Genomic DNA, 70,039 nt, shown 5'->3' with positions numbered 1-70,039 from the left:
TCATGTCACTTAGCTCGTATATGGCAGAGCCCACACCTTCATTAATCGGTCTGTTTCCAGGGTACACCTTATGCTGAACTTCTTCCCCTAAATGATCTAAAGTCTCACGACATTCATAGTATCATTGTCCATTTCACAGATGAAGAAACTAAGGCCTGCAAAGCTTGAGTAACTTGCCCAAGGTCCCGCAGCTGGGACAGGATGGAGGTGAAACTTGAACCATCACCTTCTTATCCAAACATGTGAGCTGGTTCTGCAGCGCTTAGTAATGCCCAAGATGGTACACTTCCCAGGATCCTACTCACCTGATCCTGAAAGGTCTACAAGGCCATTGCTCCATGGAAATACTGGGAGCAGCCACAACCGGTGTGGCTCAGTTGGTTGGGCGTCATCCCACAAAGCAAAAAGGTCACCGGTTCAATTCCTGATCAGGGTACATGCCTCTTTTTCTTCCTCTCTTCCTGTCTGTCTAAAAATAAACACGTACATTTTTATTTTGAAAAACGAAAGAAAGAAAACACTGGGCGGGGGGGTAGTGACTGGCCGAAGGTGATCCTCACCGGAGTCCAGGACTCCTGAACCTAAGGCCTACTCTTCCCTCCACCTTCTGGCTCTTCTGTTGCCTTCCCAGAGTTTCTGGCCCCAAAGGCCTGAGCCTGACTCCCTAAGCCTCGCCACCTGGCACTAGTTCAAGCACAATGCCTTGGGATCCATCGCTCTGGCACGGATCTTCAAGGAAAAAGCAAGCCGGATGGTCTTCATCCCTCCTGCCCCACCCAACACTATTCCAGGAAGTGCCCCACCCAGTGGGGCCATTCTCAACTGAATTCCCTCCATGAAGCTACTGCTGGGACCACCATGCAGCCAGACCACCGGAGGGTCCGATGAAGGGGTCTCTGAGACTCCACAAACCTGCAGAAACAAGAAAAAGAGATCCTCTGGCACCAAGTCCCAGGGTGGCCAGGCAGGGCCAGTCGATGGCCCTGTGACCCCCAGCCTGTGTTTAGAAGGTTCCCGCTACTTGTTCACTATTCTGCTGTCAGCGTCTTGAAATTCTTAATAACTTTTGAACAACGGCCCCACAAATTATGTAGCAGGTCCTGGGGGCCAGGACACAGCCCAGCTGCTTGACCTCTATTTTCCCTACCCCCAGGAGGCATGGACTGGTGAAGGTTGGCTTTCCTTTGTTTTTGGGGTCCTCACTGGCTCAAGCCACCCAATTCTTGCAGCTGGTTCCTGGCCCGGCTTCAGCCCCGTCAGCCATGTGTAATAGGTTTGGGGTTGGGAAGGGCTATGAAGGATAGTTAGTGCCTAACACCAACTGGAACCACAGGGTTTCCAAGTCAGAAGGACCTCAGCAAATCCTTCCACTGTAGAGGAAGGAAGCCTGAGGCCCAGAGAGGGAAAGAGACCTGAATGATGTTGCACAGCAACATCGGCTTGAGTCAGTGAGGACCCCCAAAACAAAGGAAAGCCAACCTTCACCAGTGCATGCCTCCTGGAGGTGGGGAAAAGGGATGCCAAGCAGCTGGGCTGTGTCCTGGCCCCCAGGACCTGCTACATTTGGACTAACAGAGCAATTCTTTCCTTACCGCCTGTACCCTGCTCAGGGCATTTACCACGGGCTGGGCCTTGGAAGCCTTCATGTTTAGCTCCTGGCAGCAGGATCTCCGCAGGCCGCGAGCAGCCTGCCTGCCTGCCTTGGAAGCCAACCTCAAGCATAAACTCCCTTTAAAAGAACTTTTTTAAAAAGAAAGAGGGACAAGATTTTTACGAAGAAAGGGGGGAAAACAGCAAAACCAAGATATGGCCAGCCAGCAGAGCACCTTGGCAAGATGCTTTGGGTAGAGCAGCGAGTCCTGGCCACCACCCCTGCTGGGCACACACCCAGGCCCAGCCCCTCGCCCGGGGCTTTCCAACACTGAGCTTACCTCATCCACCCAGCAAACCTGTCTGATGCTATTTTTGTTACCACTTAGCAGTTATAGAAATTCAGGCTCAGGAGGTCAAGTGCCTTTCCTGGGATTTCTTATGCAAGGCTTTTAGAGCTCACTGATCAAACGAGATAATGCACGGGAAGCGTTGAACACAGTGCTGAGTGCATAGTAAATGCTCAATTTAGGGTTAGGTGTAGGAGATCCCACCAGCTGCAAGTGGTAAAGCCAGGATTCAGACTCACAGGTTTCCATCTGCATCCTTTAGACTCTGAAGGCAATGTCTCCGGAATATTAGGTAGTTAGTCCCCACTCTTGCTGCCTGCCTGCATCTTCCCTGTCCTCAAGCCCAGAATGGGAGCGACACATCACAGTTGCTCAGCAATGTGTAGCAGAAAGGAAGAAAGGAGGACAGAAGCTCCCTACTTCCTCAAGTCAGCAAGGAAAGATCCAGTTATATTTATAAGATAGTCTTTGCTAAAGAAGGAAGGCTTCCTAACACGTTAGAATTTTTAAACTTTCAACATCAAAGGATATATAGGTTAGGGAATTAACTCGTGTTAATCAGGAATTCAGTTAAGCAGAACAGTTGGTCGCCGGTTCTTGTCACTTGGGGTCCAGCTGTAACACAGCACCTAGAAGCCCCCCTGTATGCTAACTAGCGTAGCCTGGTGCCCAGGGGCCTGGCTTAGGAGAAGACAGAGGCAGTTCCTCCGTTCACCACAAGTAGCCAGACAAGCAGTGGGGAGGCTGGTGTCCAGAAGGGCCCAAAGGTCAGGAAGAAGACGGAGGCTGTGGCGACCTCCCCTCATGCCCTACACAGCCCTGGCTGTTGTCCCTGGCCAGTGCCCTTCCCTTTGTCAGCCTGAGCTTCTGGGTAGGAGCTGGCGGGATGGCTGGCACCTGCTCCCTCATTGGCCTTCCAGAGCCCCTGGGGAAATCCTGGGCTGCGGGGAAGCATGGAGGTTAGGACCGGCTAATTTGGCTCAAGTTTAGTTGCAGGGCTCCAAACGCCAGCTGTCTCCAGGGCCGGGTTGGCACTGCGGTGACCTGGAAGGCAGGGACCCATCAGCTCTAGCTGGTGCACGCTTTCCAAACAGGATCAGGGACCAGCGTTGCCAGAGATTGAGAGTCTCGGAGAAGCTGGATGTCCAGATTTTTGTGTAATAGCCCTGAATTTTAAGACTCTTCTTCCTCCTCTTCTTTCCTTTCTGCCCTCCCTCTCTCCCTCCCTTCCTTTCTTTCATGTAGGTTTACAGCTGTGAGTACGTGAAACAGAGTTTATTCTTGTAGTATTACTTATTATTATATAATTCTCCATGGGAACAACTGTAAACCTACTTTCGCCCGCTCTGTATAAGTACACAGGGCTTCTAATTACAACCCCTGGGAGAAGGAACCAAAGGCAGACGACAATGCAACCTGCTAGAGCTGGGAGGGCGCACAGAACCCGTGTTCCTGAGAATAAACCAACAAATGCCTGATGGACACTCTACCTCATTCCTTCATCCCCATTTTTTAACATTAAGAGCCAAGTCCACCCTGACAGGTATGGCTCAATGGGCTGGGTCTTGTCCTGCAAACCGAGGGGTCACTGGGTCGATTGCTGATCGGGGATGTCAACAATCAGAGAAATACCAATTGTTGTTTCTCTCCCTCTCTTTCTCCCTCCCTTCCCCTTGGTCTAAAAAGAAAATAATATGCCCTGGCTGGTATAGCTCAGTGGATTGAGCGCGGGCCTGTGAACCAGAGGATCGCGGTTCGATTCCCAGTCTAGGCACATGCCTGGGTTGTAGTCCAGTTCCCTGCAGGCCAACTCCCAGCAGGGGACGCACAAAAGGCAACCATACATTGATGTTTCTCTCCCTCTCTCCTTCCCCTCTAAAGATAAATAAATAAATAAATAAATAAGAAAGAAAATAAATAAAATGCTCTGACTGGTGTGGCTCAGTAGGCTGGGAGTTGTCCTGCAAACCGAAGGGTCGCTGGTTCGATCCCTGATCAGGGCACATGCCTGGTTTTGGTCCAGGTCATGGGCGAGAGAGAGGCACCAACTGATGTTTCTTTTGCACGTTAACGTTTCTCTCCCTCTCCTTCTCCCTCCTTTCTCTTATCTCTAAAAATAAATAAAGAATCTAAAAAAATTAAAAAAGTATTGTCATAACTATGTATGGGGCCAGGTAGGTACTACATTTACTGGGGAAATCATTTCATAAGTTAACTAAATGTCTAACCACTATGTTGTACACCTGAAAGTAATGTCATATTTATGTCAACTGTGACTGAAAAATAAAAAAAATTTTTTTTTAAAGAACCAAGTTTGTGAGACATCCACCGTCACTCTTAGCTGGTACCTGGGAAGCAGGTCCTCGGTGCCACTACCGTCTCCCCAGGAGACAGAGCTATCATCCCAGCCAGCCCCTCTCTGTCCAGCTTGGGCCTTCGGAAGGGACCTCAGTGAGTGTGAAGTGTGCAGCTCTAGCTGGTGAAACACCAGTGAAAAGACGTGTGGCCCAGGTCTTCTTTTCCAGAAAGAGCTTTCTACATAGATGGACTCGAGGTGAACCCTTGTAAAACCAAGAATTTCATCCTAATTTATTTAAAGTGAACACTGATGCCAAATGTGACCTTTTTAAAAAATATATTTATTTAAATATTTTATTTATTTATCTTTAGAGGGGAAGGGAAGGAGAGAGGGAGAGAAATGTCAATGTACAGCAGGCCTGCGTTCTATCCACTGAGCTACGCCAGCCAGGCCCCATTGTTATTCTTTTAAATAGTCACATTTAGCCCTGGCTGGCGTAGCTCAGTGGATTGAGCGCAGGCCTGAGAACCAAAGGATCTTGGTTCGAGTCCCGGTCAGGACACATGCCTGGGTTGCAGGCCAGTCCCCCCACCACTCGGGAGGCAACCATACATTGACATTTCTCTCCCTCTCTCCTTCCTTACCCCTCTAAAGACAAATAAATAAAATCTTTTAAAAAAAAGAATAACAATGGGGGGAAAGTTACAGGGAATAAGAAGCATAAATAGTAGACACAAAACAGACAGGGGGAGGTTAAGAATCGTGTAGGAAATGTAGAAGCAAAAGAACTTATATGTACAACCCATGGACATGAACTAAGGGGCGGAAGGAATGCAGGTGGGAGGGGGGGTGCAGGGAGGAGGAGAATAAGGGAAGGGGAATGGAGCATCTGTAATAGCATAATCAATAAGATATATTTTAAAAAGAAAAGAAAAGAATAACAGTAAAACATTTATTTATCCTTTGTTATCCTTTGCTATTTATCCTAAGGCACTTTTTACAAACTCAGTGTAATTCTGGAAACCACCCTTTAAGCTAAATATTTATGCATATTTTTCAGATGATATGGTAGATAATGATGGCCACAGATTCTTTGTCAAGCCCCTCTTGGAGGGGTGGTGTTTAGTTCCACCCCTCCACTCGAATCTGGTGACCGGTGACAAATCAGGGTTCCCATGACTCGCACCTCAGGGGTCAACGATTTGCTAGAATGTCTCACAAAACTCAGGGAAACATTTATGATCGTTCGCCATATTATTACGAAGGATACAATAAAGGACCCGGATGAACGGCCAGGTAAACAGGTACACAGACAGAGGTACAGAGGGCCCCAAGGGCAGGAGCTTCTGTTCCAGAGCGTTGGGGACGCACTGCCTTCCTAGAACTGGCTGCATTCACCAACTCAGAAGCTCTCTCAAGCACACTCTTCTAGAATTTTTATGGCAGCTTCATCACGTAGGTGTGGTCAATGATCAACTCAATCTCCAGCCCTTCTCCCCCTACCCCAGAGGATGGAGGGTGGGTCAGAAAATCCTACGCTTCTAAGCATGGCTTGGTCTTTTCGATGACTAACACTTGATAATGCATGAGTTGCTTCGTTAGAACAAAGGACACTCTTACCATTTAGCAAATTACAAGGGTTTTAGGATTTCTGTGTCAGGAACTGGCGGTAGGCTATAATAATACATTTTCTTCCAATTATTTCATGAGTTCTGCTGTTATCTGAGAATGAGGAGGGGCCAGGCAGTCTCAGCTACAACAAAGATTGTGATAGATAGATGCAGACATCAAGCCCCAAAGAGTGTAAATAGCTGCTTAAGGCCTCATTATAAGCAGCAAAGCGAGAATTTGAACATGGCCTATTATTGTAGGCATTCAATTTTTACCTCTCATATTTAAAAATGATTTTAAGCTATTTGTTTTGCCTTGACTGGTTGGTTGGTTTGCCCCAACTCTGTGGGTTGGGCATCATCCTGCAAACTGAAAGGTCACCAGTTCAGTTCCCTGTCCGGGCACATGCCTGGGTTGCAGGCCAGGTCCCCCTGCATGGGGGCATGGGGGAGACAACCAACTGATGTTTTTCTCCCACATCAGTGTTTCTCTCCCTCTCTCTCTCTCCTCTCTAGAAATAAAGAAAATCTTTTAAAATTTTAAAAGTTTCTTTTATTTGTTGATTTGAGAGACAGAGAGGAAGAGGGACAGATGGGGTGGGGGGGTGGGGGAAGAGAGAGAGAGAGAGAGAGAGAGAGAAAGAGAGAGAGAGAGAGAGATTCACTGTTCCATTCACTGACACATTCCTTGGCTGACTCTTGTATGCACCAGGGTGAGAAAAAGAATTTTAAGTTTTAAAAATCAAACTAGTCATGCATGAAGTTAAAAAAACCCAGGGGCACTAAAAAGCTTTTATCCGATGCCAGCAGTCCTTTGTCCCAGCCCTGCCCACCTCGGTCTAGTCCTGATGTCCGCATCCAGCTCTTTCAAGCTGTTTCTTTTGGCAGTTTTTCTCAGTGTTTTAACTAGTGTGCTCAGAATGCTGTTTCCTGGTTTTAAAAGCAGTATTTACTAACGATTTAGTTTTCTCACACCTGCACCTGAAGTCCCTTCCCCCCTTATTTTGTTTTTATTTTTATTTTTTAATTTTAATTTTAATTTAAAAAAATTCTTCTTATTTATTTACCTTAGAGGGGAAGGGAAAGAGAGAGAGGGAGAGAGAAAGAGAAAGAAATATCAATGTATGGTTGCCTCTCATTCGTCCCCTGCTGGGAACCGGGAACTGACCTGCAACCCAGGCATGTGCCCTGACTGGGAATCGAACCGCGATCCTCTGGTTCACAGGCCCGTGCTCAATCCACTGAGCTACACCAGCCAGGGCTGCCCCCCCCCCGCCCTTTTAAAAATGAGGTTATGTGTCACAAGGGAACTTTTAGGATTAAATAATCAAATAATACTTGAACCAGTTATAGAAATGATCCCTGAAAGTATAGTCTGAGTATGCACTTTGTTATGAGTATGTCAATATTGTTTACTACTGTGCTGGGTATTTGCTATGATGACATTTGACATTTCTTTCTTTCTTTTTTTTAAAATTGATCTTAGAGAGAGAGAAAAGGAGGAAGAGAGAAGAAAATATCAGTTTGTTGTTCCCCTTATTCATTGGTTGATTCTTGTATGTTCCCTGACCTGCAGCCCCCACGGTCCAGCCAAGTGAGCCACCCAGCAGGGTAGAAGTAGGTGTAGCTTAGCCTCACACCTGATTGAGCGTTTGGTTGTATACTGAAAGCTATTTGGAAAATTTTCACTTAAAATGATGGAGGCATAGTTATCTTCTAGTTGCAGTGGATGCTAAAAGGCATGCCCTCCCTCCCTGCAGCTCAGAAAATCTTTAACATTTTCTCTTCACTGCCCGGTGTGCAGCTCTTGAAATTCAGTTGACTGGCCTAAGGGTGGAGATGCATCTCTTTCAGTTCCGGGAACTTTTCTTGAGTGATTTCTTTGAGAATGTCCCTCTTCTCTCCTCCTCCCCCAATTCTCTGTTCTCTATTTCTGGAATTTCTGTTAGACAGATGTTGGACCTCAGTTGAAACTCTAATTTTCTTATCTCTTCTTTCCCATCTCTTTAGTTTTTCTGTTCTGCTTTCTGGGAAATTCTCATTTTCAACTATTCTTTTAATTTATTTAAAAATTTTTTTTAAAGATTTTATTTATTTATCTTTAGAAGGGAAGAAAAGAAGAGAGAGAGAGAAATATCACTGTATGGTTGCTCTTCATGTGTCCCCTGCTGGGAACTGGCCTGCAACCCAGGCATGTGCCCTGACTGGGAATCGAACCACGATCCTCTGGTTTGCAGGCCCACACTCAATCCACTGAGCTACACCAGCCAAGGCTCCAGGATTTTCTTTTAATCTTTGATTTAAAATTTTTTTTGAAATAACTAGGGGTCATATTTGGGGGCATTTATCCTGCTTCCTGGCTCTGTGGTTTGGTGTCTGACATTCATTTGGGGGAAATTTTCGGTCATTCTTGATTCAAATATATTTTCTGTTCCTTTTTCTCTTCTCCCTGTGGTATTCCCATTATGCATATGTTACTCTTTTAGTAGTTGTTCTGGACTTTCTTTTCCATTCTTTTTTGACTCTTTTTTTTTTCTGTTTGCTTTTCAGATTGGGAAGTATTTGTTGAGATACCCTGAAGCTCAGATTCTTCCCTTAGGTGTATCCAGGGTTACCAAGAAACCCATCAAAGGCATTTTTTCCATCTCTCTAATGGTGCTTTTTATCTCAGGTATTTAGTTTTGAATCCTTCTTAGATTTTTCACTTCTCTGTTTACGCTGCCTGTCTGTTTTTCCACGTGGTCTGCTTTATCCACTAGAGCCCTTAGCATGTTAATCATAGTTGTTTCAAATTCCTGGTGTAATAATCCTGACATCCCTGCCTAGGTCTAGCTCTCATGCTTGCTCTTTTGTATGCCTTTACCCTTTAGTGTGCCTTGCTATTTTTTTCTTGAGGGCTGGACGTGATGTACCGGGTAAAGGGAGTGGCTGAGGCCTTGGTACCGTGGGGGCAAGATGTGGGGGCAGCGGCAACGCTGTATGGTCCTATAATTAGATGTCCCTTCTGCCAACCCCGCACGCTCCCGCACCACAGACCGCAGTGTGCGTCTCAGTGCCCCTCTATGCCGTTGCGTGGCTGCTGGCTGGAATTGGGTGTTTCCCTGCCCCTAGCTCCATCAGGCTGGGGAGCTGGGTAGGCTATGGTTAAAATCTGAGTTTCTTTTGAGGGCCATATCTTGTTAAGAAGAACAGCGTGCTCTGGAACTTTGCAAAGTAGTTCCTTTTGCCCCGCCTCCCAGAAGCACGAAGGGATTATTCCGTCTACAGTGAGAGCCTGCTAGAGTTCCGGGAGGCAAAGTGCACAAAGGTGCTCCAGTCCAGCATGGCGGGGGCCCCTGGAGCTGTTCCCTCTCAAACTTGTCCTCGGAGCCTGCGGCAATTCATCGGACGACAGTTCGGGTTTCTGTGGGGCTGGTTCCCATGCAAGTTTCTGCCTGTGAGGTTCTGCTGTATTATTTCACTCTTTCCAATTTAGGGGGCAGTGGTGTGCGTTGTAACCTGACTAGCCTTACAGGAGAGTTGATGACTCTCCTGCTTGGTGTTAGGATGGAGGGAACATTTCCATGCTTCTTACATGCTGACATGGAAACACATCCATTTCATTTTCAATGGAAAAATGACCATTTACAATAGCCAAGATCTGGAAACAGCCCAAGTGCCCATCAGTAGGCGAGTGGATAAAAAGGCCATGGTATCTTGACGCAGTGGAATACTATGCAGCTGTAAAGAAGGACCTTACTCTTTATGAAAGCATGGGTGGACCTGGAAAATATTAAGCTATGTGAAATAAGCCAGTCAGAGAAAGACAAATACCACATGATCTCACTCATATGTGGAATCTAATGAACAAAATAAACTGATGAACAAAATAGGACCAGAGACATGGATACATGGAACAGACTGACAGTTCTCAGAGGGGAGGGGTTGGGGGACTAGAAGAGATTAGCCGAAGAACATATATGCATATATGCATAGCCCATGGACACAGGCAGCAATATGGTGAAGATCTCAGGGTAGGGGGCAGGGGGCAAAGGGGAGGCATAGGAGACATCTGTAATAGTGTCAACAATTTTAAAAAAAGGAAAAGCAGAAGCAAAATGACTGAATGAATGGATCCTGTGCCTGCCAGCCCATTCTCCTCTAACACTCCCCGCCCACCCCCCCCAAACACAATGTTTGGAGGTTGGGGTGTCTGCCTTCCTGCCTAAACTGTCTCTGGCCTTCTTCCATACCTACTGAAACTTTTATTTTATTTATTTTTTCAAAGATGTAATTGGCTTTGTTGAGCAATTTGTGAATGTGGCAGCATCCCATCTAGCAACTAGAAGGGGCTCTCATTTATTTTTAAGAAATTTTTTCATCAGCAGTGAATTATTACCAAATCTGGATTGGCAATATCTAATATACATCTAGCACATGGACTTTACGCTATTAGTTTCTGTGATGGTTTGATTGGTCCGATTCCCCCACTAGGTTGTTGGCCATGATGTAGAGATGGCCCTGTCCGGGAATAGGGGTTTCACGTAGAAGTTCCAGGCAGCTGTCCAATCACGGGGGACCCTGGTGACTCAGAGGCGTCTCCTCTGGGGCTCAAGGCTCCTCCCTCTCATGCGCAGAAATTACGCAACGGTGACCTCTAGTGACCAAAGGAAGAAATTGCAGTGGCATGCTCCTCCTGGTACAGAGAACTGACCAGCACAATCTCTGCTTTCTTCTAAGTACTTCACATTGTTCACGATGACGTTTGTTCTTGGATTTGTAATACTGACGACGACAAGGCCTCACTCCCACTTTATAGTTCGGAAAGTGGAGTTCAGAGAAGTGAACCGGTTCCCTGAGTTCTGACAGTGTAAGAGGCAGTGCTGAGATGCAAGTCAGGCATGTCTTTTCTTTGCTCACCTGTCCCTTGCTACTGTGGTCGCTGAAGCAGAGCATGGGAAACACTAGGATCGCCAGCAGTGCAGCCCTCGGGCTACATCCCAGACCCAGAGAATCAGAGTTTGTACTCTGTGTCAATAAAAATTGGGTATGCACATTGAAGAAAAAACCCTGACTCCAGGGAAGCAAGCAGCAGGGGAAGCCCAGCCTGTGTCCGCCTAAGGAGAAAATGAGTTTTCACATTTCTTCTCTAACCATGGATTTCTGGTGTTCTAGAAAGCGCTTCTGTCATTTTCGTATACTTTCCCCTTTCCCCAAGGAGGTAATAAGATGAGGGATGATTCCTCCTGTTTTAGACTTAGGGAAACAAGCCCAGAGAGGTAAAGTGACTTGCTCAGTCAGTGGCCAGCAGGCGTCACACCACTTGCCAATGGATTGGCTGGGAGAGTGACCCCAGGGTCCTGGGATCTGGTGCTGGAGCCAGCATGGGGGGGGGGCAGGTTCCTGAGCTTGCCTTCTGGGGTCTGAAATCACCAGGCTGGTTCTGAGGGAGCCCCCTGTTCTCGCTCCTTCTTCCGTGTGGCAAGAGGGCTGTCTGGCTCCAATTTTACTTCCTGTGCGTTTTGGGAGAACTACTTAACATCTAGCTTTTGCTGCCTCCTAGAGTTGTGGTGGAGACCAAGGGAGAATGGTGCAAGCCCGGTGCCAGCACAAGGTAAGGACTCAACCCATTGTAGTCGATATTCATTCGTTAAGTTCAACAGCTACTGAACATGTGTTCACTGTGTGCTGGGCGCTGGGCTAAGATACCTGAGGGGCAAGGGGGACATGACCCTGGTCCCATGGAGCTTAGTCTCATAATGGGGGAGACGGATGTTGACCAGGTGTTTGTCAGTGTGGTGAGCAAGAGGTAGGTTCGTCTTTGGTGAGATGGATGAGTGTGGCTTTGGCTGTTACTTTGACTTTGGGATAAGTGTAACCTTTCCTCTTCTCTGTTCATTCAGAGACAGTGCAAAGCTGTTGGCCCCCTAGTCAGGTGTGAACCATGCCCCCAAAGTTGTCCCATCCCTCTAGCCTTTTGAAGTGTTTCCTCCTTGGAGAGTTCCTACCCCCAGCAGGGGGCAGGGGTCTCTGTCCACCTATGACTGGAGCAGGAAGGGGGGGTGTAGTGGAAGGTGAGCTGGTCAGACTTTACCCTAAGGACTAGAGGGAGCCACTGAAGACCACCCCAGAATGCTCTCCTACAGCCAGGCAGTGGTCCACCAACCATGGCCACTTTTCAGGTCTGCAAACCACCACATGCCTCCCACCACAGGGCTTTTGCACACGCAGTTCCTGTGGCCTGGAAAGGTCTCCTTACCTCTTCACGTCATTCCTACTCATCATTCAGGGGCCAGCTCAAATGTTACTTCCTCCAGGAAGTCCTCCTTGACTACCCAAACTCCAGGCCCAAATATGACATTCTGTATTTTCCCTCCTTGGCCCGTATCACAACTTGCAAGTATATACTTGTGTGAGCACTTGCTTAGCATCAGTTGTCCCCAGCAGACTGAGCGCAGAGCTGGTGTCCGCTTTGCTGAATGCCTTCTTGCCAGCACTGAGCACAGTGATGGGCTCCGCACGCCTCTGAAAAAGTAGGGATGGATGCGTAGGAGTCTGAAGCTCCCCAAAGAATTGAGGTCCGAGAAGGACATGCAGCATGGGGGGCAGGCTGAGACCACAGCAGTGCAGGGAAGATGAGGTAAGGGCTGGAGCTGGGGCAGACAGGATGGGGACTGAGGCTGAATCCCCAGTGGGTGGGGAAGGGCCGGGGGGCCATGAAGACAAGGCAGGCGTCAAGAACCACTTGCAGGTTTCCAGCTTGGTAAAGGGAACACGGCGGTGCCCATTCCTGAGACAGGGGTTACAGACGAAAAAGCTAGAAGGCCTTGCCCCCTTCCCGCCCAGCATGTCTTCCTCCCGTCGGCAGTGTCCTGGACTCTGTCCCCAGCACCGGACACAGGCCACACAACTCAGCAGCATGAGCCCCTTTTTATTTACCATCTTCCTCGGGCTATAGACAAGAAACAGTAAAATGCCCTGGAAGGGAGGTAGGGGGCTCCTGAGTTGGGGCTGAGGCCGAATTCCAGTCCCCCTTCCTGACGGGCTGGGTCTGTGCGATGACTCAGCTCCCTCCACCCCCGAAGTCCAGCATCAGGAGGCTGGGTAGCCATCCTCATCTGGACGGTGCCGGCAGGGCCTGGAGAGGTACAACATGCTGAGACAGCAGCAGAGTGGCCCTGGCCCCAGGGCCAGGATGTGAGGAAAGGCAGGTCACCCAGTCCAGTCTGGGGACTGAACAACATCCGGCCTCCAGCCAGCCTCTGCTTCTTACATCTGGCTGTCCTGAGGGCTGGGGGGCTGGGCTGAGCCCCCCAACCCCTGCCCCGGTGCAGAGGTTTATAAAGAGGGGCCAGGGAAACGCTGGGTATGCCAGGCACAGGACACCTCAGCTGGCACCTGGTGTGGGCAGAGTGGCCCAGGTGTTCAAAATAAGAATATGGAATGGGAGAACGGAGTCCCTCTTCACCCTCCCTGGGGCACAGTCCATGTGTGACCTCACCACTGTGACTGCCAGGCCACCGAGAGGGGCCTGGGGGATGTGTGGAGCTGAAGTGGACCCGAGGGTTTGGCAGCCCACCCCCCAGTGCTCAGTGAGCCGGAGATTGAGTGACTTAAAAAGACGGGCCACAGGGAAGGGGCAGACAAGATCCAGATGGAAAGGGAAACATCCAGGCTGGAGAAACGGCTCTCAGTGTTAGTCAGGCAGTGACCAATCAGCTGCCTTGCTTGTCTCTGGGCTGCCATGCTGGGGTTGGTGGGAGGGCAGAGAGAAGCAATCTCTGTGGGAGCAGATGCCAGACAGGCTCACCTCGACCCTGGCCAGCCTGGCCCGCACAGGTCTGAAAGGCTCCCAGCCTTCTCCACCACCCGTTTGAACCGCTGTAAAGAGGGGCCCCTGGAATCTGAGAGAGAGCCCCTGCCCTGGGGGAAGCTGAGGAGGGGTACTCACAGCACCGTGGCATGGGACGGACCTTGGCCCCTGGCTGAGCCGGGCTGGCACCGTTTGTAAACATAAGACTCGGTGTGTCTGGGGGTGGAGGAGGGGAAGGGGACCTGGACCTTCAGGTCTGGGGAAAGACCCTGGGCGAGGCCCCAAAGCCTTGGGGAATGTCCAGTGCCTACGGAAAGGGGGCTGTAGGTTCACTGTGGGCCAAGGAGGGCGTGGACCAGGCACGGACTCAGCCTCTGTGCATCTGTGTGAATCCAGTGCTACCTGTGGACGCTGCTGGACCCCAGAGGAAGCCACTGGTGCCTGCTCTGCTGACGGACTGCAGCAGGCGCCGAGTGCTGGAGGGAAGGAGCACAGGGCCCACTCGGGACAGGCTGCTCAGCGGAGGACCGGGGCCCTCTGCCCACCCTCCTCCAGAGCGCAGTCAGGCTGGAGTCTTTCCTCAGAGGCCTGTTGACTGTCTGTACCTGTGGGTTTCAGGCATGAAGAAGTTGAGAGTGGTGGCAGGTTTCCTCTGTGACACTGCGCCACCATCCATGGCACTGCCAGGACAGGGGGGCAGGAAGGGAGCTGAGTGGAGCTGTCCAGAGGCGTGGTGCCTGATTTCAGCCCAGATCCGTTGCTGGAAAAGGACGTGCAGAGGCCATGCCACCGGCAGAGGGGAATGATGCCAGTCAGCTGGTCCTGCAGCTGGAAGAGAGGGGTTCCCGGGTGCAAGGACAAAGGCCATGTGGTCCTTGGGAGGCCATGGTTATGCCAACAGGTCTACAAAGATGGCGTTGGCTGTGGTCTGGCCGAAGATGAAGGCTCCCAGGGTGACTAAGAGGACGCCGTACGCGACCAGCACCCACCAGCTGTTGGGCAGAGAGAGAGAGACCTGGTCAGTCAACCCACCTGTGACTCTGCAGACTTACACACACACACACGTTAAATACCATAACCACTTAAGCCACTTCTCCTGTGGGCTGAGCACTTCCTACTGCTCAAGGACTTTCTTCTTTCTCTCTCTCTCTCTCTATCGGGGAAGGGAGGGAGAAAGAGAGGGGAGAAACATCAATGTGTGTTTGCCTCTCACGCACCCTGCATTGGGGACCTGGCCTGCAACCTAGGCCATGTGCAGGAAACAAACCAGTGACCTGCTCAAGGACTTTTCATACAAAGGTGTGTGCTGCCAGGTATATGACCACTAATCCACACAGTAAGGCCACACAGACAAGTAAGGCCAAGACCCAACGGGATTGACTGGTCACAGCAAGCTGAGGGCGGGACCAGGATCAGACTGCATGTCTCCTGAGGGAAAGATGTTTGGGGAAAAAGTAGGTCACGTGGAGTGTGAGCCGTCATTAAAAAAAAAAAAGGCAGACATCTGCAAATGTATTGAAAATGTAAATGTGTGCATCAAAAACAACAAGGTTATGATGTATGTAAAGTGTATGCAGGTTTGAATCAAGTGTATGTATCAAAAACAGCAACAGGGTTAGAACCAGGTACGGAGATTAAGGGTGATCTGTATTGTCTTCCTTAGACTTATGTGTTCTTTTTATTTTTTCTTTTCTATTTTTTAATTTAAATTATTTTATTGTTGTTCAATTACAGTTGTCCATATTTTCTCCCACCCCCTCCAAACCCACCTCCCTCCCTTGCTTTTTAGGTTTTCTATGATGAACATTACTTGTACAGTAATAATGTTTAAGAAGCATGCAACCTGTTCCCAACCTCTGATATTCACAAGAATGTGCAAATTAAAACAATGTCATGCTTTACATCCATCCATGCAGACAGAAACTGAAAAGGCGGTCATGCCCACTGCTGGCAGGGGTGTGGGGAGCGCGCACTGCTGCTGGGACTCTGGCTGGTGCTGCCTCTGTGGGGGGCAGTTCGAGCCCACGAGCCACAGGGAAAATGAGCATGCCTTGTGATGTTGCAATTTCCTTCTAAGAATCAACCCTACCAAGATCTTCCAGCAGGTGTGCCAAGATGTGTATGTATAAGAGTGTTCACACTCAGGACACATGCATGCAACAGAATATTCTGCAGCCATAAAAAAGGAAGGAGTAGGTTTTTTTAGGCTGACACAGAGTGATCGCCGAGGGAGATCACTCTATCTTGGAAGTGGTGAGGGGAAAAAAGAGCAAGTGGCAGAAAAATGTGTCTGGCATAAAAACATTAAAGAAAAATCCCAAATGCCACGTGGCTGTGCACACATAGGCACACATATGCACAGCTCTGTGAGCACACACACACAGGCACATGTGTGCAGGACGGAGATGGAGGAGGGTGGCACTGGTGGCACTGGGGACTTCTGCTTCTTTCTCCAAAGTCCTTTAGGAGTGGTTCCATGGTTACAACGAGCATGTTACCCATTTCAGATAGTTTTTAAAACTCATGGTTTTTAAAGTGTGCAAGTCTCCTAAACTCATGGTTTTTAAAGTGTGCAAGTCTCCCGACCCCCTTTTTAAATATTTTTTTATTTATTTATCTTTAGAGGGGAAGGAAAGGAGAGAGGGAGAGAAATAGCAATGTATGGTTGCCTCTCGAGTGACCCCTGCCGGGAGTTGCATCCCCTGCTGGGAATTGCATCCCCTGCCGGGAACTGGCCCGCAACCCAGGCATGTGCCCTGACTGGGAATCGAACCGTGATCCTCTGGTTCGCAGGCCCATGCACAATCCACTGAGCTACACCAGCCAGGGCCTGACCCCTGTGATTTTAAGGCCCTCTCAAGACTGTCTCCCGATTGTGCACCTCCCTGGAGGTGGGTTGAGCACCACCAAGGGTGGGGCCCTGCTTTACCTGGCTGGCTTGACTTCTTCCATCTCAGAGAGTTTGGCTTGAATGAGGCACAGCCCTGGAAGAGAAGAGGCGACCCGAGAGCTTGGAGGGGCTCCCCACCTCTGGCCCAGCCTCCCCCTTTACCAAGAGACAGTGGTGGTGGATGGAGAAAGGCCCATTCACTCTTCCAGGCATGCCATCTCTGCTCCCCACACCCAGCTGGAGGCCTGGCATCTGCTCCCCCACCAGAAGTCAGCATCTGCCAGGCACACCTGAGGCAGCATGCAAGACTCAGAGTTAAAGGGACAGCACACCCCTAGTGCTTCCCAGTGCACTGCTGAGTGGATGTGGCCCCTTTGCTCCAAGCCAAGCGGCAAGGGCTTTCAAGGTGGTCTCCCAAATAGAAATAAACTGGGTACAGGCGTAAGTCATGGCAGAGCAGATGGCAAAATATCAGAGATCTGGTGAGCACCTGTGACTGACATTCAGGTGCCCTGGATTCTGCATCAGGGCACCAGATCCCATTGCCCTCTGGGGACTGAACCAGCCAGATCCCTGATCGCCAGGGAGCAACAGATACTTGAATGGAGGATGAAGGCTACAGGCTGTGGACCCAGACAGACTTGGGGTTGGAAAAGCTGTGTTACTCATTAGCTGAGTTCGTTAACAGCTAGGCAGGTATTACACTCCCCGGACCTCGCATCTTGTCAATAAAATGGAGAGAACATCTTCTTTTCAGACAACACCGGGACAGGGTTTAGCCCAGAGCCTGTGGTGTGTGACAGTAAATGCTGGTGGCTCCTCCCTGGCAGGGGACAGGTGAGTGAGTGTGGAGCTGAGGCCATGAGGGCATCAGTGCTGTGGGGGTGCCGGGGGTCCGCACCTGGGAAGACGAAGATGAAGCAAGCGGCCAGGCCCCCGATGATGGAGATGACCTTGCCGATGTCCGGGATGAAGAGCGCCAGCAGCAGGGTGAGCAGGAACCAGACCAGCGTCTGCAGCACTCGCCGCTGCCGCTCCCGGCCCACGTCCTCCTCCACGGGGACCCCCTGGTAGCGCAGCCAGAGGCCTTCAACCACCGCCCTGTGCCAGCACAGGGTGGGCTCAGAGGCACACCTGCCAACTGCCCCCACCTCCGCTCCCGGGCTGACCCCTGACTGCACAGACGTTGGGTGAGCCTGTTCCCTGCTCCGTAAAGCAGGCAAAGCAGCAATCTGCTCGGGCTGCCTGCCATGAGGCGTGGACGAGAGGGTAAATGTGGAGGTCTTAGCACCCGGCTGGCCTGGGGCGGGATCATCGGTGGGGACTGATTCTACCCTTCTGCTGTGAAGGAAGGGTCTGGGACCCCCAGAAGGTGCCGTGTTCAGAAAGGGATCTGGACTGCAGGTTCTCAGAGGACTCACAGGATGTACGGGGACCCCAAGCCCCAGCTGGGGGTGCTGAAAGGGCCATGCTGGGCACTGATTCTTTCCTATGGGCTGCAGTTCCTCTATAACAGGGGTTCCATGCGAGGCCTAAGGACTCTCAGGGGCCCCGAGGGAGGGCCCCACTGGGGTGGGGAGGGGCTCACCGGCCACAGAAGTGCAGGATGGAGTAGGAGGTGAGCACGCTCAGGATGATGAAGGCGCGGGCCACAGCCACGGCCACGTCATTGGAGGGATAGGACAGAAGCACGTCGGGGTCCACGGAAGCTCCGAAGGTCAGGAAACCACAGACACCTGAAGGTGGGGAGAAAAGGGATGGGCCAGGGCCACCCTGGGAGGGGAAGGGGAAGGACCGTCCACAATAACTCCTCCCCCAGGCACTAGTACATCAACCTGTCATTTCCTTCATAGCTCGTCTCTTTGAATTCTTTTTAAAACTTGTCTATTATCTGTTTCTCCAACCAGAACACGAGCCTCAGGAGAGTGGGGACTCGTCTCTAGTTGCCTCTCTTGCTCCTGGCTGTGACTTCAGAGGGAGAAGAGGGCTGGCCCCGAACCATTGGTGGACGGCTAAGCTGGCCCACTCACTCTCCAGGCCTCCAAGTCCAGGTCTCTTGTCCCAGCCAGACCCACATGGACCCACAGCCAACTTTCACTGGCACACGTGCTGAGGGTGCTCTCGCTCTGGCCCCGGCAGCCCTCAAGGCCCAGCAGGACCTGGCCCTGTCACCCACCACAGCCACAGAGTCCTCTCTTCTGCCCCCACCTCAGGCACCGGGGGTTTCTGGTTCCTCTGTCCGGCGTGCTCTTCCTCCAGCCCTGCAGATCCTGACTCCTTCCCATCACCTGGGCCTCCCCCAGATTCAGCCCCCTCAGAGAAAACCCTTCTGTGGACCATCCCCTGATGTCACCCCCTGCCCAGTCTCACTCACATCTTCCTGGTCTCACAGTCACTGTGGCCCTCACTACTGAGAGCCCTCCCTGACTCCCAAGTTTCTCCTGAACCACCGCCTTTCTCCCTAGACTATCAGTTCCAGGAGGGCAGGGCCCCGTCTCCAGGGCACCCCCTGCCGAGAACAGGCTCGGAGAGCTGCTGAGCCAGTGGATATGGGGTGGGCGGCGGCAGGGTGGAGGGGCAGCCCAAGTTCAAGCCAATGCAGACAGAAGGGTATGACATGCTGAGAGTGCAGGGTGGTCCCCAGGAAAGCTGGGCCTGAGGACCTGGGAACATAGAGGGGAAGCGGGAGCGCCCCAAGCCCGGCCCACCGAGGGAGCGCTCACCTGTGCCCGTGTACACGGCAAGGGCGATGGCCATGGCGGCCGTCACCACCCCACCCCACGTCTTCAGCTCGGGCTGCCGCATACTGTTGAAGATGGGCACGCTGCTCACGTGGCACTGTCAGGGTGCAGGTCACTGTTACGGTGGTGAAGTGGCCTCACCCCCCGTTTCCAGAGAGAGGTATCTTGGGGACAAAGGCCATAGGGACAAAGGCAAGTCCTGGGGTCCCCACTCCGTCCTTCCTCCCAGGACCCCCATCCTGCCTGTAATGTGGGCTTCATCCCAGGCTGGGGAGTGAGCTAAGGGGACGACAGGGACCTGGCAACTGGCACCTGGAATCCAAAGCAGATGGTGGGCATGGCATTGAACACGGCTATCCAGGAAGCTGGCCTATGGGTAAGGACACAAGAATCTGCTGCCTGGGGGCCCCACACAGCCACCCACCACCCCCACACGCTTACTCCTCAGTCAGCCCACCGGGGTCTCCACCAACAAGCACTCTCTGCACATTCAACCCACAGCTGTCTGGGAACCGGGGGAGGCCACACCCCCACTTCACAGGCCTGTGAACTGGGGCTCTGGGAGACCCTCCTGGGACCAAAATCCAGAATGTCTGGCTCCTACCCTGGGGCTTTGGCTTTTTTGGTTTGTTCCTTTCCAAAAAAAAAAAAAAAAGGAAACCTTTAAAATGACGAAACAGGTTCATTCTCATGCAGAAGACACAAAAATTATAGATGATTACAAGCTGGGAATGTGTGCACCAGCCGCCTGTGGCCTGGTCTCCCGCTGGTTCAGTGGTTGGATGTTAGTGGCAAAGCCTCCCCATCCCGGGTTCCCACTCTTCCCTTCAGTGAGAAAAGGCCGGGACCTCTTGCCTCCCTCCTGCGGTGACCAGCGAGGCAGGCCCTGCTGAGCTAAACAGCCTTGAGACGAGCAGCTGGGTGGCCTTCGGATGTTTGACCCAGCACCTTCTGGGGCCCAGGCAGCAGATTCTCCATCAGGTGTCTCCCCAGGGGCCCTCACCTACCTGGTCAGGATGTCCCCTGGGGTCATCTCTTTATCCGGCCAGATGTATTTGATGATTACGATGGCAGTGACGTACCAGGTGCCCACGACGCTCAGGAAGCTGCCGAGAGGAATGAACTGAACTTCCCCCTCCCAGCCCCAGCTGCCCTTTCTCTGATTCCACCCTAGGGGCATCTACCCTCAGCTCTGGTGACAAGTGTCTACTGAACAAATCGGGAGACTGTTTTGAGCAAAAGACTCAAGAAATGCATGAGAAGTAAGTTTTGGAGAAACTAGCCATGGCTAGGAGGGAGCTGGACCCCAGCAGGGGCCAGACTGACACCCCTGACCATTGGGAGGTACACTGGCTCAGCTCCAGGGCCTGCAGGCCTGACGGCCCCCACTTGGCTAGGGCTGCAAGCAGGTCTATAAGGCTGTCTCTCCAACTAGGAGATTCTGGAGGCGAAAGGGTTGAAGGTACAAATACTGGAATGTTAACATCACAGGGGACAGATGAGTGCGACCTTGTCAGTTACAGGTGACAGGAAACAGTTTTTCAGACTGAGCCAGGAAGCCAGTCCCCTCCTGTCAAAACAAGCTGCGTGGAAGATGCTGCCAGGCTGACAACCCCAAATGATCAAAAACCCCATCCTCTCTGGGCAAGCCAAGGCTCAGGCCAGGTGGCTGCCTTCATACTCCACACGCCTGACTGTCACCTGTCCCCTCTGTGATAAGGACATTGGAACTGACTATGCCACGGATGTGAAGGGCCACTGTCTCCCTTGCTGCCAACAGAAAAGGAGGTCTCGTGTTGCAAGCCCTGCAAGGCCTGCCTTGCCTTCTCTTGCCGCCCCAGAGAGTGTGGTGGCATGGGGGACAGGGCACCCCAGCAGCCCTTGGGTCTCCAGCTGCCTGCAATCGGAGCCCCTGTCTTGCCCAGGTTGGGGAGGGGCCTCCAAACCTGGCATATTTCTGGAAGCCAATCTCCCTGGGGATGGAAAGGGGCAGGATGAAGAGGAAGGCAGTGAGGCTGATGGTGAACTTGCGGTCTGTGTACCAGGGGCTGCTGCTGGTCCCCTCGGGCTCCTTTGCCAGCACAGCTATGACTGTACAGGGAGGAAGGAGGGGGCGTCATGCCGGGTCGCTGCAGGGCGTGGCCCTTGGCTCTGCTGGGCCTCAGGGCCTTCATCTGCCTCAGGGGCCCAGCAGCCAGGAGGGAGGGCTCCCACGGGAATGCCAGGCCCAGGTGAGGCCTTGGGCAGGTGTGCCCCGCCCTTTCCCTCCACCCCCAGGATCCCTAGGGGCCCAGGGGGAGAGGGGAGGTAGCTACTGAGGGAACCTCACTTTTGTCCTGTTGGTCCCCAATGATGATGAGAAAGGTGATGCAGGTGCCAAAGGTATAGATGGCAATGGACACCTCACATAGCACGCCCGTCACCTTGCCACACACAGCCCACACCACCTCCTGGTAGGTCCGCTCGTTGCTGGCCTGGGAGCAGTAGGCCAGGATGACGAGGCCACTGATGATGAAAACCAGCATGCCCTGTGGGCAGGGGTGAGAGGGTGTGGGAAAGGCCTGGCAGCAAAGGGCAGCCTGGCCTTGCTCAGCATTTACCGGGCCAGTGATCAAAGCTGGGCTGGAAAATAAGCCTCCTCTTGAAGGGCAATTTTATTGGATTACTGGAGGCTGCCAATTTAAGATTTTCTTTAGAAACAAAAGCAGCTCTGTGGAAAATTTCAAACACACACAAAAGCAGACAGAATGATATCACGGAGCCCCATATCCTCATCGCTCAGCTTCAAAAATGATCAATTTGTGGCCAATCTTGTTTCATCTATTCCTTTTCCAACTCTGGATTATTTAAAACAAACAAACAAACAAACAAGTTCCCCTATCATTTCACCAGTATTTCATGTAGTTCTAAAAGATGAGGGGCTACTTCTTAAACATAACCAAGAGACAATATGCAATTGATGTCAACTTTTCCTGATTGCTGGGAAGGCTTTTGAAGCCTCACTTGGGCTCAGAGGAATGAATGAGGGAACAGATCAGTATGTCTGCCCCGTGAGGGTGGGGAGAAGGGCAGCTCTGACCATCTCTGATCCAAAGCCTTCCCTTAGGGGCAAAGAGGCCAGATCCATTGGCTGAACTGCATCTCTGCCTCCTGGGCCTGCACACTCACCATCTGCAGGGTGATGCCGGCTGCCACGCCCCCGGCAGTGCTGAAGGCTGCTGGGAAGTTGAGCAATCCTGCACCCAGGCAGGCATTGACGACAATGAAGATGGCTCCGAATGTGGACGTGGCACCTCTGCTCCGACTTTCAGGAAAGGCCTCCGCCTCACCCTTAGGGTCCGAGTCCACACAGGGACTCTGCAGCAGGCGGGCCCGCTCCCCAGCATCCGTGCTGAAGCCCCACTCGCCAAGGTCACTGTTGATGCTGACCTGGGCCATCGCCCTGAGAGCCCTCTTTCTGCAGGGCCTGCAGTCTCCCTCACGACCACATCGCCTGTTCAGAGCTGTTCTCCTAGGAGCCTTGTGGGCGCTGGCTTGTCTCAGCCTAGACAGGAAATGCAGGTATTATTGTTACCCCCCCAGGCAGGCACGGAGAGGTGAAACAACTTTCCCAAGAGCAGATGGCCAGGATTCAAACCCACGTGCACCTCTATGCAGAGCACTGCATTGGGTGCCACAGCAGGGGGGCGGGTGGCAGAGACAGAAACAGGCAAGTCCTGCTAGAGAGAGGCCATGTATGGGGCAGGAGTATCATGGACCTATCTCATTCCGTCCTTATGACAGTGGCCATCAAGTTTGGAAAAGACTGAGTCGATGACCCAGGGTCACATATTAGCAAGTTGCAGAGCAGGATTTGGATACAGAGCCGTCTGCCTTCCCAGCCTGTTTCCATACCACAAGGTCCAAGAGCAGCCCTCAACTCAGAACCGAGGGCGTTTTAATTTATTACAGCCCAGCACATCTCCCTCCAGCCCAGAGTCTAAGTTCTGCACAGCTTTCAAACTCCCCAGGCTGAGGACTGGTACCAGTCGGTGGCCTGCTAGGCACTGGACCCCAAAGCAGGAGGTGAGCAGCAGGCGCGCTTTGCTCACATTACCTCCTGAACTCCAGCTCCTTTTCTCCTCCCCAACCCCTGCTGGTCCTTGGAAAAAGTGTCTTCCATGAAACTGGTCCCTGGTGCCAAAAAGGTGGGGACCGCTGAACTACAGAGTCATCCTCTCTGATGCCTTCAACACCCTGGGGATTCGGAATGACAAAGGAGGACCTCTGGGTAGTGAGATGCTTCTCCTTGCTCCTCCTGGCGAAGGCCCAACAAAAGCGGGGAAGGGTGCACACATGAGTGGGGAAAAAGGAGTGCTCTGATGCTCTGAGACATTGGTCACCACACAGGCAACCAAGGGACCAGGAGGCCATCTCTCGGCTGGCTCCAACTCCAGACCGATGAGCCAGGAGCCACCCGGCTTCCTCTTATGCAACCGGCCACCCCACAGGAAGTCAGCCAGAAAATCACAGCAGTGAGGAGCGGAGGAAGAGTCCTGAGCTCTCAGTTCCAGCCCTGCTCCAGAGAGCCCTGCAAAGTTCGCACTGCCAGAGCAGTGAGACCTCCTCCTCAGCCCTGTTGGCATCTCAGACGCGGAACTATAAGATCTTCTTGGCCTCCCCTCCCGCCACATTACTCAGCTCCATTGTCCCCGGCCTACCTGCAAGTCCATCTGATGGGCTATGGTGGAGGATCTCTGCAAAGATGTGGGATCTGATTCTCTTCACTTCTCTCTCTGGTCCTAAGTTCCTTTTTCTTTCCTTCTTTTTCTTCTTCTTTTTTTTTCCCTTTAAGGCTTTACTTAAAATGTGCTGTCCGTAGAGTGAGGAGTTTGAGCTGTTTCTGCGCTGGCCAGCAAAGTTCAGGGAACCGACCTGTGCTGCCTCTAAGTCACAGAAGGGAGCACCAGATCAGTTAGGTGGACAGACCCAGGGAGGGAAAGACGCTAGACTAACGCACAGCAGGTGGTTGGCGGAGCCAGAACTAGAAGCCCGGTGCCTGCGTGATCAGGTCAGAGCTGTAATCACTGGAGTAGGCCCCTCAGATCCCAACCGGAGCCGGCTCCCACTCCAGCCTGGGGCTAGATCCCAGAAATATGAGGAGTGGGCCGCATTGGGAGGTGGACCAGGGTGCACCCGGCGCGCAGGCCACGATCCCCAGGCCCGTAGTGAGAAGAGTGGGCTGCTTTGGGGTAAACTGGGGAAGGGCTCCGCAAATCGATCCGGGCCTAGGACAAGGTGGAGACCCGGCAGAGACCGGCCAACCGACGGCAGGCGTGCGACTGAGAAAGCCGGGCTTCGGAGCCCCCTGCAGGGAGTGGGCAGGGCTCTGCTGCGGTCGGGGATCTGGGTACCCGGGGTCCTTGAGTTTCCACCCTCCACCGCTTCGACCTCCTGCCACCTACCCACAGGGTATCCCAGCCGGCTGCGAAGACACGTGAACAGCGGTCACCTGATCGCTGGGCCTAGCGAAGGCCGCGGGGCACGCTGGGAGTTGTAGTTTCGTAGTTAGGATCCCACGGTTTGTACTAGTTTGTGTAAGTGAACTCGTGTTGAAGGACATCTGAGTTGCTTGCAGGTTTAACGAGCATAATAGCTTTTTAAGACTTTATGCATTTAATCATAAAATTGATATTTTAAAAGTGTCCAGTACAGTGGTTTTAGTCTATTCATAGAGTTTTGCAAACATAACCACTAATTTCAGCATTGTCACCCCCCCCACCAGCCCTGCAGAAAAAAAACCAACCCTGTAACCATTAGCCGTCACCACCCCCATTCCTCCCCCATTCCTCCCTCCCCCAAGGCCCTAGCAACCACTCTCCTACTTTGTGTTTTGGAGGAGCTGCTATTAAGTTTCCATCCATGTTGGAGCATATCAGTACTTCAGTCTGTTAAAAAATATTTTATTTATTTATAAAGAGAGGGGAAGGGAGGGAGAGAAACGTCCATGTGAGTGATATATCTATCAGTTGCCTCTTGCAAGCCCCCAACCAGGCACAGGGCCTGCAACCCAGGCATGTGCCCTGACTTGGGAATCGGACCAGCGACCCTTTGGTTTGCAGGTTGGCGCTCAGTCCACTGAGCCACACCAGCCAGGGCTGTACTTCATTCCATTTGATTGCTAAATGCTATTCCATGGTGTGGATATTCCACATTTTATTTATTCACCAGTTGATTGGGCATTTGGGTTGGTTCCCCTTTTTGGCCATTGTGAATAATGCCAGGATGAACATTCACGTACAAGGTTTTGTGTGGATGCGTGTTTCCACCTAATGTATACATGTAGAAGCAGAATTGCTGGGTCACATGGTAACCCCATGTCTCACTGAGAATGGCTGGACTGTTTCCCAACACAGCTCCACCACTGTGCATTGCTATCAACACTGAATGAGAGTTCCAATGTCTCCACATCCTTGCTAACCCTTGTTATTCTCATCGTCTTTTTTATTACAGCCGCCCTGGTGGGTGTGAAGTGATTCTCATTGTGGTTTTGGTTTGCATTTCCCTGACGACTAATGACATCAGCATCTTTTCATGTGTTTATTGGCCATCTGTGTGTCTCCTCTGGAGAACTGTCTGTTCAGATACTTTTTCCAGTTATTAATTGGCTTATATTTAGTCTTTAAGTATATTCTTTATATATTCTGGATACAAATCCCGTACCGGGTATATGACTTATAATATCTCAAGATTTTTTTCTATTGATAAGACAGCAAACAAGCAAGAGGAACATTGATTTGTTGTTCCCCTATTTATGCACTCACTCTTTGATTCTTGTACGTGCCCTGACCAGGGATTGAACCTGAAACCTTTGTGTATTGGGGTGACAGTCTAAGCAACTGAGCTACCCAGCCAGTGCTTCTCAAGATTTTTATAAGATTATCATTGTAAAAAAAGTTACTTTCATTTATTAGATATAAATCCACAATTCTTATGAAAAAAATTTTACTGCACATAAGGAAAAAAGTAAATAAAAACCTCTCAAGCTGGTTGAATGGGCTGGACTTCGGTCATTTAGACAGATGTAAGCCTGAAGCAATGTAGTCTAATAGTACCCAATGGCTAGTCAATGGATCGGCTGTTATCTGAACCACCTAGAACTTCTCTTTTTAGTGCTAAAAAAAAATAAGACTCCCAAGCCTTATCTCAGACATACTGTGTCAGAATGTCCAGAGGTAAGGCCTGGGAACCAGCATTAAAAATCAGATTTGAGAACTCTTCTACCTTAAATTATAATAAAACAAAGGCATGCCTATTCTTTCTGAACAGGCAAACTACCTCTTCCATCATGTGGATGAACATTCCCATCTTTGACCCGGACTAGAAAACTAGAAAAGGGTTGAAGTCCGACAGCCTGAACTGCTGAAAAAAACACACGCCATGTGACCCTGTTTGGTGAAGAAAGGGCCTTAGTTCACCGCAAGCTGGCAACGTGTGTGTTTAAAAATAATGAGGTCAGCAGGGTGGTCATGTTCCTTGCCATCAGCGGTCTTGGCAGCCGACTTGCTATTTGGTTTTCGACAGGGAAACTTCAAGCAGTTTCTCCAAACCTAGGTGGTCAGTCCCTTTTTGGAGCTGCTGAATGTTTGTTTTCCCTGTTAAAATACTTTCCTAAAGATGTCCAGCCAAAGGCCATTCCAGATAAGCTCACGCACTTATCCATCCACCCACCACCTTGGTGTATCCATTCTCAACAGGGACACAGAAGGGTCAGAGTCAGGAGCAAGCGCGCCGTGCACCATGCCCTCTGGGGCGTGAGTGGGAGCAAGGGGGAGAGAGCAAGTTGAGCCCACTGCCACCTCCAACCATCCAAACATAGTGGATGTGCCCTTGGCCTGACTCTTGCTTCACGGGCTGTTTGGTCACTGCTTGGTCCTTCGTGAATGGCTCCTAGCAGGAAGCAAAAGAGGACTGAATAACCTTGATGCCAAGCAGGTACCTCACTAGATGTCTGCTGACAGAGCAAATGACTTTATGGTAGAAGTCGCAGAGTGGCAACCTACTGTTCGCACCTTACTTGTAAATCATTAAAATAATGGAATTAGTTGTCAATTCTGAAGCATCAACAGACCGCCTATAAAAATCAGGATCTATAAGACCTGCAACCCTGGACTTTATCCTCACAGTGCTTGTTATTTGCCTATTACTCATCACTGAGGACGAGGGTTGGTCACACGGGATCATCTCATGTCCAGGTTGCGTGACGGTTGTAACTTTACACTCACTGCTGGTGTTCCTTGCCGGGCTCCCACCGACACCTGAAGCTGCCACCTCCCCATCTTCCTGGCTCCCTGCCCACATCCACAAGATCCTTCCAGGCACTTCACTTGCCCCTCCAGGGTCCACATTTTCAGCACCTGTGGATTGGACAAGCCGAGTCTTGAGACAATGGTAAAATATGCGGCTTCAGCTTACATTGGGAACAGCTAAACACATCTGTAGGTTTGTGGTCAGTTGGATTTCTGGTCTATATATATCCACTCCTACCCTTTCCCCCATTACAGAGAGGACAGCAGAGTAGATGGAGGTCAGGTCTACGGTAACTTTATTGGTAACTTTATTGTAACAAGAGAAACCAGGCTGCAGTAAGTGTGCGCAATCAGAGCAGATGGTGGTTATCTCCCCCAAGGGTGCAGCCGGAGCCCAGCTGGAAGCACTTGGAGGTCAGAACCAAAGCCCTGAATGTCCTCCGCTGATTCCACCTGCCTGGCCCGGCTTACGACAGCAACAAACAGAGGTGCGAGGTCCGACTGGGCAGAGGTGACATCCCAGCAGCAGACGATCACTGAAGAGGATGCTGAAATGGTCTGTTTACCATCCTCTGCTGTTTTTTGTTGAGCAAGGTGAGGGGATGGGGTGAGCGGTAAATTACGTTCTCCATTCTTCAAATGAGTCAGAGCTACAGGATGGGCCTGATGGTCAATCAAACAATAGAACAGGACGAAAGACCCTGTGCCTATGAAGAAGACCAGCAGTGATAAGAGAAGGGAACATTCAAGTGCCTGTGAGCACCTACAAGGAGAGCCTGCTTCCTTTTTTTTCTTAAATAAGACCGGAAACAGCATCTTTTAATTTTTCTGCTGCAGTGGCAGCCGACTCACGGGTTTGACAACACGTGATTTCTGTGACGTGGTGTGTTGGTCAGGCTGCTCTGTCCCGGGAAGACAAACACGGAGCCACCAATGTTAGGACTAGTTCTTCTCATAAAGCCTCCAGTAAGTGGCATTTTCATGCTGAATCAACACCATATGTTGCTTCAGTTAAAGCTTTGGAAATGTTGCAATGGTCTGATTGATGGGTTTTTTTTTTTGGCTATAACTTTCTTGTACGTGTAAACTCTCTCGGAAAAGCTGGAGGTATAAAGATCAGGGAGAGTTTGGTTTAGAACCATAGCGTCCCAAGTACCAGCCACAGATGCCTCTGCCCATTGCCCTACATGTCCTTTTCTGAGAAACGCATTCAAGCGCTGAGTTTTCAGTGCTATGGTTGAAAGAAATGATCCGCTCACCACCATCCACCCTCCCTCTTCCTCCGTGGGAATCTCCCAACAGCAGAGGTTGCCGGGAAGGTCGTCTCTGTTTCCTCTCGTCATGGGAATTACTTGGTGACCTGGTGAATGGCATGGGCAAGGTAGCCCACATTGCCTGAGGTGACTCCTGCCACCGAGATGCGGCCATCCTTTGTCATGTAGATGGAGAACTCCTTGGTCAGCCGCTCCACCTGCAGAGAGAAGAGTGCTTGGGTGCGCCCCGCTGGGAGGGGGGGGGGCCCGCCTGACGTGGCACGACAGCCCCATGCTAAGCCTGCAAAATAACAGAGGCTCTCTCTTCTCACTTGAGTCCCATTCCCGGAATTTGGCACGTGAACTTAAAGAGTGAAAGAAGAAAAAAAGCTGTTTTAGAGTAGGGTGATGATGAATTCTGAGGGGGAAACAGGTAAAAAAAAAATCTAAGACTCAGCATTTGTAGCAAAAACAGATCCAGGATCCGGCTGTAGACGAGCTGTTTCTCTTACTAACGGCCGGGCTCCTGCTCGCTGTCATCTCCCCAGGGAGCAGCGGACACAGAGACGGTCAAAACAAGCTCTGCTCTTCGGAATTTTGCAACCCCGTGCAGAACACAGACGGGCAAGGGCTAATAAAGGGTAAAATGGAATGGATGCTCCGTACCTCCTTCACCTAGAAGGCCTCCGAAATGACTGGGAAATCCCGACCGGACAGGTGCCCTAGTGGGGATTCGGGTTTGCAAGGACTGATTCATCGGGTCTGCTACAGAGGAGTCGAGGTCCACTCACCTGTTCGGGCTTTAGTCCTGTGAAACAGAACATGCCGATCTGGTCGGTGATGTGCTGCCAGTTGTGGGAGGAGCCCTCCTTCTTGAGGTTGGAGACCAGCTGAGTCCGCATGCTGATGATGCGGTCGGCCATGCCTTTCACTTCCTGCAGCCTGGAAAGAGCCCGGATGCAGCTGAGTTCTGGCCACGCCCTGACTGACAGGCCACAGCTCACAGCATTGTCACCTCCCTGGAGTACGGCCCCCGTGTGCCCCTGAGTCACGTGCTAGGCTAGGAAAAAAACTACTTCACAGTGTTTTGCTTCACACCAGAGCACTATTTCGATTAGGCAACTAGATTAGTTAACATGACTTGAGTTATTAGGGAAAATGAATGAATGAATCACACTAAATCCCTGGGAGGGCTAAGGCTCTGCACCTTTTTATGTGGGGAACAAAAAATACGAATCCAACAGGAAACTATGGCTTCTTGTTGCCATGCATGGAACCAACATTCCTGTGTGCACCACAGACAGGGTGTGGGGGACCTATGGTGTGCCGAGCTCTGTGCCGGTGCTGATGAGAGCGGGAGGGCTGAGATGTGGCCTTTGCCTGTGGGAGCTGCAGCGGAGGCTGGGCGCACACCTGTCAACCAGCAACCACGGAACAGGGCGGGACAAAGCAAGAACCACTGGGACAGTGCTGCGCTGGGACAGCCCCGAGGAGAGAGGGCTAGTTTTCTCCGGGGGACTGGAGAGGGCAGCCCTTTGACTGGACACGGCTGGCTTCATTCTGGAAACATCTTTCCCTTCTTCAGAATCCACCCTTTCCATGCAGTTCCTATGGTTCTACAGGCAATTCCTGTCGGCCCTCACCAACCAGAGGACGGTAAAAACGTTTACAATTAGCCTTCCTGTTCTGACACGCCCATTTTCCAAACCATCTCTCTACAATGATGTCATGCACAGTTAGGACAGAGGTTACAAACAGCTAATTGAAGGTCAAAGTAGAGTCTTCATCATGTTTTATCTGATGCAGTTAAACATTTAAAATTGGGCACTTGCACATAAAAATGGGGCTTTGTGGTCTTAACAAACGGCACCAGCAGTGCGGTTACTGGCTGGAGCTGGAGCCCCTGGTCCCCAGGAATGACATTTGAGTTTAAATTTCCCACAGTCCCACCCACCGGCTCTGCATTCCCTTCGAGGCCTGGGTCCTAAAGGCACTGCGTGTATGACCACGGCTCGCCCGGGCTGACCCTAGCAAACCCCCCCTCTCCCTTGCTCCTGTCATGAGGTTCTGACTTCTCACAGCACCAACCAGGGCTCTTCACCATCTGCTCCCCCCAGCCCCTGGCTTTGCTGCCTTCTGCACCCTCCTCTCACTGTCTTTGCCACAGAAACCACCCGGGACTCAGAGCACACCCTGTCTACCGCACACCCGTGCCTTTCCTTACTGCACATCGCTGTGTCCAGTTTTTCTCTTCCCCTTCATTTCTGTTGGGGAAAAAATACCTCTCCCCAAAAAGCACAGCTCAGATGCTGCCGTCTTTGTGACGGCCTCCCTAGCTCCCAACTGGACTCTGTGGCTCTTCCTTGAGTCAGCACGTATTCCATTCGGTCTCATGTCAGTGCCTACGTGGGTCTTTCTCACTAGGTTACAACTCCCCGCAGGGAGGGACCTCTTTGTCACCTAGCACAGTACCCTCGTCATCTTTGCACACCACAGACTTCGAATACGTACTCAAACGCACACATGAAGAAAACAGAAGCCTGATGACCGTCTGGGGATATGGAAATATTAAATAAACAAAACAAACCCCTCTCAAAACTACTTAAACTATGAAGCAAAAAAGAAAGCAAGCTTAGTACAAGTCTCTTGAAACCAACCCTGCACACACATATAGAGCAGTATGGTACATGGCACGTTACAACTGTGGATGATAATAGGCAAAGAAAAAGAGACCTGAGTTACAGTGACTGGAACGGTAGTTGACTTTCTCCTCTCCCAAACTTTCTGAAATGTACTTCACATTCATTTTATAAGGGGGAAAACGCTGTAATTGAAAAGTACAGCCCTGACTGGTGTAGCTCAGTGGATTGAGCATGGGCTGTGAACCAAAGGGTCACCAGTTGGATTCCTACTCAGGGCACATGCCTGGGTTGCTGGCTAGGTCCCAGTAAGGGGTGCGTGAGAGGCAACCACACGTTGATGTTTCTCTCCTCTCCTCCTCTCTCTAAAAATAAATAAATAAAATCTTAAAAAATTAAAAGTACAGTACTTGATTTTTCGGTCAGCCTAGCCTAGCGGTATTGTACAGAAAAGAGCTATCCTGAATAAGCCTCTGACTGTTCACTTCGATGCTCACAGGATTATTTCATTTTACTTCAACGTAAACAGGATTATTTTCGGGTAGAAAAAGCGCTGTTGCGTGATGGCCACATGAGCTGCAGGTGAAGCTTCCTGCAAAGAGCAGACGGCAGACTGAGCTTTCCTACCCAGGAGGCTGCTCAGAGACCCACCCCCTTAGCCGACCAGCTACCCAGGATAAATTCCTGCCTAACACCCCACATCCACGGGCGGCGTGGCTTTTCATTAACTCCGCATTGTAGAGCGCAGGGGCTGGCACATTTTTTGGTGCCTCCCTTCCTCAGCCCCTGCTGTCACAGCACAGAAGCAGCCACGCACAATTCATTCATCAGGACATAAACGTGGCTGCGTGCCACGGACACTTTAGTCACGAAAACGGCACAGACCAGATTCGACCTGCAGGACAGTTTGCCACCCCCAGTCCCCGAGCGATGTTTTTAAAAGTGACCATGACCGGCCAGCAGGCACCACATTCAAGCAGTTGGATGCAACTGGTGTTCAGAAAGCACTGGAGTACAGCACACGTTTAGCGCTGCGTTCTGCAGCTGTGTCCGCTACACACACACACACACACACACACACACACACACACGTACTGTGCACTCTGGATCATCATGTAAAACACGCGATGTGTGGCTTGTGGCCAACAAGACGGAGTGACACTAACGTAGCACTCAGGTGTCAAGAGATTCAGATGGCACAGAAGTAAAAACCAAAAGATGCAGAAATCCCAATGCAATGCTAACTATTATTAAAATAAAAATAAAAAATATGATGTTCCAAAGAAAGTGTTCCTACGTAAGGTACTTCAATGAGCACTTATAACTTAGAAGGCAGGTTTCATTTAACCTGGAAGCGATGGGATAAAAAAAAATACCGTCTCTGAACTATGTTCGTCTCTTATCGGGAAAGAGCAATGGATGGATTTGAAAGGGCTCACAAAACGTACTCTCCTCTCCCTCTCCGCCTGGGGAAGGCGGAAGGCGGGGGGTGGGGGTGGGGTGGGCACTGGGCCTTTACCATTGTTTACGCAGATCGGGGCTGGTCAGAATGGTGGACGCGATCCGGGCCCCGTTGATGGGGGGGTTGGAATACATGGGACGAATCAGGATCTTCAACTGCGACTCCATCCTCTTGGCTTCCTCAGCATCTTTGCAGATCACACTGAAGGCTCCCACGCGCTCCCCTGAAAAGGCAAAACGGCCCGTCTTCTAGGTCTGTCTACCTTGCTGCAGCAAACCACCGTTAGATGTGTTACCCATCAGCTGTCTCCACCAGAAACACCACAAAAATGACTCTCGGTTATAAACAGTTTTTGACAACCAGGATGGAGAATCTGGGCACAACAGAGAGTCTGAGTACTCAAGAGTGTTTGGAGGTCTTTTTTTAAAAATTGTATCCATCTTTTTGGCTCAAGTGGTCACTTGTTTAGAGAAGCAGTAATTAGCTCTCTCTGCAGGAGGGATTCAGGGACACTGATTGGTAGAGTCCATTCTACCTGTCTTCCCTCTCTGGGTAAAGAGGGACGCAGAAACACACACACGCACACACCCGAACTCCACACGTGCGTGGCGCCCCCTCCCAGCACCCCCTCAACCTCATCAGAACACGCACCGCACTGGGCCCTTTGCTTTACCGTATAAGCCCATGTTCTTGGCATAGGACTGGCAAAGGCAAACATTAATGCCCTGTTCGATGAAGTGGCGGACAGCCCAGGCATCCTTGTCACCATCACCACTGGCAAAGCCTTGGTAGGCCATGTCGAAGAACGCGTAGAGGTTGTTTTTCTGGGGAGGAAAGGAGAAGATCGACGCTTCAGGCAGCCCCCCTCAAGATGCCCGGATGGCCGCCTGTGCTTACGGAACCGGGCCTGCCTCATGCAAACCACGTCCACACAGTTTTCTCCCCAGAGGGCAGGCTGGTCATGCTGAAGCTTCCCAAGAGTTGAGACACTAACATATATATATATATGTATGTATGTGTGTGTGTGTGTGTGTGTGCGTGCGTGCGCGTATATATATATATATATATATTTACTCTGGCTGGTATGGTCCCTCAAGAAGACATTCTGACGTGGCTCACTTGGTTGGAGAGTTGTCCCGTCAGCCCAAAGATCGTGGGTTTGACTCCTGGCCAGGGCACATGCCTGGATTGAGGGTTTGGCTCCCATTCGGGTGTGTGTGGGAGGTGACTGATTGGTGCTCCTCTCTCATACTGAGGTTTCTCTCCCTCCCTTCCCCTCTCTCTAAAATTAATAAGCATGTTCTCAGGTGAGGAATAAAAACAAGAAAACACTAAGAGAAGAATCTTAACCTCGACCTTTCCAAAAGCTCCTCGGTCACGTGGGGAGCCCTCCTTAGGCCCGCAGTGGCGCAGTGGTCTGGGCAATTACGTGGGTCTAGTTGACACAGGACTGGCACCACTCCTGTGTTACAGTAATAATGACCCTCCTGTGCCCCACTCCTTCTCTGGGGCTAACGTCACTCTGGCCGAGTCTTCCACTCAGGGCTCCTGGGGTGGCCACCTGAGAGTCAGCTCACCCTGGAAGTGTCCCCTGAATGCTGTTTCTCCGTCTCGTTTTGTCTGCAGCTGAGGTTGGACAGAATGTGAAGGAAGGGAAACCAAAAGGAGTGGGAACAGGGACTCAGAAATGGCTCCCCTAGAATTGACTCGCACCTTCTCTGCCAGCCGACCCCGTGAATGACCCTGGCGATGCCCAGGGAGGTGGCAAGGATTGGAGGGCACACGAAAAAGTGGGTACAGGAGGAACAAGTAACCAGTGAGCAGGACAAGCGCACCCACTGCCAGCAGACATCTGGGGTCAGTGGGTGCCTAACGTACAGGCCGGCCAATGACACGCGTTGCTAGAACTCCCCAGACCCAGGCCAAGGGACAAAGATCACTTTCACCCTGCTCGCGTGTCCTTCACCACAGAAACGCCAATGCAGAGTGCTTTCCTGGCTACTAATAAGTTGCAGAAGCTTCATGTGGGCTGCAGGCAATTCACGGTCACCAGTCAGTCTGCACCCCTCACCTTCACCACCGAGGCGATCTCCTTCCACTGCTCCGGGCGAGGGTCCACTCCCGTGGGATTGTGGGCGCAGGCATGCAGGAGAATAACACTCTGCTGTGGTATTTTCTAAAAAGACAAACAACCAAGAGATTGCTTTGCAAGGAGAAAACTGACCTGAAAGGCCACAGGGTCCCTATTACTCGATAAGTAGGGAAAACCGCCTGCGGTCTGGGAGTCAGCTCATCCCCAGTATTTTGAGTCATGGATTGAGACGCGGCTGGGGGATGTCCATGCTCCACGAGGGGGCCTGTCTCTGGTTCCCTCACCCCTCCTGCCCAGAAGGCCACTTACTGAAATGTCCTCCATGGCGCCTGTGAAGTCAAAGCCGCACGTCTTGGGGTCATAGTATCGGTAGCCCTGTAATTGCATGCCCGCGTCCCTGAAGATGGGCGTGTGATTCCCCCAGGTCGGTTTGGGCAGAAAGACATCTCGGCTGAACTTGAAAAACCTTTGCTAAGAGATGGGATGAAAGGGAAAGAAAGACATGATGAAAGGAGAGGCCAAAGTTGACATATTTTACCGAAAAGACATTTTTCTGTCCTGAAACTTGGCTTTTGTCTCTGACCGCGAGACGGAACTGCCTAAGCAGCGAGGTGACCGGGGCTGAGACCCCGGCTCTGACCGTCCCACGGCTGCGTGGCCAAGGATCCAGCTGCGCCTCACTTTCTTCACCTGTAAATGGTGGTAACGGAACCTCCTTCACAAACATGAAACGGGTGACAGTGCAAAAGCTCCTAGTAACGGTGTGTGTGCCCAATAAACTGTACTTATTGTATAACATTGCCTTCTCTAACTACAGTAACATCTTTGTGAGTTCTTCTGGTTTGTGCCAAGTGCTTTGATTTTTAGCCTCCGAGTCTATTTATCAGGGAACAGGATGCCTCCCCACTTTCTGGAAGGAGGAAACCTACTTCTGGCTCAGCAAGCACGTGCACCAGGCAACCCCGGCATCCTCGACTCACAGACTGTGTCACAGCTCTTTGCTGCAGGAACTTCAGACTCACCAGAAAACTGGCTCCGATCCTTAAGGCCCCGGTTCCAGAAATGGTCTGCACGGTGACATACTGCAGGAGAGACACCCTCGGTCAGTGGGGCACGGCGCCCTCTTAGCAGAACAGGTAAGAGAGGCTGGCGACCACGCTCCAAATGGGCATTCGGAAACGAGAGAACAGCCCTCTCTCACTTCCCCATCTGCTCAGGGACGGGTGACTCGACTGTCCTCATTGGCTGCCAGAAGAGGCGTCTCTTCAGCTTCCAACGCCTCTGATGCTGCAGAAGGGAATTCCTTCCAGCTAATTCCCCCCATCTCCCCGATGAGAAAGGAGTGGTTTGTGCAGGGGAAAAAGAACAGCCAGTACACTCCGTACTATTGTAGAATTACGCAAAATCGAACGACTCTCTGAACCTCAAAGTCCCTTGAAAAGCAAGCCAGGAAGTCCATGAGAACAACGTTGCTACAGGTTAAAGGTTGTCTAAGAGAAGAAGCTCCTTTTAGGAGTTCTCATCTGAAACATCCGTCTCCTGGGTAACAGGGCATTTGTTTGTTTGTTTGTTAAAGGCACCATAAAAAAACAAGCCTCTATAAAACATAAACCTATTTTCCAGACTGGGAGACATTGGATTAAAGGGGAGGAATCCAACTAACAAACTCTTTAATAAGCAAAGTCTGTCTGTGCTAACTTTGGCATGACAGAAATAAAAACCTGATTGTAGATCTGGTAATACTAATGATTCGCAAAGGCAATTTATAAAAGACAAGCTGGTATTAGTTTAACACTGGCCAGCCTCACATTTAGATAACTAATGACTAGATGTGCACAGACTAAGCAAAAATTACAGAAAAACACAGTATCCCTGAGGGGTTAACAGGTGGCTGACTGCACAGATATTAAGCAAACCAAGCTCTGTCCACGACTTGAGACCATTACTGTATCACCATGGAGTCAAGGGTGTATGCTTCTCTGAGTCAATGAACTAACCTCTGGACTTAGATCAGTCTGGTAAATAAAACGTTATTTATTCTGGCTATGGGGAGGTGGGGAGGGGAGAAATGTTGGCTTAGTTTTGCTACTTTGTGTGTTTTACACAGAAAAAAAAATCAACAAACAGAAAATGTATTAGTTAACATTTGTTTCAAAAGAAAGTAAGCTATAAAGCACATCAGGAGCCCTCGTCAGGAGGGCTGGTCCTCCCATCAGGAGTCCGCCAGCTGTTTGGTGGCCTGGCTGCATCGCCTGCCTGTGTGGTGCTAGCCTGCTACTACAGTGTGGGTCTGCATACACTCTGCAAGGCGCATACAGGAAGGAATCTGTGCAAAACGCTTATGTCCAGTGAGCTCTAGGGCTGTCCCTCTTCCACAAGAAGGCCCCCCTCCCTGGGAGCTGGAAGGAGGAGACAACCAAGGGATGCTCATGGCTGCAGAGATGCTCTCTGGACCCGTGACAGAGGAGGGAGGCAGCAGGGAGGGAGCACAGCTGCTCTCCCCCCACGTGCAGACTGGCTGGGAAGGAGCAGCAGAGGGGTGCCTGGCTGTTCCTAGATGCAAACATCTCCCTGTGGCTCATTTCCTGCCAGCTTCCTCCATCTAAGCTGGAAGCCTAGGACATGAGGGTGGGCCTAAAATTAGGCACAGTCTGGAGTTTCTAAAGCTTATTTAAGGTAAAGGGGACATCAGCACATAAAGACTAACAGAAAAGCAGTATCGAATCTATCAGATTACTACCATGTTTCTGGAACTGGGGTTGTAGGAAACCTTTTATGTAATCAGTGCCAATTTACTATCTAAAGAAGAGATATTAGCAGATGTGTGGCCACCTCAAAACAATCACCACACACAAAGTGCTGTATCTTTTTTCGTTTTAAATTGTTTAAATGATCTCATATTCGTTTAAATGATTGCGTTTAAATAAACAGACCCTGTGGGATGCCAGAGTCTGCTCGGCTTACCCGGCCACTTTTCACCACTTCGCTGTTCTCGCCCAGAGCTAATTGTGCAGATGCCTTACAAAACTCAGCCAGTCCCCCGATGGGCAGGTATTCTTTGTCCAGGTTTTTTGCAGCAATCTGGGCCTCTGCCTAGACAAGAGGAAACACGAGTAGCGTCTCTTGTTTACTACTGAGCGTAAAACAGCATTCTAGGAATGCACAAGAACAAGAAGGTTCAAGGGCAACACTCAGACACAAGATAATAAACCTCAATCTAAATACACAAGAAGGAAAAGCATTTCAAGGCATGTGCCAGTCTCAGAACGTCAAAGTGTTAAATTAACAGTAACAGACGCATGTCTTCATGGCTCGGAATCATAGACTTGACTGTCCCTTATTAGCAGTATTGATCCTGAGTCTCAGTTTCCTCATCTGTCGAGTGGGGGAGCAACTGCCTCTACACCTCGAGTGACCGAGGTGAAGAGCTGATGGGCAGATGTACAGGAGCGTGTGGGCGGTGTTCCCGCTGACAACAGCAGCTAACTCTTGCTGAACACTTCAAACTGGTTTCTTGAGACCAGAGGCAAACCCTGTTTCTTGAGTCCTTTTTGCTACTCAGAGGCTTGTAGAGACGACACCTCACGGGCCCTCCTACACTCTGAAATCTCTCCTTTTCGTGGTCCATTCAGCCTGTGCTCTGTTACTACAGCGGCTCCTGAGGGCCGGAGCCAGTCGGCTGCGAGTTCTTTCCTCTCACCCCGAAGTATTCTCTCACTGCCACTCGCGGTGCCCAGCTCTGCAGCGGGGAGGAACGGCAGACACACACGGCACTGCCCCACCTGGGAAGTGGCAAAGCAGCACACTGGTGGTTCATCACTGTGCCCCTGGTGTGAAGCCTGGTACGGATGCACAGGAAGACATACTTTCTTCGAAAAAATTGTTCTTAGGGCATTAAATTACAGTTATAATAACCCATACAAAGACTACTGAAAAATATGCAACAAAAATAAAGAAAATGATTCTGTTGTGTGATAGGAAGAAAGGACAGAGTACGTCCGTGTAGAAAGGTAGGCTTTCTTAAGGCAATCAAAAATGAGAGAAGTGGCAAATACTAAGAGTCACCCTCATCCACGAAGGCCTATTCCTGCCACCAAGAGACAATGTTGGAACTCTTGGTCTTTCGCGTATCCTCAGAATTAAACGCGACATTATGCCTCTTTTACGGGCAATCACAGAAGTTTAATCTTGGACAAGACCATGTAGTTCCAACCACTCACTTTTACAGCCAAGGAGACCGCAGCCCAGAGCCTGACCCAAGGTCTCCTGGCTCCCGGCCCAGCAGCCTTTCTGCCGCTCTCCGGGAGCCCCCCTAGTTCACCTCTCCCCACCGGGCAGGAGGAGGATGGCAAGCTTACCTTCCGGACGCTAGGGAGCACGTAAGGTTTTCCATTGTCGTCCCGGTACGCCCCAACTCCCAGGTTCATCTTTTTGCTGTTGGTGTCTCTTTTGAAGGCTTCTGTGACCCCCAGGATGGGATCTGGGGGGCCCATCTCCACATGGGCCCACCAGGAGCTGAAACGGGAAATACAAGACATCAGTTACAGAAGCAGGCTTTCCACGGCCAGAAAGGTCTCCGATCTGCCACAAATCCATCGCAACAAACCGCTGCACGTTTACTATGACATGACAAAGCATGTTTACTATGACATGACATGGCGCCTGCCATAACTCAACCATGTGTAAGATTTCAAAGCACCTCCCAGAAGGGTGGAGAAGAATGACAATTTCCACACAAATCCTATGAGAAGCAGAAGGGGGCACCTGCTGGAACACCCTTGGGGAGGGCGGGATGCACATGCTGGCTTTCAAAGCAGTCCACACCGGACCTGAGTTCCCAGGCAAAGAGTATGTCAAGCAACTTGGCAGTGAGAAGCTGAGCGTGGCAGAGATGACACGAGAGAAGTAAGCGAGGGCAGTGTAAGAGGATAATGCCACACTGCCCACCCCACCCCCATCCGTGCCAAAGGGCTTGGGTTTTTATCCTGGCCCCAAACCTGCTAAGGACATCATTTGGAGAGCTTGCTAAAAATAGTTTCCTTGGCCCCATCTTCGATGTGCTGAAAATATGTAGAATCATTACTTTTGGGGGGGGGTGTTGGTGATCGGGTAGGGGGAGTGACATACACACACTTGTATTTTTAGAGCTGGTCTGTAAGATGGGGGCGGTTTTAAGAATGAAAGGGGTTATTAACTACGACACAGAACAGAGCCTGGCACAGAGAGAGTATTTGGTGTTAGCTGGTATTTCTGCACATGATCGTGTGACACTCTTATTCAAAACGACCGTGCTGCTAGTATGAAGCCTGCTGAGGCCGTACCCAGAGAATTCAAGGAGCACACGGCCATAAGGCTTTATGATCAAACACAGGTCTTTCCTGCTTTTCAATTATTCTACTTAGTTTCTTCTAGAGTCTTGGGAGATAGGATCACTCTTCCTCCTTGATAGTTCTACAGCCAGAACTCATAATCCCTATTTTTTTTTCATTGTTCTGGGCTTCCTGGTTGTTCCAGTATCTCAGCAACAGTGAGAAACAGACACCTTGAAGCAACTTCGGAACTGGGCCTGAAGAAAGCTTTTGTTATTTCCCACCCACAGTCTGGAGTCTGAAAACACGTAGCCACCTGCCTACTTCCATCACTGTCTTCAGCTGATGAGTAAAAGGAACACTTTGAATGTCAAGGACATATGCTAGAAAGCTTCTAGTAAGCAATTTTTGTTTTTGAAAAGACGGCTTTGTCTCTGAGGTCGTCAATCAGTGATGACAGGGCCACTGCCCCTAACCACAGGGACAGAAGGCACCCTTGTTAAACGGTGGGAGGAACACTTAATTGTCATGTTCTTTAAAAAGTTTATCTGGCAGAGAAATGCTCTCAGACACAGCCTTGAGTCTTCTGGCACAGATATAATGGAGAGAAGTATTTTTTTCTTTTTCCCCACATTTTGTTATTGTTGTTCAAGTACAGTTGTCTCCATTCCCCCCCCCACTCCCTACCACCCCAGCCATCCCCAGAGAGTACTGCCTTTCAAGAAGAATTCTGAAAACTACTTGAACAACAATAAAAAATGTTAAAATTAAAGAAGAATTCTAAAAGCATTGTGAAAATACGGAATCTCAAAAATCTAAATATAGGAGCAGGGATATGCAGTTTGATTAGTCCTACGTCAGTAATCTCCTTCGGGTTAGGGCATGCCCTTAATTACTCCATTCCTTAAAAGGGCAAAGACACTCTGCTGCAATATAAGAATGCTGATGTTTTTAAAGACATAGTACTAGAGCCCTGGCTGGTGTGGCTCAGTGGATTGAGTGCCAGCCTGCGAACCAAGGGGTTGCCAGTTCAGTTCCCAGTCAGGGGCACACACCTGGGTTGTGGGCCAGGTTCCCAGGAGGGGGCACGTGAGAGGCAACTCCACATCAATTTTTTTCTCCCTCTCTCTAAAAATAAATAAATCAAATCTTAAAGAAAAAAAAAAGAATGACAATCACTTCGGCTTAAGAGATTTCCATTTAAATGACCCAAGTATAAACCCTCAGTTTGTCAGAATACCAACTTTTAGGGCTTTACTCTGTTAGAATAAACTTTTTAAAGAAAAGAAACTTCAATTAGTTATCTTAAATGTTTCCACTTTTAACATCTGGCTTTTTTAGGTAACATCACTTCTACAGTGGTGGGAGTGAAGGTTCTTACTGCCTTGTTTTCTGCACAGCTAACAACTACAGCCAAATATAGCACCTGGTTCCATCACCTTACCATTATTTCAGCCTGAATAGCACCTCAACTGCAGGTGCTCAAATATTTTAAGACGATTTTTTTACAGGTAAGATTTCCTCCATCTATTAAAAAAATTATTGATTGTAGAGAGAGGAAGGAAAAGAGAGAGAGAGAGAGAGAAAGGAACATCAGTTTGTTGTTCCACTTACTTGTGCATTCCTTGGTTGACTCTTGTATGTGCCCTGACACGGGATGGAACCCATAACCTTGGCTTATTGTGACCATGCTGTAACCGATGGAGCTACCCAGCCAAGGCTAAGACTACTTTTTGCACACATGTTGCAACTGCAGTTTCCTTGTGTGTTTAGATTATAATGTAAGATACAATGTTAAAATGGCACTGGTCTAACTGCTGAGATACAATAATGAATAAAGTAGGTCGGGTCTCTGCTTTCATGGAATTTACATTCTAACAGGGAAAAGACGGAAAGGAAAAATAAGTCAGGCTCCCAAACTGAAAGCATGACTAAAAGGTCACTCCCATGGATATTTTCACCAAGTACTGTAAGCGGAGCTGTAGACCATCCAGCCAAATCTGTAAGAGATCACTTTACTGTTATACCAACGGTGAAACTCGCTTTCTGGCACCCGTGATTTTAGGCACTACTTTCTGTTCTCCAAATTCGCTGAATAAACGGTAATAACCCCTCCCTAACTCTGGTCCAGTAGGTAGGCTGACTTAAAGAGCACACCATGACAGTGAGCCAAGAAGAAACCACATCAAAGAGTTACGAAAGTGTGATGGTCTGGGAAAAACTACTGCCAAGGACGTGGGACTTTATAAAGAACAAACTGTTCTGCAGGCTTCAAGGCATCATACAAACATTCAATCAAAAAGCCAAGAAAAGGAAAAGAAGTAAAGGCTTTGCTCCTTGGAGTTAACATCTGATTGTGGAGGTTTGGAGACTCGGTTCCTGATTAGGTAGCATTTAAGGACACAGTCCCCAATCTGCTTCCCCAAAATTTATTTATTTTTAGAGAGAAGGGGAGGGAGAGAGAGAGGGAGAAACATCAACGTGTGGTTGCCTCTCACATGCCCCCAACTGGGGACCTGGCCTGCAACCCAGGCAGGTGCTCTGACTGGGAATCAATCAGCGACCCTTTGGTTCGCAGGCCTGCATTCAATCCACTGAGCCACATCAGCCAGGGCCCCAGTCCGCTTCTTGAGTGAATTAAATTGCCTGGCTCAGGTCTCCATTACAAAGCAATTAATGCACCGTACTTTTTCCTTTGCCAGAACTTACATACTTTTTAAAACAAGTATTAGTAACTGTCTCAGTGACACCTTTCTCAGGCTCGTTCAAGGCCGTGTCTATCACCAGCATCTGGTCCAGTGCCTGGCTCTGTGAAACTCGGGTGACGAAATATTTACTAAATGAAGAGTGAGATGGAGAGGGAGAACGGCCACTTTCCCACAGGCAGACCTCCTAAAGGCTTAAAAAACAGAGGTGCGCTACACTCTGACTCTTCTGCACCCAAAGGTCAAATGACTGAGTTGGGAGGGGGGAAGCCCGGGTGACTTAAGCGGTAACTCGGGCGGGAGGATGCCTTGCGCCAAGGTCACCGGATGCAGGGAGGATGGCTGGGCAGAATGTCAGAGTCCCGGGTACCTTCCTTCCGTGTGCTTCACTCTCCCGGGCACACTAATGGCCGTCAGCCGTAGGCCAGCTAAACCCGGTCGGGCCCCAGGGGAGGCTACGACAGGTGAGCCCCGCAGCCGCTCCCCCCTCACCCGTAGCCTGTCAAGGGCACACCCGTGGCACACACGGTCCACCCCCACGCCGCGCCGCAGCCAATGGGAGCGAGGCAGTCCCAGCCCTGCAGCCAATGGGAGCGAGGTCTGCCTGGCGCCGCAGCCGCGGGCTCTCCGCGAGTCCCCAATCCCCCACCCCCCACGCGGAATCTGTGCCCCGTGACCCCCACCTTGAGTGGGAGTCGGGTGCCGTAGAGGGCCATACTTCCTAACTTGGGGGGAACGCGTTGGCACGCTCTCCCGCGGTCTGGGGGGCGGGGGAGGAGAGGGATGTATGACCCCGAGGGTCATTGTGTGGCGCGGCCGCTCAATCCGATAAGGTGTGTGCAAGTGTGTGCGTGTGTTGGCGGTGTCGGTAGCTCCCGGGGCAGGCCCGTCTTCCCGGCTCCGTCTTCCCCGCTTACCTGGCTCTGGCAGAAGCCACGGCCGCGAGGCCTGGGTGGAAGGCGGCGGCGATCCCGGACAGGACGCGGCTGGAGTGCAGCAGGGCCATGGTGGGCGGCAATTGGGCAGTGGGTGGCTGCAAGACAGAGCGGAGGACCGGCGGGCGCAGACTCCGGGGCGCGCGCTCCTGCTGAAGGTAAGGGCAGCGAGTTCCCCGGGTGAGGCTAGAGCAGCCAGGCCCGCACCGCGTCACAGCGGACCCTGGCGGCGGGAGCGAGCGGGTCCGCCAGCGCTCGAGGAGGCTCCTCCGGGTCCACGTAGTCTCGGAAAAGGGGAATGACGCTGCTTAAGGGTGGTTAATCACCACTCGCCGCACGGAAGTGGTAGCGGCTAGTATGTCATTTTGAAAAAATGGGGAAATGTATGCCGATGCAGGTGAAGTAATTTGACTAACTTCCTCGAGCCGGTAACAAGGTGGCCCACCCTAGATCTTCAGCCAGATGTTCTCCCAAGTACACATCACCTCACTCTACTGAATGCTCTCTTTGTTGCCGAGGATAACATTCCTGCCTCATGGGGGCACTTGGGAGGATTAAGAAAGATTAGCTGATCACCTCTACAAACGGCCTGGTTTAGAAAGCACAACATAACTCGTGGCTATAATAACAGACCCGTGTATGTCAGATCATTGCGGTTGTGCGTGGAAGGGAATTAATCACTTTTAAAGGACAAAACGAATGCATTTGAGATTCTACGAGCTGAATAATTCAAACCAATCCATCCTAAGCAACGGCCATTTCTTGGAAACCCTAAAACCCAATTAGAGCCGTGTCCCGTGTTGATCGACTTTATGCTCCGCGGCATCACACCGCCCGCACCCTTTCCACTTTACCATCTCAGATCATCTGTTCTCGCTGCGACCTCATCCTATGTCCCCATGGGCTTCGACTTTCCGTTTCACGTTTCCTGCAGCTGCCATACACAGTTCCTTTACATTACCACGAACTAGATGGTTTAAAATAACAAAAATTTCTTCTGTCACAGTTCTGGAGTATAGAAGGCCAAAATCAAGCTGTCTGTGGGGTTTGTTCCTTCCGGAGTCTCTCAGACAAACTCTGCTCCAGGCCTGCTTCTGGCCTCCGGCAAATGCCATCAATCCTGCCCAGTTCTTTGGCCTGTTGACACATCCCTCCCATCTCTGACTCCATCTTCTATGCCATTCTCTCCCTGTGTGTCTCTTTTTCTTCAAAAAGATTTTATTTACTTTTGGAGAGAGGAGAAAGGAAGGAGAGAGAGAGGGAGAGAAATATCAATGGGTGGTTGCCTCGCATGCCCCCTACTGGGGACCTGGCCCACAATCCAGGCATGTGCCCTGGTTGGGAATCTAACTGGCAGCCCTTTGGTTTGCAGCTGGTGCTCAATCCACTGAGTTACACCAGCCAGGGCTCTTTTTTTTCTTTTTAAGGACACCAGTCATATTGGATTAGGGCCCACATTAATGGCTTCACCTAAACTTGATTATATCTGCAAAGACCCTCATTGCAAATAAGTCACATTCGTAGGTACCTGGGGTTAGAACTCCAACATACCTTTTTGGGGAAATGCATTTCCATCCGTAACATTCACTGTCTTAAGACCTAGCAATTATACTTCCATGAATAGACCCTAGAGACCCCACACGTGTATAAGGATGTCAGTGAAACATTGTTTATAAAAGCAAAACATAGGAACAGCCTCACTGCCCATCAGGGAAGCAGACAGATGTGTTGTTAAGTCACATGATGGAGTATTACAGAGCTATGGGCATGGAGGAACTCAGTTTATAGGTGTCAACATGGGCAGACCTCAAAAACATGAAAAAAAAAGCAAGTTGCAGAAGTATAGGTATAATATGGCATGATTTAGATAAAAATTAAAAATACATGGACCATACCATACATTTACTCGTAAAGGGTGTCAGAGTTTGAAAACATGTATGAAGGACACAGTTCATTCAGTATGGCATTATGGGGCACGGGAGGGTGTTCGCCCTTGTGGAGGGGACGCCACAACTGTGTCAAATTTGTTTCATAAAAAACTTCAGCCCTGGCTAGTGTAGCTCAGTGGATTGAGCACAGGCCTGTGAACCAAAGGATCGTGGTTCGATTCTTAGTCAGGGCACATGCCTGGGTTGCAGGCCAGTTCCCAGTGGGGGATGTACAAGAGGCAACCATACATTGATGTTTCTCTCCTTCTCTCCTTCACTTCCCCTCTGAAGATAAATAAAGAAAATATTTGAAAAACTTCGAATAATATTAACACCTTTTGTCACCATTCTGGGTGTGGGCATCTTTCATATTGATCTCTGTAATATATATATTTAACATGTCCAATGAGAAAGCTAATTTGAGTTACTGGTCTGAAAGATGGAAAGGACAAGCCTAAGAGGTAGGGAGATGAGGTAGAAAGAAGTGTGACTCAGTAATGCAGGCAAGAAATTCTGAAGGTTGGAGGTCAGGTAGAAGTAGCAGCAATGGAGAAAAGCTTACAGGTCTGGGATGTATCAAGGAGGTAGAATCCAAAGGGTCGGGTGATTCGATGCAGGGAGAAGTGGAAAAGGAGCCAGAAATAATTCTCAGGGTCCCAGTTAAAATTGGGGTTGCCTGCAAGGGACAGAGACCCAAAAGAATTGTCTTAACCAAAACAAAATTGATTTCTCTCACATAAAAACCTGGAGATACGCAATCCAGGGCTGGCATTCTGGCCCACAGAATGCTCAGGGACCCCGGTCCTTCTAGCCTGTGATTCTGCGTTCTCTAAGGTGTGGTCCTTACCCCTTGGTCCAAGATGGTAGCCGCAGCTTCAGCCACCACGTCTTCATTCCAGCAAGAGTCTAAAGGAAGGGGAAAGAAATGAAGTACAGAGGATACACACCAGCTATCTTTTAAGGAAACTCTAATGGGAGGAGACAGAATGAGGCAAAGATCAGATGGAGGAGAGAGAGCCAGGGGATAGCACAGGAGGGAGGACTTGGTGCTCTGGTTGGGAAATCAGGGAGGCCTTCATGGGGGAGATGACATTTGATCTGAACTTTGCATGACATATAGCATTTCACAGGTGGAGGAGGAAGGTAGGAAAAGGCATGGCCTTTGCCTTTCCAGGCAAAGCTCTCCCTTGACCCTGCTAACCCCTGCATTTTGTCTATGGAGTACATGCATATGCACTTGGAGTGATTGTGCTTGAACATGACCTTGCTGTGTTTTGCATTTGTGTGCACACATGGAAGTCAGCGAGAGGTGTGGGTCTTTGTGCAGATGTCCATGTATGTGCCTGCTTGCACATGGGAGACCGTGTGTGGTAGTGCTGGGGAGTGGATGTAGGCCAGCCTCCAAACCCATCTGATGAGAAGCCCTGTGAGCTCCTGTTCCTGAAGAGGACAGAGGAGGCTCGCTGAGACGGGGTGGCAGCGGGGGCGGGGTGCTGGGTTGCTGCAGTGGCCTGGTGGGGAGGAGATGGTGCTGGCTGAGAGGGCCACTCATATAAAGAGGTAGTCCTTTCCCTGGACTGACCAGGGCCTTTCTCAGCCCCACTGCCCTTGCTGTCAACACCCAGCCTGCCCTAGAGAAATGCACAGCCTGAGAAGAAGAGCTTGGGGGAGGCCTGGAGGCAGACCCTGCCCCTCCACAGTCAGCCTCTCCCTAGGAGGCAAGAGGGGATGCTATCTGGTGACTCTACCCCTCCTCGGGGTAGGAGGGAATCTCCCAAGCCGCCACAGAGCATACAGGTTCTGGCTAGCAGACTTTCTGGACACCCCCCCCCCCCGCCCCCAGCTCATAGAGTGTCTCCAAATACTTCTCTCTGTGTGTGAAACTACCCTGGAAAATGACACCCACACCCACCTGCCTCCACCTGGTAAGTATAAGGATTTTAATAAATGATTGAAAATACTTTATTAATGGTGTCCATCTGTGGCTCTCTGCTTATAGTCCCTGGGTGTCTTGGGTCCTGTCTTCTGCCTCATGTTTGGACTTTTCACCAGAAGGACTGCAATTCCTGTCAGCTGGGACTGCGACGGCAGAGCCCCACGTTCCAGACTGGCCCCAGACTTGTGCTGGCCGCCTGCAGGGAGGGGCACTGAGCAGCACGCCTGGCAGTGAGGCAGAGACAGCGAGCGCCTCTGTGTGCTGGCGCCGTTCCAGGGGCCGTGGGGCGGGCAGAGGCCAGGCACAGCCCCGCAAACGCTCCGAGTGTGGGGATTCCAGGAGCCCAGAGCAAAGAGGGGTTGCTTCTGGAGGGGAGCCGCAAGAGGTGATACAGAGCAGGTCGCATGTGGGTGGGACCTCGAAGGGAGAGGAGGTGTTTCAACATCGCTGTCTGTACCTCCCATCTCTCAGTGTCCGGGAAACCAAGCCCTGCCTGGCACAGTCGTCTCCCCCATTCACGTGTGTGTGAGCTCAGGCACCAAGACGGGAAGGTGACACAGAGCACCTCTGACTGGGCCTCGCCTTTCAATTAGTTGGACTGTTGTTTTTTCCAATCAGTTCTGCCCCTTCTGGCTGCCCATGCTGGACCCACCCTGCCCTGCCCGTGGGGGTGAGAACCAGGATTCAGAGCTGGCCGGGGATGAGCTGTGAGGGCCTGGACATGTTCCATGCACCAATCCCAAGTAGGTCCTTCTCCCAACCACCTCGAGACCTGACGTGCCCATTGTTAAGTCATTCCTGACTCTCTTCCCATTTCCTCAAACAAGAAATCCCAGAGTCATCCTTGATTAGCTCTCCTGCACCTCTCATAGGCCCCAGCTTGCGTCCAGCACACGTGTCCAGCACCACCACCCAAGCGCTTGTTCCCTCGTTCATTCTAACAATGATACGGTGAAGTTGGTGGCCCAAGTCCAGAGCCGGGGAGGGGCAGAGCTAGCTCATTACCACAGGAAGTAGGAGCCACCTGCCTCTCTCCATCCACGTGGCCACACCATCAGCTCTTTCTTGGGTCGCACCAAAAGCCCTTCACTGGACCGTTTGACTCTAGTCTTGCCCTTCCAGGACATTCCCCGTAGGATAGCCAGTGGGATCCTTCTAAAACATATGGCCATTCGTGTCTTCCCCTTGCCTAAAACCCTGCAGAGGCTCCCTGGTGCCTGCAGGATAGAGTGCGATCCCCTTTGCATCATGCTTGAGGCCGCCTCGCAGGGTCTGCCTCCTCCGTGGCGCACACCCCTGGTGTCTCTTTATTGCCTTCGTGCCCCCTGCTCCCCCTGTGCTGTCTCCCTCAACAGTTAGCCCTTAAGCACCTAGAGTAGCGTTAGCCACCCTAGGGAGCCATTGCAGAAAAGGGAAATTATAAAAGAACATGGCGCATCTGCCACAAGCCTGGGAGCCTCCTGGAGGTGGGAGCAGTGATTTCGGGGCCACTAAGTGCAGTGACAAACATAAATGTAGGTGCCACTGACAGAGGAGTGCAGCCTGGAGACATCCAGCCTGGGATGTCAAGCAAAAGCACCTGGGAGAGAAAACCCTTCACTGGAGTCTAGAAGAATGAGCAACGGGAGAAAGGCTGTTATCAGGATGAAGGCACAGCCCTTGTTAAAGCTGGGGGACACCAGAGAGCGAGGTACAGAGTCAAGGAGTCAGGGAGTGAGGTACAGAGTCAAAGTCGAGAGCTAGGTACAGAGTCAAAGTCAGGGAGCGAGGTACAGAGTCAAAGTCAAGGAGCTCCCAGGCATTACAGCCCAATTGGGAAGGGGCCAGAGAGGTCTCACCCTCTGTGTGTTGCAGTTTTCAAGGCAGGGTTATCAGCTTCAGTGCACAGAGGAAATATCTGAAGCCCAGAAAGGTAATGTGACTGGCTCAAGGTCACAGTTCAGAAGAATCAGAACCAACCACAAACTCAATATTCCTCACTCTGCAAGTGTGCAGCCCTGAGCGGGTGATGGAGGGTATTTGGGCAAGCCCCAGGCCTCACTCAACTGGCCATATTGAGGGCAGTGGGAGGGGTGCAGTCAGAGACCTCAAAGCCAAGGATGGAAGCTGTCCTGGGGAGAGATTCCCTGTGCTCAGTGGTTAAGAGGATTTGAGCTCCTCCTGTGCACGGCTCGGAGAAATAGAAGCCGGTGTTCACATTCATAGGTTATGCTTGAATCATGCCAAGGGCCTGACAGCACCATGAAAGTAAGAACAAACTTGAACTTCAAACTTCTCCTGCTTTGATCTGGTCCCACTTTCAGGCCCAGGGGCAGCTCTCATTGCTGTTGTGGGTTGAAGTAAACCCCTTCACATAACTTAAGTGAAGATTATTATTGATTTTATGAGTTATTAAAAAAAGGAAGAAAATATCAGGACCTCAGCAGTTCAAGCCATTGGTTTACTGGACACAGGCTGTCCCCCAAATGAGAGAGAGCATTTCGCCAAGAATAAGGGTGACCTCCGTGGGGGCACTGACCATGAGGGATGTGGCACAGGCTTCCAGAAAACACTCAGATGGGCCTGAGCTGTTTCCCTCTCCAGCTATTGCCTGTTGGAGGCTGGAGAGGCTGCTCATACCACACGGGACCCCAGGGATACCATGGGACCTACAGAGGCTGTGCTGGCAAACCTTGGGGTTGCTGGATCAGAAGCTGCCTGCAGATGCCACGGATTCAGAACGAAACAACAGCCTCAGACTTCATGAAGACCTGGGCACTGCCTCGCTCAACGCCCTCACTTTCCAGATGAAAAAAATGCGTGGTTTGATAAGGAAGACGACTCGCTTCTAAATCAAGAGAGACTCTATGGTACAGGCAGAAGTAGAATCCAAGTCTTCCAGATTCCAGACCGTCACTTTTACCCGGTTTAGCTGCTTAAGACAGACAAAGACGTACGGGTTCACGTTTTTCTCCCCATCTGGGTGAGAAAAAAACGGAGTCAGTTTACTAAATATAAAAAAGGCTTCCCGGAAACAGTGAGATAACAGGGATGATGGAGGAGAGAATAGACACCGTAGTGTTGAAATGACTCCCCGGATCGCCCAGCCCTGCATTTCCTGGAACATGGCCTATGGGGGGATGGAAAGGGGCCTGTGTTCAAGTGACTTGGAAACTTGGGATGAATTAAAATAAAACAGGTTTCTTCCTGCAGTGCATCTCAGAGTTTCTGCTCTATGCCTTATACATTTCTAGAGGAGATACATAAAATGCACTTTCCCAGACTTTTGTGTCTATGGTGGCGATTTTCTCTGGCTTTTTAATTTTATCTTTTAAACTGTATTTTATTGATTGTGCTGTGGCAATTGTTCTGATTCCCCCCCCCCCCTTTCGTCCCCCTCCATCCAGCACCCTCTCCTTCCTCAGGCGAACCCCTACGGTGGCGATTTTCAACGGGTGTGCCACAAGAATTTTTAAAACCTACTGTCCCACCCTAGTTGTTCAGGGATGCTGACCTCTTTTCCCTTAGATTGTCAAAGAAAAAAATGACACCAGCCAACACAACCATAGCCCCCTGGTGCGAAGGAATCAAAATTATACCTATTTTTTAAAAAGTGCACAGAAGGAGAAGGTTTAATAGGGGTCAGGGTATGTGACCCTAAGTGGCTTGGCATTTTGTAAAGTTTCTGTGAAGTTGAAAATATGTCAGTGACCACACAGGTGCTCTTGTTCCCCATGGCTGGCGAAGCAGCAGAGGATGCGGGGGGCGGGGGACGTTCAGCCCGGAGCCCCTGGCCGCCCTGATCCCTGTTCTCTGATGAACAAAACTCCTCTTGAACGTCATGATAACCTGGCATCAAAACTCATTCTCCAGGTTAACAAAACCCTTCACAAAATGTCGTGACGAACTTAGCGCCATTAGGAGAGGTGACTAAGGTGACCGAGGCAGTGCAGAGGGTGACGATCACTTTCCCTGCTTAGAACTTTATTCTTTTATTTCTGATTATAATGGCCCTGTGGTCAGCAGTGGCATAGACAAAAGACTTCTAGGTTGGAGTTGCATAACATCTCACCACAAACTAAGAATGCGCCGTTTATTGTATTTTATATACTAACACTTTTGAGATCAAGTGGGGCAGCTTTTGTATAACTTAAAACAACGTTCACGGTTGTGAACAAAAAGAGTGATGTGTCACAGACCACACAAGCTTCCCAGGGGCCGAATGGCAGGCCCCAGGAGCCCCGGGACCGCAAAGTAACCCCACAGGGCGGTGCGATCACAAGTTCCTACCTGGGCAGGTCACGTCCCAGGCCCATAGCTTCCCTAGCAAAGGTCAGTCTTTAACCGTGAGTGAGCTCTGGCTGTGTTCTTCTGCATCTAGGATCCTGCATCTTTGAAAGGCTAGAGTAGTTTTCTTTTCTAGACCTCTCAGAAGCCCTGTCACAGCCACCAGAGCACGGGACCACAGAACCCCTCATGGTGACCTTGTTCCCTGCCTACCATCTCCACGTGCTGGGAATGTTAATTATTAACTGCCCTGTACCCACCCATGTCAAAGAAGTGTGCGTCCCTGATTCACTTTATAGCCAGAGATTTCCCCACTTTGCTGTCTTCTGCCTCCTTCACCTGTCACCAATGGATTTCCTGTAACTTTCCGTAGGTTTTTCTTTGATTCTAAACGCAGCAAAGGAATCGTGAAACTGCCATTCTCCGGAGCATTTCCTCAGTCTGTTGAGCTCTTGCTTCTGGGCATGTTCTCAAAAACTTGGTTCAAATAACTCACATAAAACTTTTCTGTAGTCCAGATGTTTGTGGACACGGGGAGGAGGCGTTTTAGGTGCTATTGTGATGACAGAAAACTGCATTTTATGCAACACCTGTGAGAATTCCTGTGGACTAGAATTCCACATTTTATTCCATTTAATTATGACTTGTCTGTGGTAGGAAAACTTCTATTTAGCATTTGGCACAATTCTTTGTTTAATTCAGTTAGATCTTATTTGTAAAAGGAAAAAACCCAAATGACTAAAAATTTTTTTTTTCTGCAGAAAGCTTTATTGTTTCCGTTTGGCCCAGGGCATGGGAGAGGGCTCCAGGGTGGTTAAAAGCGGGCCTAGTGGTTTCTGGGAGAGGCCCAGGCGGAAGCCAGGCACCAGGGGGGTGCAGAGGGGCCCCTCAAAGGCTTCTGGGCTCCGCAGGCTCCCAGTGGTGCTTGAGGGGGAGCCTTCTGAACAGACAGCCCAGCCTGGGGGCGGGCCAGCTGTGGAGGGAGCTGGGTGTTGCCCATCTTCTTGCTGAGCCTCACCTGCTGGTCCAGGAAGTGGAGCTCCAGGGGGTCACAGAGCTGAGGGTCTGTGTGGGCAGAACCCGGGGCGGCAGGTCCAATGGAGCCCCGTCAGGTTCTTCTCCAGGACCACGGTGGCTTCCATGGCGTCCCGGGTGTCACCCCACTCATTCTGGGGAGGCCTCTGCTTGTCCTGAAAGCGAACGGGGCCACTGCCCTGGTTTTGCACCTTCAAGAGACCCTGGGTTCCCTTGAACTTCTTGGCCAACCTGTGGAAGAAGTGGCCCACACACTCCAGAGCCACCGTGTCACCGTGGAAATAGAAGCCCAGAGAGAGTGTAGGAGGCCCGTGGATTCGGGGCATGGATTCGGGGCGACGGGGCTGTCGACGGGAATCTCCACCTCGGCGGAGTAATTCTGATGACTCTGGGAGCTCATGGTTGTGCGGCAACCATGGAGGAGAGTTAAGGTCAAAAAGTGGTGCTGGCGGGTCTCAGAGGCTGAGGATGACAGAGCCGGTTCTGAAGGTGGCCTTTGGAAAAGAGGTGGGAGGGTGGCTGGGGGCTGGAAGAAGGGGCGTCCCTGGGTCTGTTCCGTCCAAACACTGTTGCAACAAGAGGCGGATCTCCGGGACTGCCAAGGGCACCGCCGACACTTAAATTCTTTTTCGAGAAGATATTCTTGTCTCCCACCCAGTATTGTAGGAAAAGCTACAATAAGGTAGATAGAAAGTGCAATAAAGTGACAGCAGACAGAAGGAGTCTTTTCTACCACTGGGCAGTGTATGACAACGAGGAGTGACTAACCTGCTTTGCAACTCAGTTACCGAAAGTGAAATAAAGGGAATAAAGTTCCCTCACAGTGCCCGGCTCAGGGAGGCTCAGTGGGGCTCAGGGACTCATCTGTGGCTTCCTGAAGCTTCCTGGTTACACAGAGCCTGGCCCTGTCTGCTGTGACCTGGTTGCCATTAAGAGCTAATATATCCTGGCACTGAATCTGCTGTTTAATGTGCTACATCTCCAGCGACTTCTGTGTTTAAAAAAAGGAAGTAAGGAACAGATGCAGGTTCTCTATGAACTTTTCTCAGCTTGGCCATGGTGTGTGTGTGTGTGTGTGTGTGTGTGTATTTAAAATAGCCACACATGGACAGAAGGTAACAAGATTTCTGAGTGAGGGCAGGAGTGTGTGTGCACCTGTGGAAAGGACTGCCCCCACCAGGAGATGTTTTCTGAACCATCCTCTTCTCCTGCAGCAGGTGGCAAGGGCTTGGGACCCTCTTGTGATCCTCACACACACGCACACACCTGTGTTGCACGGGTGGGTGGGGCTGGGGCCGCGCCTGCGGTAAATGTGCAAAACGCTTCACGTGGGATGCTGCCAGGCTGGGCGCTTTACCTGGCTCCTAAGCAGCCCCCATTCTGCTTTTGGAAAAGAATAATTGAAAACATTTATAAATCGAAACAAAAAATGGATGTAGCCCTGGCTGGTATAGGTCAGGGGATTGGGCACGGGCTTCAAACTGTGGGGAGGGGAGGGTCGCCAGTTTGATTCCCAGTCAGGGCATGTGCCTGGGTTGTGGGCCAGGTCCCCAGTGGGAGCTGGTATGAGAGGTGACCACACATTGGTGTCTTTTTCCTTCTCTTCCCCTCTCTCTAAAAGTGAATAAATACAATCTTTAAAAAAATGGATGTATTCTGAAGTAAAATGTCTGTCATATTTAGTGTAATTTTAAAAATTATTTATTTATTTATTTATTTTTAGAGGGGAAGGAGAGAGNGCTTCATGCGGGATGCTGCCAGGCTGGGCGCTTTACCTGGCTCCTAGGCAGCCCCCATTCTGCTTTTGGAAAAGAATAATTGAAAACATTTATAAATCGAAACAAAAAATGGATGTAGCCCTGGCTGGTATAGGTCAGGGGATTGGGCACGGGCTTCAAACTGTGGGGAGGGTCGGGTCGCCAGTTTGATTCCCAGTCAGGGCATGTGCCTGGGTTGTGGGCCAGGTCTCCAGTGGGGGCTAGTATGAGAGGTGACCACACATTTGTGTCTTTTTCCTTCTCTTCCCCTCTCTCTAAAAGTGAATAAATACAATCTTTAAAAAAATGGATGTATTCTGAAGTAAAATGTATGTCATATTTAGTGTAATTTTTAAAATTATTTATTTATTTATTTTTAGAGGGGAAGGAGAGAGGGAGAGAAACATCAATGTATGGTTGCCTTTTGTGCGTCCCCTGCTGGTAGTTAGCCTGCAAGGAATCAGCCTGCAACCCAGGCATGTGCCCTGACTGCGAATCGAACCACGATTGTCTGGTTTGCAGGCCCACACTCAATCCACTGAGCTACGCCAGTCAGGGCTTAATTTTTAAATTTTTATTTTCAAAGACTATTTTAGAGCGGTTTTAGGTTCACAGCAAAACTGAGCTGAAGGTACAAACACCTTCCGTTGTACGTCCTCCCGGGTTAGCCACACCCCCGAGCAGAATGCGACATTGGTTACAATTGGTGAGCCTCCACTGGCGGTGTCATTGCCACCCAAAGTCCGTAGTTTACATCAGGGTTCGCTCTTGGTGTTTTACATCCTATAGGTTTGGACAAATGTATCAATTGTATGTCACACAGCACGCTTTCATGCCCTAAAAATCGTGGTGCTCTACGTATTCACCATACCCTCCCTCCCATGTTTATTTTTAACTTCGTGGAAACGTTACAAGATGCCAAGCCCCTTAAGGCCATGTACCCCTACCCCTGTTTGACTCGTTCACTCTGCTTTGCATTTGTTGACGTAGGGAAAAGTTTTAGGTTTTCCTAACCTAACCCAAGAATCGTGTTGCATGTTATACTTTCGGGGTGTGCTGAGGGGACACTTGGCCCTTGGTCTTCCATTCTCCCCGGGGGTCTTCGAGGAGCCGGGGTGTGCTCATCCTCAGGTGATCCCCCACCACTTCCAGAGCAAGCTCAGGACGCGGGACCCCGCCAGCCTGGGTCCCTAGTCCCACGTACTCCTTTGTGTAGCTGGGCCATTGGGCTTGGCCCCCCTCAGATCCTGCAGCCTCGTGGGCATTGCTGCTGGAACCCGGGACCCTTCTCCTTCCTGCTGATTTCCTGTCCACTTACTCTATCAGTTACCAGGAGAGAGCCCCTGAAATCTCTAACCGTAACTGTGGGTACGTTTATTTTCATGGACCACACTTTGAGTAGCCAGGTTGTACGTATCTGCTGCTCCTTGGTTCCCTGGGAAGCTTTTTCTGACCTCCCAGCTTACCCCCAGAATGAGGTGCCTACAGAACACGTTCTAACCTTTCCCCAGCAGCCCTCAAGCACGTACCACAGTGTTTAATTGTTCATTAATTTTTCTGTCACTTCCACTGGAGTGAACATCCTAGACAACACTAATTGGGTTTTGTTACATTCACATACGAAAGGCTCAATAAATATTTGATGATGTAAGAGAGATATTTGGGGCTCAGTAAATGAACATCTGGCACAATCAAAATCAGGAACAAGAGCGCCGTGAATTCAGGAAATTGCAGCCAGGAGTGGCGGTGAGCATATAAGGACCTCGGGAATTAACAAAAATTACTGGGGAGGCCGTGACTTTTCACACGATGCAAAGCAGAGTGAAAGCCGATGAGAACATCTGGCACTCGGTTGCGTTAGCATCTTCTCAGATTGGGAGGGTCGCAGTCTTGGTTTTTTTTTTTTCTTGCTTCCCTTTCTACTCCATTTCAAAGGATTCGTGTAAAATGTTGCCCCGCAGATGGGATTTGGGCCTCACTTGGGAGCTCATGCAGAGACAATCAGCAGAGACGCTCAGCATTTGACACTGGACGTTGTGGCCAGCCCGTGTGAATGGGGATTCTCACTTTGTCCATGGTAACCAGAAGTCGGGACGTTCGTGAGGAAGTGAGGCCTCCTGGTTGGTACAGAGAGCTTGGTATCAGAACCATGGGCGCTCGAGTACGAGTCAGAACGCGTGCGGGATTCCAGGCAGAAAGCAGATGCAAAAACAAAGGAAGAGAGTGACAGGTCAAAGGAAGCTTGAGAAAGAAAAACCTGTCCGAGATGACTCCTCGTTAGGCCTTCTGATGTGGGGACAGGCTGTCAGGCTTGACGGGACGGAGCTAGACCACGTCTGATCTTGAGAAAGACATTTGGCATCATCTTGCGGTCATGACAGATGAGGCCCTCCAAGCTTCCGGACCCAGCTTTCCAGGGCCAAGACAGATGGTGAGCAGCAATCCTTGAATGAAAGGGTAGAGCTTTCTACCTTCCATCTGTTTCCCTTTGCAATTTCAACTTGGTGCATAAATCCAAAAACCCAATTTTCCCACTTCGCTTCCCCAGGCTACCCAGGTTGTCTCTGTATTAGAAGCTGATAGGCAGGCAGGGTGTTTTGAAAGAGGCCTTTTTAACAAAGCTGGTGAGCATAGTTTTGAATGTGGGGCCCCCTTCCTTATGTTGTCAGATTGTATTAATGTTTTCCCTCCCCGAACTTTGATTCTGTAGGTACAGGATCCTCATAAAGAAATTGGAAAGAATTCATCCAGTAGCTTTCTGTTCAAACACTCTGCCTGAGCCACACACATACTCACTCTGCTGGCGTGCCGATACAGGAATTTGCTCAGTTTTCTGTCTGTCTCGGGACTGGCTCTCTCCACCAAACCCAGACAGAGCCCAGTGACCTTTATGGCTTGCTCCAACAGCTGCATATGCACCCAGTCCCCATCATCCTGACATCCGCTCATTAACCTCCTGAGAGATGCCGCCCTGGGTCAGGGCATTAAGGGCTTGATGGGACACTATGTCTTGACTAACTGCTTGACATATAAGGAAAATGTGGCAGGGGCAAGTTAAATGACCAGCCCAACATAGAGTCCTGAGTCGGAGCAGGAGAGAGGACATTCATGACCCTTATTCACAGGGCACAGGTGGAAGGTCAAGTTCATAGTCAGATAAACCAAATGAATACAGAAGGAAGAGATGGAGACTGCTTTGTGGCCAGGCAACATCAGGAATAAGCCTGGGACAGAAGGAGCTGTGAGCTGATGACTCAGTTTCCTTTGCAGGGGCCCACAACAAGGTATTTACTTTTCCAAGAGACCTGATAGGTTCAGAATAGAAGATTCTCTTACGTTGCTATGATTAAGGACATTCATTTTGATTAGAATTACACACTGGCAAATGAGCGGGAACCATCAGATTTTAAGTGGCTGCTCAATAGAACGAATGCAGTCATTTCTGAAGTGGGTTGTTAACTTATTACTTGCTCTCTTCTTTTTCATTTGCTTCAGCTGAGGGTGTGTGGATTCTGGGGCCTTGGGAATGGAAGCTGGGATTTGAGTATTTGATGTGGAGGGCTTCCCACCACTCTGCCTCCTTACCGACACCCCCTCTCATCATTCATCAGAAGATTGGTAGCCCCTCAAGGAGGCGTGGGAGATTGCGCTGTGTCTTTTCACAGGCGCCTTGTCAAAGCCCTGATTATTTGTCTGAATTGCCTGTACGTGGTCCCATGCTGAGGGGACAGGACCCATGTGGGAGTGGTTTTCAGGAGCTCGTACGACTCACTAAGGACTTCCCAAAGGCACCCACACCCATATACTGAAAAAATGACTCCTACATATATTCACTATTACAAACATTCACAATAATAACAGTTGAACGTATCTTGCAATGCTCTGGTTACGTTATACTTATTATTTTGCATCTTCATAACAATGCCCTTTATGGATGAGAAAACAGAGTTCTAACTTAGTTCCAAAGCTTTAACTCCTGGTTCAGACACGGAAGCCTATGCTTTGTCTTCTGTGATGGGAATTGAAATTGCTCTTTTCTATCTTATGTGGTGGGGAGTAGAAAAGTTAGAACGGGCTTTGAACAGGATCTCTCATTATTTCCATGCTCTCTTTTGATGATTCCAGTGAAAGTGGGATCTCTATCTCTATCATCTCTATCATCTCTATCTCTATCATCTCTATCTCTATCATCTCTATCTCTATCATCTCTATCTCTGTCATCTCTATCTCTATCATCGACATCTCTATCTCCATCTCCATCTCTATCTCTATCATCTCCACCCGGGGGTTGTATTTCTTCCCTACCATTATGAGATATGGGACAGTGGGTTAGGATGCTCCCAGGAGTAGCTCAGGTGTGGGCATTAGGAAGCGGGGCCAGGCACAGAAGAGACCAAAACACAGAGCATATGGATTTACCCTGGACCATCTTCCCTCTGAAGCTGGGCTGGCCCCTGCCAGTCAGAGGTGAACCTTTTGAAGCTCTGCATGAATCAATACTTACCAGGCATAGCTTAAAGTAATAGGTGGCATTGATCAGAAGGAGAACCTACTACAGTTAGTGGGGAACCCGGCAGGCTAAGCAGGTGGCTTAGTCGAGTGAGGAGGACTCAGAGTCTGCAGTCTCCCAGACACCGCTTGGAATTCGGTCTCCGCAGGCAACCACGAAACTTTGAGTGGTGTTCTTGCTCCTTCTGAGCCATAGTGCCCTTGCCTGTAGAGCACACCCGCCTCAGAGGCTTGTTCTGGGGAAATTAGAACTGCTGGTTACCAAGGCTTCCCACTCCTTAGGCGCTGTGATATCTGCTTTATGTGCCCCCTGTGTGTTTACGCTTTTATTGACGTTTGGATGCTCACAAATGTTTACTTTGGATATCGGGCCATCACATTCTGCTCTTATACTTCACTTTCCCCCTTTCCCCACTTTGGTGGTTATTGGAGTTGTATTTGAACACACCAGCCTATCCCTGCACTACTCAAGACACGGAAGGCATGCTGGGTGGCCACTGTGCAATTGTAAGAAGCGAGCAGGAGACTCCTGGGTGCTTTTGTGGAACGAAAGGGAAGAATCCAAGCAGAAGGCAGAACGCAGAGCAGTCTCCACACAGCTGCAGTGGCGCCGCCCTTCTCTCTGGGAGAGCTCCTTGGAGCTCTGAGCCCTCAAGGGTCCAACCGCACAGGCCTTGGCGTTCCAAATTTAACAAAGAATATTATCCCTTTGCTAACTCCCTTATCCTTTATTTGTGTCTTGTTCCTGGACTTTATCAAATATTCCCTCGAGGTATATTTTCTAAGAATCTTATCACTGTTTTTGTGTTATGAAGTCGTTATCCGTTCCGTGGTACCTAGTTCAGAGTCGGCACGTGGTAGGAGCTTAGGTTTTTATTTTTTCTTCCCTGTTGTTTCTTTTGATTTAAAGAGGAAATCAATGGGAGGGAATTGCCATTTCAAGGAATCCCTCAATATCTTATGAGGTTGTTATACGAGTAAGTTCAGTTAAATAAAGACTAGAGGGTCCGGGCAAAGCTAGAAGGTTGGTGCACAAAGAGAGCTAAACACAGTCCCTGCCCTCGAGAGCCCCGTAGTTTGATGTGCAGAATAGTCACACAGTCAGAACATTTCAAACTAGAGCACTGGATGTTATGTAAAAAAAAAGGGAAGAGAGGAGTAATATTAGCTGGGGATTCAGGGAAAGCTTCTGGACACCGCCCGCGCACTCTGTGCCCCCACTGCCAAGAAAAAGAGAGAACATTGCATTTTAAAAGAAGAACATAGAATCTCAAAATGTCTGTTTCTTCTTTATCGCCTTGAGGAAAGGTTGTGTGGGTCCATGCTCCTTCCCACACAGTTCCTCCTGTGGCATGTACAGTGTGGCTCAGTGGATTGAGCACTGGCCTGTGAACCAAAGGGTCACTGGTTCAATTCCCAGTCAGGGCACAGGCCTGGGTTGTAAGGCCAGGTCGCCAGTAGGGGGCATGTGAGAGGCAAGCACATACTGAAGTTTCTCTCCCTCTCTTCCTCCCTTCCCCTCTCTAAAAATAAATAAAGAAAATCTTTAAAAAAAATAGTTGACCATAGAGAATCCTTCAGTCATAGAACTCTTTGGTGATTACTGTGGTGCAGTTTACGAACATGAGCGTTGAAAGGACGGCCTTGAAATACTCGGAGGTGAGTGAAGCTGGTCACGGGGGTTTCACTGGGAGGGCCGCTATAAGTAGGCCCCGACTGAAATGGTTTGGGAGGGTCCTCGTGATTGTGATGGACCTTCCCTTGTCACTGGAAAAAATTCTTCATTATTTTTTTTCCCTGTCCCAGGGATGTGGGTTGGCATTGAAAAGTCTTACGTTTTGTGGTCTCATAAGGAGAAAAGCCCTACTAGGAATGATTGGGATAAATCTCTTGAGAGTCTATAGATTTTCATTTTAGGTTTTACTGCTGTTTACTACTTAGGAGACAAATAAGGAGTTCTCACGAGCCGTGGTCTGGCCCGTATGGCATTTTGGCCATGCTGGACTATTTGATTGATAGCTTATAGAACGTAAAGATTCTACTCCTCCTAAAATATGTCCCCCTCATAAAGCAACTGGAATTCCTACTACTTTAGCTATTTCTTTGCATTTATTAAGATATGTTTTTTAATGCTTTAGGATCATAGAGTATCATGTGCCCATTTTTATTGAGGTGTAATTGATATGCAATAAATAGCACATATTCAAAGTAGGCAATTTAAGAAATGTTGACCTCTGTATATACACGTGAACCCAACACCACAGTCAAGGTGGTGAACGTATCAGTCATGACCCAAATTTTTCTTATTTCCCATTAGACTTCTCCCCCCTTGTTCCCCATCATCCTGCCCCTCTTCCCCTGCAGCCGTGGATGTGATGTCTGTCACTGTGTTAGTTTGTATTTTCTGCAATTTGCATAAACAGAACTGCACAGTATGGTTGTTTCTTTCTTTATTTAAAAACTCAGATTTTATCGATTTATTTTTAGAGAGAGGGGAGGGAGGGAGAAAAAGGGAGACAAACATTGACTGGTTGCCTCCTGCACACCCCCAGTGGGGGACCTGGCCCATAACCCAGGTGTGTGCCCCGACCAGGAATCAAACTAGTGACCCTTTTGGTTTGTAGAGCAACACTCAGTCCACTGAACCACACCAGCCAGCGCAGTACAGTTTTATAAAATTAAAAAAAAAATTGAGTCTGGCTTCTTTTACTCAGCATGATTATTTTAAGATTTACCCATGTTGTCTATGCCAATAGTTCATTTCTTTTTATTGATAGTGGTATTCTGTTGCATAAATATACCACAATTGTTGTATCCATTTACTTATTGGAAGTACTTTGATCCTTTTGGGTGTTGCTCTTAAGAAACACTAAGTGACACTTGAACAGAGCTAAGGGTAATTGTTTTCCATTCCTGGGGCAAGATCCTACTGTGTACACTATGCGGTGACCTTGGGTCATGTGGTTTTCTAGTCTGGATGAATAGTGCCTATTCCCAGCCCTGTCTGAACACTGGGTACTTCAATCTTTTCGGCTGGTTCTTTCCCTGACCTGGGTAGTTTTTGACACTATGCACTGATCCATATTCATTAAGGACTTCAAGGGCGCTCTCTGTGAGTGTCTGCCGTTCTTCCTCTCTCCTCGAGGTTCTCTGTGCTGCCACTTTGGTGTCCCTGGGCCCCTGTCTGTCTCCTCGGGTCAGGGCGTCTGCTGGGTTCTGCCTGCTTTCTTCCCCCTGTGCCCACTGCTGGGCACTCTTTTGAGGGGGACACCGAGGCAATCGTAGGGATCCCCTTAATTCTGTCTTCTGTCTCTCAGGGACCATTCTCTTGGGGCTTAATGTCCAGTGTCTTTGAAACTTTTGTTTCATCTGCTTTATAAAAATATAAAGGTAAATCCATTCTTTTACACCTAATTTTAAATGTTGAAAAGTACAGGCAACAATTAAGAAAGACGTAAAATTATTCATCACCTTATATTTTAGCAATATCTACTATTCACATTTTTAGCATCTCTTTTTTTGTCTCTGTAAATTTTGTAGACTGTATAGTAAAATGGTTTTTGTTGTGAGAAGACTTAGGACTAAATTAGTGTTTATTTAATCTGTGTTTATTTTGTTTGTGTTATCTTTTATAAGTTACCGCATTTTTTGGACCATAAGATGCCCCTAAGTTTTAGAGGAGGAAAATAGGAAAAAAAAATTGAAGCAAAAAATGTGGTAAAATATTTAATAACATAAATAGCATCATGTTTCACCAATGTAAATGTAAACAGAACTCAACAGCAGCATTAATGACCATTATTCATCCCAAATTTGGGGTTGAGGGGGTGGTGGAAAGGTGCGTCTTATAGTCTGAAAAATATGGTGCTAAAACTCTTTCATCTTAGGTTTTTTTTTTCCTCAGCCGAAATGTAGAGGTGATGATACTTGTCTCATGGGTTGCTGCAAGGACTAAATACACCTGCATTTGTAAAACACTTAGTACCTGCCGGCTATAAAAAAAGTGCCTGAGACTGGATAGTTCCGGATCAGGGTCAGGAGTCAGGGAGAGAATAAGACAGAGAGGAGCAGGCTGGATCGTGGAGACGGCGTTTTGTGAGTCCTTGGAAAGATGCCGCGGAGCGTGGGGGCACACCCTGGCTACGGTAGTTCTGGGCGTTAGGTCCTGGGTGCTGGGACCTGGTGGTGGTCTGGAAGGCTTCGGGGTTCCGGGGGCACGGGCAGTGCACCTGGGGCGGAGGAAAACAGGGCCTCATGTTGAAGATGTGAGTGAATAGGTATCAGTGCGCGTGATAATAGCCATCCTAGAAGAAGGGAATCAGAGCGGCGCAGCGGCTGGGAGTGACATACGGGCTCCCCTGTGCAGCTCCTGGCAGATACATAATAAGCCCAGGAGGACAGCCTGTGGACCAGGCCTTTGGTCCTGGAGCTGCTTGTTCTGTGGATGGTGGGGGGGGGGTAGAAGTAGAGTGGTTGGTTTTTAGCATGAAACAGCTTAGCTGAAGGCAAATTTAGGCTTTTAAAAAAAATCCTAAGAGCTCTGTGAATGATACAATCTAGTCCACTTATTGTCCCTTGATGGATTTCTTTATATCATCAAATTACATCATTTGCCCTTGCGAGCACTTAAAGGTTCTGACGCCCTGTCTTATTTGGGCCAGCCGTGGCGTGGAAGGTCGCTCAAGGTCAGTAATGGTCTCTGGCTCCTGAGTTTTCACCCCGTTGTCTTTCCTCACTAGATAAAAGCAGCCCACGAGCACTATAATCTGTTCAGTGGCTTTCATTTAAAGCTTTAAAAGGGGTTGTCTGAAGGCTTACAGAATGTCCCAAGGTGGGAGTTTTAATATTCAGAGAGGCAGGCTGCTTTTGGAAGCTGAATTCTTTTGTTGCTCACAAAAAAACAGAAAAGCGCTGGAGTTTGGGGGAAAGATTCTTGTTTTTTTTTTTTTAAATTGCTTCTGAAATCACCATGTTATTGTTAGAAAAATGTTCCCTGTGTGGATAATGGGGACTTAATTCCCAGCCCCGTGCCTGCCCGGCCCCAGGGGCTCAGCACCCCATGCTGCTGGGTACCTCACTTACGGGCTCAGTGGGTCGCCTTCTTGAACCGGGGTCACACATTCTGACATCTCTCTTTCAATTCGACACAGTCACCCTGCGGTGTGTTTTTAAAAGCTGCCTCTGTGTCACCCCAACCTCCTTTTTCCAAAGGGCGAGGAACCAGACACGCGGTGCCCCGGGCTGATGTCTGTAGCACTGGGAAAGGCGGGCTGCCAGGACCAAAACCGCGGGAAGTTTCCCATGTCTTCTGAGGCAGAATGCGGGGTTCTGTCCACTTGGCGCCGCTGACCTCAGGTGCTGGACAGTTCTCTGTCCTGGGAGCCCGCGCCGCCCCCTCGTAGGATGCCCAGCAGCATCCCGGGCTTCCACACACTAAATGTCAGAAGCATCGCCTCGGCCCCTAGTGGCGATTGCCCAAAAATGTCACCCAAAATTGCCAAATATCCCCTGGGTGGGGGCAAAGTAATTATCAGTGGAGAGCTACTGGAGTGCCGAAGGCCTGGGCTGTAGGACCCTGCAGGCCTCAGTAAAATGGGGCTACCCTTTCGGCTGGGGGGCGGTTCATCCGGGGTATTGACCTTGTACACCTCAGTAGCTCCACCTGCGCAATAGGGATGCGAGTGTCTCCTTCACACGCCTGTTCTAAGGTTTCAGAGAAGCAAAGCCTGTTCAGGCTCTTTCCTTTTTTAAAAAAATATTTTATTTATTTATTTATTTTTCAGAGAGAGGAGAAGGGGAGGAGAAAGAGAGGGAGAGAAACGTTAAATGGTTGCTTCTTACACAACCCCAACTGGGGACCTGGCCTGCAACCCAGGTATGTGCCCTGACTGGGAATTGAACAGGCGATCTTGGTTCGAAGGCTGGTGCTCAACCCACTGAGCCATACTAGCTGGGGCAAAGTCTCTTCTTCCCTCTCCGTCCTCTCTAGATTTCTAGTGTCTCACTCCCCCATTAGCTGCTCCTGGCTCTGCTCCTAGATTCCTCACAGGATTCTAATTGTATTACCAAAGTCTAATGCTGTTTAATTGTTTTTTTAAATTTTTATTTATTTATCTTTAGAGGGGAAGGGAAGGAGAGAGGGAGAGAAATATCAATGTATGGTTGCCTCTTGTGCGTCCCCTGCTGGGAACTGGCCTGCAACCCAGGCATGTGCCCTGACTGGGAATCGAACCTTGATCCTTTGGTTCACAGGCCTGCACTCAGTCCACTGAGCTACACCAGCCAGGGCTGATGCTGTCTTGATTGACCTGATTCCTGACCTGTGACCCCATGGCAACTCTTTTATTCTGCATTCATAGGTTTTGGTGATGAGAAGGGCAGGGTTGCTTTTGTGGGATTCTGCTTTAGCTTTCCAAAATACTATTTCAATCTCTGTTAGCCCACCGAGTTCAAGGAGCAGGCACACACATGGGAAACCTCAGGGAGACTTGAGTTACCCTCAGAAAGGGGTTTGGCATATTAGGATCACATGTGCTGGAGGGGATTATTGGCAGAAGACAGGACTCGCTTTTCTTGGAAATGGATGGCAAAGGAGTCCATGGCTCCTGCTTGAAGAATAAGGAGAATTGAGGTTCTCTTCTGATATTACTAACGGTAATACGTTTGCACAGGGCAATGAACATAGGGAAAATCCAAATTATGGTTTAGTGTAGAGGTCGTAAGTGGGAAGGTGAAATACAAGACGAGAGCCTGTTAAAGTGAAGACCCCAATCGTAGGCAAAGTAGGTAGGTTACACCTCGTGGTATCTAAAAAAAAAAACACTGTGGAAACTTCCAGGATTCGATGGCAAATGTAGGCATACGTGCCCTGGATTGGGAAGTTTGTGCCCCCACCACGTCTGCCTCCCAGTTCTGAGCGAAATCAAGGTGAATGTCAGCTTCATTTCTTCGGAATGTTCTCTGCGGGTGCACAGGATGGGAGCTGAGGGGAACGGGGGAAGCGGGTGGTGAGTGTACAGGGAAGGGTGCTTATTTCTGATACCTGTGGCACCGACAAGGCTTGGGTGACCTACCTCTTGATTGCCTACTTCGATAGCGGAAAAGGAGATTAATCATGTTTCAGGTAATTAACGGGAGCACTGAGCCTTTTGTTCACATGGATACAAATCATCAGCAGAGCGCAAAGTCCCAGCTGCAGGCAGGTGATTTTCCACCCCCTCCAGAGGGTTCTTCGGTGATGAGCATTTTTCGAAGTTTCAGGCTGCCTTCTTACCAAAGTTTTGTGGGAAGAGAGTTTTAACATCATGTCTAGGTACCTCTGGTATATCAGTGTCTTTTTTTTCCCCCCTAAAGAGTAAAGTTTTTATTCACTCTCCAGGAAAGGGGAGGGGCATGGTGTGGAGAGAGCCACCAGCCGCAGGTGTCTTCACAGAATTCCCGAGTAGTGCAGGCTCGTTTCCGATCCTTACCTGCCTATTTCAGCGTTGTTTTTCTTCTCTGCTTTTTCTTTTCTACTCCCCTGGCCATGCCAGGTCCTCTACAGTTTCTCGTTTCAGGTTTAATCCCCCAGTGACTGGGTCACCCTTTGGGAAGAGACATGTCACCCACCCAAATTTCAGGCCCTCTTTACTTTTCAACTGTGGCTGCTGATCTCAGGTCTGGAACCAAGCGAACTCTTGGTTCGCTTAAGTGTGGACCCTTGAGCGCTTTGGAAACAACTGACATCATTTATGACAGTCTCATAAATGGAAGCCAGCCTTCGTAAAGGATCTTTCTTCCTGTCCTTGCTTCCTTCCAGTCTTCCTTTGTTTTCCTCAGCTCTGAGTATCACTATGTGCTAAATTCAATAAACGTTTAGTTTCAAGCATGGTTGAGCTGAAGCAGGGAAGGGTGGGAAAGTATCAAAGTAGACAAATCAGGTCATAAGTACCTGGAAACAGGAAGTCAAACAGGAAGTCAAAAAGCCAGGGGGAGCTTATTCTTCTGTTCCCTGATGAAAACTCTAAATCCCTGTTATACTGCGTACTTTTATCCTTGGATGTACCATATTTTGCTGTGTATGATGTGCACTTTCTAGCCCAGATTTTTTAGGGGAAAATAAGGATGCATGTTATACATGGGTAGTATCTGAAATACCTTGTATCTGTTCTTGTGTTTTGTAGTTATTTGTAACATAAAATTTCTTGTACCGTAATATGTTAAAAAATAAATGCTAAAATTCCTTTATAATACAAAAAACAAGTATCTAAATGTAAATGACTAAAAAATTGGATTAAAAAATTAAAACAAAAGATTTTTTCCGTGCAAGTTTGGGGCCAAAAACGTGAGTGCGCATTATACACTGCAAAATACGGTGCCTAAGCATCCCCGACTCTGCCCGTGCTTTTGTGTCGTTTTTGCTGGCAGGGCTGTGTTGTTCCTTCCTCCCCAGTGCCGTCTGTTGAGATCCTCCCCGGCTTTCCATTCATCTTCATTCATGAAACTCGGCTAAGATCCTTTGGTAGAGGCATTTAATGTTATCTTCTCTGTTGGACCACAGTGATCTGGAGATCATACATCACATTTTAATTACCCTCGAGTTTCCTCATCGGTTCTTGGTCCATCAATTAGCTGATAGCAGGGGCTTTGAATGTTTGATAAATGGCCGCCTATGGTAGCTAATACTATTGTCTTCTTACTGAGTGAAGGTTACTGGATTAGGTGGGAGGTGGGGGTGGCAAAGGAGGAACAAGATGTACTCTTTAGCACTATGTACTTCTCTGTGTTGTTGCATATGCCTACAAATAAAACAAAAAAGCATTTTTTTTTGGTCTTCAAATCCATGAGGATTTTCGCACCAACTCTGTATTGTTCCCTAAATGCATGCACGGGTGGAGAAGGGAGATGAGGCGGATAGCGAAACTTTAAGAGGAACGATGCTCATCTCTCCATCAGCCCCAGTCTATGTGCAGCATTTCCAACACACAGCAGGGCAAGACTGAAGTGTGGGCATGGTGCGGGATGGGCGTGAGTTGGGAGCAGTGTCTATCCAAACAGTGAATCTCCAGCACTTCAGAGAAGAACGCTAAATACGCTCCGCGAAGCAAAGCAGAACTAGAGAGTAAGGTGAGCACAGCGTCCGTGGCAGAGTGTAGTGCTCAGCGACTATTCATTCGAAAGGGAGAAGGAGGGACAGAGACACGCCAAAGCCACGACCGTGTCCGAATGAACAGAAGCTGCCGAGAGCAAGACCGAAACGGAGTCAACGAATGTGAACCCGAATCGGAGACCAGCAAGGCCAATGAGGTATTCCTCTTATAATTAATATTTTACTAACAATAATATACCAGCCTAATGTGGTTCTCTCCTTGCACCAGGCACCGCACATATATTAACACATTTGTTATACAGAAGAGCACTTAATTATAGTTACCATTGTAATTACTCTACAGACGAAGAAATTAAGGTTCGGAGGGAAAAGAAGCTTGCCAACGCTCACTGAGCCAGCAAATGGTCACTGTAGCACCCTGTCCTCTCCAGAGCAGGGCGTCCCCGAACTATTCGGGGTGACTCCCTCGATGACACACACGCCTGGCATGCCCAGGCCTCGTCCCCTCCACTCCCCGTTTTCAGGTTACGGTTCTTGTCTTTGCTGCCCTCTCTCCTCAAGCATGTCTGCCATGATCTCTTTCTGGTTCTGTGCCCAAGGAGTTTTTCTACAGCCTCAGAAGGACCATTGCCTTCCTACAGATTCAGCCCAGAGATGCGAGGGAGCTGTCCTTCGCCAGCAGGGGTGGGTGTCTGTTGAAAAAGGCACCCGAACTCTGCCCTGGAGCCGGCGCTTCTGAGGCATCTTTTCAGAAGCTCCCCAGTGACACTGAGCGCCAGTTGGCCCAGAAGGAGGCAGCGTCATTCCCCAGCTGGCATTTCCCCACGTCCGTTTTCCTCCCACCCCTCCGCACTGCTGCCTCTGATATCCACACTCAGCTCCTCGGCTCGGGCTCTGCCATCACGGGGGCCCAAATCTGGACACCAGTATATCATGCCCACCTGTCACCTCGAGTTCAGACCCCTCCAGGATCTTACAGGACCACCAGGTATCTGAAACTGCACTGCCAGCAATGTCATCGCTTGAGAATTATACCTTGTATAAGAGAAGATGTGTTTTGGGAAGAAGCGGGAAGCTGGGTTGGATGGCTTGAATGGCGCCTTGTTCTTTACCCAAAACCAAGAACATGTATGGAGCGTTAACAGGAACCTCGTGGCAGTTGCTGCTGGAGCCTGCCTGCCCTTCAGGTCCTGGGGCTGCATTAGTTCCTTTAAACCCAATAAAATCTTGCCTGCATGTTTAAACTTCAAAAGACCCCACAGCCATCTGTTTTGATGTTCAGGTGGTTAAGAGTCACCTGGAGCTTTCTCCTTTCCTCACCTACGTTCCTGTACTGGGGACGCGTGGGACTGATTTCTAGGCAGTGGTACTTATTTAAGGAGAAAAGCTGATAGGAAATGAGGGCAGCCCTGGGTGCTGCACCACGCAGAGAGCGCAGAAAGCGCAGAGAGCGCAGAGAGCGCAGAAAGCGCTTCTGGATGGTTGAGTGGGTCATACACACTGGTGGGCAGCAGGGGGCAGCCTGACACCTGCTCTGGGAAAGCCAGCCTCTAGCCGCCTCTGCC

General features: G+C 49.8%; 2 protein-coding genes and 1 pseudogene across 3 annotated transcripts; all 3 read right to left on the bottom strand.

Annotated features, from left to right (window-relative positions):
- Positions 1–12,739: 12,739 nt before the first annotated feature.
- SLC38A7 (solute carrier family 38 member 7) lies at positions 12,740–24,736 on the bottom strand. Of its 2 annotated transcripts, XM_037041596.1 has the most exons (12): positions 24,717–24,736; positions 23,973–24,197; positions 22,441–22,816; positions 21,602–21,800; positions 21,219–21,363; positions 20,280–20,378; positions 19,585–19,642; positions 19,255–19,369; positions 18,120–18,267; positions 17,433–17,632; positions 16,571–16,625; positions 12,740–14,633 (listed from the first exon to the last, which is right to left on the bottom strand). In XM_037041596.1, exons 3-12 carry the CDS (start codon positions 22,708–22,710, stop codon positions 14,531–14,533), a joined length of 1,392 nt encoding a protein of 463 aa, XP_036897491.1. In that variant the 5' UTR covers positions 22,711–22,816; positions 23,973–24,197; positions 24,717–24,736; the 3' UTR covers positions 12,740–14,530. The 2 variants fall into 2 exon arrangements, with proteins under 2 accessions (XP_036897491.1, XP_036897490.1); XM_037041595.1 differs by lacking the exon at positions 24,717–24,736 and having other exon boundaries at positions 23,973–24,710.
- A 3,125-nt stretch (positions 24,737–27,861) lies between these two features.
- Positions 27,862–44,133, bottom strand: GOT2 (glutamic-oxaloacetic transaminase 2). The gene is made up of 10 exons (XM_037041594.1): positions 43,938–44,133; positions 39,365–39,521; positions 37,971–38,099; positions 36,029–36,088; positions 35,316–35,477; positions 34,986–35,090; positions 33,588–33,738; positions 32,972–33,137; positions 29,605–29,755; positions 27,862–29,031 (listed from the first exon to the last, which is right to left on the bottom strand). The coding sequence occupies exons 1-10, from the start codon at positions 44,024–44,026 to the stop codon at positions 28,909–28,911; spliced, it is 1,293 nt and encodes a 430-aa protein (XP_036897489.1). The 5' UTR covers positions 44,027–44,133; the 3' UTR covers positions 27,862–28,908.
- An 8,778-nt stretch (positions 44,134–52,911) lies between these two features.
- LOC118983788 (ferritin light chain-like) lies at positions 52,912–53,446 on the bottom strand (annotated as a pseudogene).
- Between the last annotated feature and the right edge of the window lie 16,593 nt (positions 53,447–70,039).

Source organism: Sturnira hondurensis, unplaced genomic scaffold (genome assembly GCF_014824575.4).
Source record: "Sturnira hondurensis isolate 20B ecotype Veracruz unplaced genomic scaffold, ASM1482457v3 Scaffold0003090, whole genome shotgun sequence".
NCBI lineage: Eukaryota > Metazoa > Chordata > Mammalia > Chiroptera > Phyllostomidae > Sturnira > Sturnira hondurensis.
The sequence above is the reverse complement of the archived record's forward strand: the minus strand, read 5'-3'. Positions and strand labels throughout refer to the sequence as shown.

Bases quoted from the DNA above. Each gene is read 5' to 3' on its own strand.
- GOT2 (XM_037041594.1), bottom strand. From the start codon at position 44,026: ATGGCCCTGCTGCACTCCAGCCGCGTCCTGTCCGGGATCGCCGCCGCC. The intron at 39,522-43,937 runs GTAAGCGGGGAA...TTCCCGTTTCAG, and splicing joins GTGGCTTCTGCCAGAGCCAG to CTCCTGGTGGGCCCATGTGG. The intron at 35,091-35,315 runs GTAAGTGGCCTT...TTGTCTTTTTAG, and splicing joins GCGCCATGGAGGACATTTCA to AAAATACCACAGCAGAGTGT.
- SLC38A7 (XM_037041596.1), bottom strand. From the start codon at position 22,710: ATGGCCCAGGTCAGCATCAACAGTGACCTTGGCGAGTGGGGCTTCAGC. The intron at 19,370-19,584 runs GTGCCAGTTGCC...GCACCCTGACAG, and splicing joins CCATCTGCTTTGGATTCCAG to TGCCACGTGAGCAGCGTGCC. The intron at 14,634-16,570 runs GTAAAGCAGGGC...TCTGCCCAACAG, and splicing joins GAAGAAGTCAAGCCAGCCAG to CTGGTGGGTGCTGGTCGCGT.